We start from the raw sequence: 57,853 nt of genomic DNA on the forward strand, positions 1-57,853 counted from the left end.
CAACAATGATTTAAGAATCATTGCTGGATCAGACATGGAGTACACTTAGGCTACATTCACGCCGCAGTTTTAAAGCACTATGGTGCCACTTTAAACAGTCATGGCTTCTCCCAAACATTCCCCCAAACATTCCATAACACATTACGGCATGGGTAGGCAAACTAAGGCCCGCGGGCCCGATCAGGCCCAATAGCCTTCTCGATCCAACCCGCGGACGATCCGGAATCACCGCGTGGATCACCAGCATGCGCGTTCTTTCCCTCTCCCTCACATGGCGGTGGCGCCTCCTCCCTCCCTCCTCCTGGCTTCTCCCCGCCCTGCCTAGAGGAGGAAGGGGACTGGGCTTTGTTGGTGCCAGCAGCAGCACTCGAGTGGCCGCCATTTTAAGCAGCCCCCCTCCGGAGCCCTTTTGCGTACCGCTCATCATTCCTCCGCCAGCCCTTGCCGCTCGCAAGACACAGGTAAGCAGCCACTGGGGCTCGTGCTGCTCCCCCCCTCAAAATATAGTCCAGCCCCCACAAGGTCTGAGGGACAGTGGACCGGCCCCCTGCTGAAAAAGTTTGCTGACCCCTGCATTAGGGTATGAAGGTGCCACAAGTCTCTTTGCTGCAACAGATCAACACAACTTACCCATTTTAAAATCCCCAATGGGAAGCTCTTTCCAAGCCTAACTGCTGCATGTATGCAGAAGCAATGCGGGCAGATCATGGGCCAGATGTAAGCCACATCTGGCCTCTTGACTGACATTCCCCTCCCCCCCTTTAAAGCAGCAGCTTTCAATCATTCTCTCCCCAGGGAGTCGGCACCTTTACTGAGGGACTCCAGCATGCTGGAGGTGCATTTTAGAGAAATCTGGGGGTATGTTCTTAGGCTGTCTCTTTGTCTATGCAGGTGACAGTGGCTTCAACCAAATTAAAGTGAGTTGTGACTAAGGCCCCATCTGCACTGCACATTTAAAGCAGTATTGCACTGCTTTCAACACTCTCATGGCTTCCCCCAAAGAATCCTGGGAACTGTGGTTTATTAAAGGTGCAGAGAGATGCTAGGACACCCTTTTCCTTACACGGCTACAACTCCCAGAGTTCCCTGGGAAGGGGGATTGATTGTTAAACCACTCTGGGAACTGTAGCTCTCTGCAATGCAACAACCATCATGGCTGAATATCTACTGTAGGCTTAGAACACTGAAAATATGCAACCTACCTACTGTATACTTCTTGCCAAAAATGGGATGGTTATACCAGAACACAGACCAGCCACCCTGGATTTTGCATACTTTCCAAATCCCCTGTTGAATAGTGCTGGGCCTCATGTTGTCATCAAATGATACATCACTCGATGTGGACTTGGTTGCTCTTTGACCCTGTCGTTCACCTTTCGTTGGAACTCTGGTTTACCTATTGAATTGTCCGCTTATGTGCTATGTACTTTAGCAAGATTATGATGTGAGTAAATAATATATCCCTGTATGTCAAGGAAGGCCGGGGTACATGGTGGGAGAAATGGCTGCTTCTTGGAAATTGGCAGAAAAGCACAACGCAAATGATCGGCTGGAGCACCTCACCTATGAGGAAAGGAGGCAAGATTTGTTTTTTGTTTTAGTTGGGGGGGGAGCTGTGAGGGGGAGGGGGACATGACTGAGTTTTAAAAAATTAGATGTGAAGAAAATGAACGGAGAGGAAGTTTTACCTCACTCTTGCGTAACCAGAGTTCTAGGGAACCAGGGTTATCTGATGAAGCTGAATAGAAGATCCAGGACAGGCAAGACGAACGACTTCTTTACACAGCACAGCCTTATGCTGTGTGATTCACTTCCGCAAGGTGTAGTGATGGCTACCCAACTTAGTCTTTAAAAGGGGATTGGGCAAATAAATTCATGGAATATAAATCCATCAACACTGGGAGAGGGCTATGGCCCTCATCTTCTGCCTAGATGTTGGCCATGGTTAGGAACAAGATGCTACGCCAGATGGGCCTTTGGTCTGATTCAGCAGGACTTTCCTTATCCTCTTATGAACTATCATACCATGACTACTGGAAGCCAGTGTGGCAAAATGGTTAGAATGTTGGACTAAGACCTGGGAGACCAGGGTTTGAATCTCCACTCAGCCATGAAGTTCCCTGGGTGCTTTGAGGGAGTCACTATCTCCTAGCCTAACCTACTTCACTGGATGAAATGAGGAGGAGAACCAAATACAGTCATACCTCAGGTTATGGTCGCTTCAGGTTGCGCGTTTTTGGGTTGTTCACAGCGCCGAAGCCGGAAGTCCCAGAATGGGTTACTTCCAGGTATTGGCACTCTGCATGCGCAGAAGCACTAAATCGCGCTTTGCGCAGAAGCGCCGAATCGCAACCTGCGCGTACGCAGATGCGGCACTGCGGGTTGCGATCGCTGCAGGTTGCAAACGTGCCTCCCTTTCGGATCACGTTCGCAACCTGAGCGTCCACTGTACACCACCTTGAGATCCTTGGAAGATGGAATATAAATGTAATAAATAAATAAATAAATACTGTGAGGAGTGGGATCTGGTCTCAAGAATACTTAGGTACATTTAAATTGCTTCTGGTTGGCCATGAATAAGTCACTTCCTTCTTGTCTGACCTACCTAACCAGGTTGTTGTGAGGAGAACATAGTATAACACTGTGTGCTGTCCTAAGATCCTCTGGGGCGATGTTTGCTAAAAACCAATATAAACACCTCATGACTTGTCACTACTTGTCTTTACCTGGTAGCAACAGAAAACACCTGAACCCCAGAAGGTTACGAAATCCAAAATGGGCACCAGGGGAACAGATCCAGTGAAGGCAGAAGTCTTGTTTTCTTTTTTCCTCTGCGGTTATGATTCTAATGGAAAGGCTGATATTCAGGGAGATGTGAGAGTCTAGCTGTGAATTTGACAGGCCCCCATTGTATCTCCTTCCTACTCCTCTTTCCTTTTTCCTTCCTCTACCTATTTAAATCTTATAATTATATAATTAGGATGTTTGGAAAAAAGAGAAAAGCAGAGTTGTGAAATCAAAAGGCTGGAGGCGGAAGTGATGGTTACAATTTTTTATCCACCCCCCCAAAAAAAAAACATCATTCTTCTGTAAAACAATTACTTTTAATATGCACCTATTCAGTTAGCAGACTGCAGAAAACCCCAGAGCTGCCATAGTGTAACAACGAAGAAATCTTCAATACAAATACATTAAAAAAAACCAGGGTTGCAAAGTGGGCATTGCAGGTCAGCTATATTATTCATTTTCACAATCATGTACTGTACAGCCTTTCCTTCTAGGAGCTCAAGGAAATGTATTTAGTACTTTCCTGTGACATTTAAACAGCACAACCACCCTGCAAGGCAGGTTAGTCCCAATGACAACAACAATGTCAACAAGAGTACTGTACCTCACACTCATAAGATGCTGATTATTAAAATATTAAAGGGTGCAATGTTTAGAATAAATTGGGTTACAGACGCTTCAGGTTACAGACTCCACTAGCCCAGAAATAGTACCTCGGGTTAAGAACTTTGCTTCAAGATGAGAACAGAAATTGTGCTCCGGCGGCACAGCGGCAGCAGGAGCCCCCATTAGCTAAAGTGGTGTCTCGGGTTAAGAACAGTTTCAGGTTAAGAACAGACTTCCGGAACGAATTAAGTTCTTAACCAGAGGTACCACTGTATACATGTTTTAAAGCCAGCAGATAAAAAGCGAGGACATCAGCTTCCTCCATGGCTTAATAGAGCTATGACAGCACAGCACAGCACTGCAGAGTCTCCTAAGTGCTCTGTGACCTTTTTATCTGAGCTGGTTCCTGAGACGAAGTGAATTGGCTGAAGATTGAGCGCAAATGGGAGGCTCGGACTTCGTTAAGTAGACCTCAACAGAACTTAGATGGATTTTAATTTTAATTTTTTGCATATTTTCATCTTCCCTGAACCTCCAGCCTGATTTCATACAATTACATATACTGCAAATACTGGCGGTGAGCGCCAACAGGATTGTAGCTGAAACAGCACCACAGAAAAGCAAAAGTGTTGTATTAGCGCAGCGAGCTCAGAGGAACTCTGACATTTGGCAAAGCACAAAAAAGCCACTTTAAAAAATACTTAAGGGGGGGGCAACCTTCCCCAAAAGCCCAATGAAGACTAAGTATGCACAGGGCCAAAAGAGTGTTTAAAAGTCCCTGGGGGGAAGGGGACCCCTGAGATGGCAGGGGACGGGCAGTGGAATACCTTTACTTACCTCTCACACTCTGCATTAAACAATCACTGATGATGGTGACCTGAACCATTATTATGGTTTTAAAGTTCTGCATCCACCTTTATTTTATTTGGAGCTAACCATTGAGATTGGACATAATCTGTGTGTCTAGAAATGTTCTTTGCTGCACGTTTTTTCCAACCTTGCGTTCTGAAGTTGTTTCACGCAACCAACAGGATACCCAAATACAGTGGTACCTTGGGTTACAAATGCTTCGGGTTACAAACTCCGCTAACCCGGAAGTAGTTGCTCCGGGTTGTGAACTTTGCCCCAGGATGAGAATGGAAATCGTGCAGCAGCAGTGGGAGGCCCCATTAGTGAAAGCGTGTCTCAGGTTAAGAACATTTTCAGGTTAAGAACGGACCTCCGGAACGAATTAAGTTTGTAACCTGAGGTAGCACTCTACTTCAATATATCATCAGAAACAACGCCTTCCCACACTTATTGCTCTTCTGTAGTTATAATATTGTTGTTGTTTTGTTGTTTAGTCATTTAGTCGTGTCCGACTCTTCGTGACCCCATGGACCTAACCCAAAGCTACTCAAGTCAAGCAAGGATGCTACTCTTCCTTTAAAACGCCAGGTGGCAGTAAAACACTGACAATAGAGGGAGATGTAGTTTTTCACACACAGTTGTCTAGCTATGCAAAAGTATTCTGAATCTTGTCCCTTTGAAATTACACAAGTCACCTTTATTGCCAGGCCTTGGTATGGAAAGGGCTTTTGGTTTAATTTTTCATGCAGGTAGGCAAAACTTAGGATTTGTGACTCTAGCGCTTTGCATTTAATCACACAACTGTTCCTTCTGCAGCCGGCTTCTCCAGGATGAAAATAAGGCCTCTATGTTACAAAAACAGCAGCCCCATTATAGCTGGCATGCAATAAAAGCTCGTCATTTCCCTATTCCCTCTCCTCTGCTTCAGGTGAAACAATTTTTCCCACAGCACGAAGTGAAGGAGCACCAAGCACCCAGCCAACTCTCACCTGAACAGCATTCCCAGACCTGTTTTGTTACCATGTTAAGCAGTGACAGTGTGTTGGGAATATATAGAAAGATGATGGCCCACTAAGAATGTGCAAGTTCGCAGGAGTCTCAGAATGGCACTTTTTGAAGGCGTGATTCATTTTTTGAACACGTACGAAGACAAGAAAACGTTTACACAAAAGAACCAAGCCACTCAAATCATCTGCAGATATTTATATTTAAAGCAACAATTCCATTTTCTAATACTAATTGTCTTCCAGCTTACTTCCTGAGAAAATGACAAGAATCACAAGAAACGCTGAAAATCTCTTGCTGTGGCTTAGAATTATTTCAAAGCTTTGTGCAAAATATAAGCCCTGTTAAGGGCATGGGTATCCGTGCGGCAACAGGAGCGTTTATCGGACTTTCTCCTCAATGTGACTCGAGGAAGCAAAGTTAAACAAGAGTTCAGCATCCTACAAGGATCCTTGAAGCAACCTTCATATAGTAGCAGATGTTTAAGTCTTGTAGCTCCCGACACAACCATTTTAACATTCTGATCAAGCATGGCTACTTGAAAGCACGTCCCATTGATTTTAGTGGTCTTTACTACTAAGTAAGTTTAGAAAGGCAGCCTTGAGCCTTTAAGCCTCAAGCAGGCATTCTGTGGTCAAAAATAAAAAGCGGAACCTGCGACATTCCTGTAATTTTTTTGGACAGCATCTAAAACAGCACCAAGAAGAGGAATATAACCTTCCACTAACTTACTCCCTGGGATCCTAACTTACGTCTGGAAGTGCGTTGCTAACACACACAGTAATACAGAATAATAATAATATTGGCTATCACTTGCCGTATGTTATTCAGTCCTATATTCCAGATAACCTCATTTCGCACTCTGAAATCGCTAACCGTCTTGGACCAGTGGGAACATTTTGAATTTTGCGACTGAGATCACCAGTCACAAAATGGCTGCCATTTTGTGAGGGGTAACACAACATTAGAAAGAATGTGCACATCGTTGCATCCCCTTCCCATCCCCTAGGGCCTAGGCCTTCTATTTACCATGGGGAGTCAACTATGTCCTGCTGGTTCTGCTTGTGGAGATAAAAGGCCCAAGAACCCCATTTTTCCCCAATGGCAAGGCTTGGGTTGCCACCATTACCAACTTACCTGGCAGTAAGCCTCATTAACAACAAACCTGTTGTTGAAGAAGAACTGTAAAGTGAACCATACAGTTAACTGAACTCCAGCTCCTGCACAGCAAGAGACGCTCCTAAAACATGGGTTTTGGGTGGGTTTCGAACAAGGTTACGCTTACATCATTCATATGAACAAAAGGTGTTTAAATCCATTCCAGGATGCACAGAATTAACACAGAAGTAGACTACAGCTCCCATCATCCCTAGCTAGCAAGACCAGGGATGATGGGAAATGTAGTCCAAAAACAGCTGGAGACCCAAGTTTGGGAAACACTTGCTCTAAAACAATTTTTTTTAAAAATCTATTCACCCTTGCATTTCCACCCTGACCTCGCCAGCGGAGCAGTCTGTATTAAGTGATATGTGTCATGCGAAGGGTGCTTGAGCCTGGGGTTCTGGACTAGGCCGCAGAATACTCAGGTCACATTTCGAAGCTTCAGACACTTTTGATGGCATCTCTCCACTGCTTGGCCTGCCATAGTTTTGTATCTGTGATACTCCTCTGCTTACCCAGAAGAGCCAACCATTGTCCACAGCAGGCCTTCATCATTTAGGGAACAAATTCCAAAGTGGGGAGTTAACGATTGGAAGGAGTGCCTTTAAAATAATAATAATAATAATCACACAAGTATCCAAATGGGTAACTTTTATTTGTGGATAAAAATTAAGGCTCACAGTACTTATCATTTACAAGCAGAAAATGTTTCCTTTCTTTTAAAAAAACGAGAATGCTAGGAATTATTTCCCTATACAAATTCCTTTGAATACGTTGACATGTCTCACTGAAGGACAAGAGAGGGGTAAACAAATTGAACAAGAGCAACTGCATTCATAAGCTACATTCCCTTCTGGACCACAAGAAGACGACAATCTGTGTTTCTCCATCCGGCTGAGATTACATGAATGAACACGATGAAATACATTCAAGGACTGGAAGGATGGCAATGAAGCTACATTCCACTTCCCTCACAAACTGTGTGTAGTTTTTAAAAAATAAAAAATACCCTGCTCCATACAATACTGGAATCTGGATTTAACAAATTTAACAAATCACTCATAATGCTATTCCTTTGACATGTGTTTGCTTCTGGCTGCTAATGTTAATCTTCTTAAAGTTTGCCAAACTCCCATTTCCTTCATGAATCTTTTTTTTTAAAACAAAACAAGCTTATAAAGTTGTAGCCCAGAGCTGACTTAAACGTATACATTTGTTAAGATGGAAATCCTATAATTTGACTATCTGTGCATCTAACATAGTGAACATGGACACAAAATACTCTTAGCTCCAGCCGCAAGGGTTACCGTCAGTAGACACACCACTCAGTTAAAACCTCTGGCTCTTATGAATGGAACCATGCATTATATAGACCTCATTTCTCTAGCTTGGACCATAACCATAATAGAGTTACATATTATATGTTAAACATCAGCTTTTAGAAAAAAAAAAGACATTTGAAATGGCCAAGTAAACATCAATGTCAAAGCACAGCAATAGCTCAAGAAACATCCCCTTGTTATGGGCCTGACTGTCTAGGAGGCATCTGAATAAAGAGTTCCCACCATGCAAGAGCAATCAGGCTTGCAAGTGATCATTACATTATAGTCTCAGGTGCCATAATCTCACCAGCAGGCATATAAAGAGGACTTCCTAGTAGAGTTTGCTAAGTAGACACTTGGGTCTGGATTGCACTTCTGCTGACTTGACCACACCCATTCCCAAACACGGACTATACAGGAAAGCACTTCGGTTGCACACCCTGGGTATGGATGAAACGGGCAAACAGATTTGCAAATCGTCTGCCATGGATGCTTCACAGTTGAGATTCCTGCATTGCAGGGGGTCAGACTAGATGGCCATTGGGGGTCCCTTCCAACTCTACAATTCTATGATTCGCCTACTGCATTCCTACACACTGGACCATGCCACCCAAGCACAATTCAAAGTGTTGGTGCTGACCTTTAAAGCCCTAAACGGCCTCGGCCCAGTATACCTGAAGGAACGTCTCCACCCCCATCGTTCTGCCCGGACACGGAGGTCCAGCGCCGAGGGCCTACTGGCGGTTCCCTCACTGCAAGAAGCAAAGCTACAGGGAACCAGGCAGAGGGCCTTCTCAGGAGTGGCACCCACTGTGGAACGCCAGCCCATCAGATGTCAAAGAAATAAATACAGTAACTACCTTACATTTAGAAGACATCTGAAGGCCCTGTTCAGGGAAGTTCTTAATGTGTGACATTTTAATATATTTTAAATCTTTACTGGAAGCTGCCCAGAGTGGCTGGCGAAACCCAGCCAGATGGGCGGAGTACAAATAATAAATTATTATTATTATTATTACTCGCTCAGGTACATGTTCCAAGACCTCCGCAGGAAAAGTCTTCAGGAGACAACAAACCTTCCTCATGTGGCATGGTAAGGCAAGTTAGCATAGCAAGAGAACCACCAGATCATCCCAGCTCCCCAGACGCCAGGGACACATGGTTTTATAGTGAGTACCTTTTGCCCTTATTTCCCCTTTATACGTCCCGCTGCTTTATTCCAGCCAGATGCTCTACCACACATCTGGCAAGACCATCCAGCCATCCCGACCTCTGCATCTTAACCAGCCATGTTTTTTGGTTAATTCACATAAGGACAGCGGAAATCATATTGAGCAGAAGGACCCTTTTTTTGTCAACAGATATAGCATTAAACAGGAGTGACTAGTTCGCTGCCCCTCCACAAGTTTTCACTTGTCCTGCGATGACCTTCCGATCAATCAATGCATGGCGGAATGGTCGCCTGTATCCTGCTAATCAAGGCAGTAATACTTGGGCACTTGAGAACTATCGGGTACAAATCAAAGTTTGTGTAAGGTCGCAGTGATTTGTGGTGCACTAAGGCCGTATTCAGAATGGGTGAGTGAAGCCGTTGCAGCCCTATTCTCTTTATGAGAAGAAAGTATTCTAGCATTTTAAGTCCTCTTCTACCATTTTAACAGCTATGGCCTCCCCCCCTAAGAAACTCAGGAACTATAGTTTGTTAAGGATGCTGGGAATTGTAGATCTGTGAGGCGTCAAACGACAATTCCCAGCACCCTAAACAAAGTAAGAGTTTTCAGGATTCTTTGAGGGAATTTGACTGTGGATTAAAGAGTGCTTTAAATATAAGGTATGGATGTGACCTTAACGCTGTTCTCCTGTCCATCTACCCTGACAAGATGGGAGGGGTGGCTAATACCCCAGAGGACAGGATCACACTTCAAAATGACCTTAACAGATTAGACAACTGGGCCAAAGCAAACAAGATGAATTTTAACAAGGAGAAATGTAAAGTACTACACTTGGGCAAAAAAGAAAGAAAGGCACAAATACAGGATGGGAGACACCTGGCTTGAGAGCAGTACATGTGAAAAGGATCTAGGAGTCTTGGTAGACCACAAACTTGACATGAGTCAACAGTGTGATGCAGCAGCTAAAAAAGCCAATGCAATTCTGGGCTGCATCAATAGGAGTATAGCATCTAGATCAAGGGAAGTAATAGTACCACTGTATTCTGCTCTGGTCAGACCTCACCTGGAGTACTGTGTCCAGTTCTGGGCACCATAGTTCAAGAAGGATACTGACAAGCTGGAACGTGTCCAGAAGAGGGCAACCAAAATGGTCAAAGGCCTGGAAACAATGCATTATGAGGAACGGCTTAGGGAGCTGGGTATGTTTAGCCTGGAGAAGAGAAGGTTAAGGGGTGATATGATAGCCATTTTCAAATATATTAAAGGATGCCATATAGAGGAGGGAGAAAGGTTGTTTTCTGCTGCTCCAGAGAAGTGGACACGGAGCAATGGATTCAAACAACAAGAAAGAAGATTCCACCTAAACATTAGGAAGAACTTCCTGACAGTAAGAGCTGTTCGGCAGTGGAATTTGCTACCAAGGAGTGTGGTGGAGTCTCCTTCTTTGGAGGTCTTTAAGCAGAGGCTTGACAGGCATATGTCAAGAATGTTTTGATGATGTTTCCTGCTTGGCAGGGGGTTGGACTGGATGACCCTTGTGGTCTCTTCCAACTCTATGATTCTATGATTCTAGAAGCAGCTCCACTACAGTCAAAGCTATGTGGCTCAATATTGAAAACCACCCAGCTTCTGATCTTTACCCAAACCAGAGCCGAGATGTTAACTCTATTTATCTATCCTTCTGACTTTACTGGCAGTTTATTTTTCAAGAAATGCACAAACTAATTTATATCTAGATTGGCCCTGCTGCCTCCAAAGCCCAATCACATACGAATCGGCACATTTTAGAAGACCTTGGAAAGGTGTACACAGAGAGCAATTATTCCCCCTCGCTTTTCCAAAGCAGCCTCATATAAAATATAAGCCCAACACGAACGGTATGAATGATAGTTCGGCATAAAGACAAAGACAAAAACTGAGAAAGGGCAGATAAGATTTTGATGGCTGCAATGTGGATTGTTACTCCCTTTGATTTTGCCTGAACCACAAGATGCATTTTCAACTGTATACATAATTCATGTTTGGCTCCCTTGTAACTGATTTAATGTACATTAAATATAGATATCACTGCACAGTGGGGGAAATGTATGCTTTTACATTTTTAAGCAAAACTTGCTTTTAAAAAACATTACGGAGGAGGGACAGGAGAGCAAGGCGGGGAGACACAGTCATTATTTGAGCGCCAGATGTTGTTGTTGTCTTAAAAGTCAACACTTATTGCCATGGACTTAATACTCCAAACGATATGGAACAGGAATTCATACAGTACGCAGCAGAACAAATTATACATTGATTCCACAACTCAACAATACCTACTACTCCATTTGGCAAAATATTTATTTATAATAAATCTGTTTCAAAAGCAGTTGTTGGTCGCTTCCCCCCCCCCCAACCCCATTATTTTAATAGGCTCCGACATTGGTTTTGGTAAATGTAAATAAACGGTCTCTTTTTACACAGTATACAAAAGAAAATGAAAATAAAAAAATAAAAAGAGACATTGAAATGACGTAACAGTAGAAACAGTCAGTAAGACCAAAAAAAAAAAAGGCAAAGCAATATGAATCTATCTGCACGTAGGCAATACTGCCCTAATTATTTACCCGTACGTATCCTCAGCCCACTTACCTTGCTCCCCGCCCCCCGCCCCCAACATCATTCTTAATTTGCAGATTATGCTCCAGGAAGAGGGTGGGGGAATCACATGTGATATAGCAGCAGCTCCAGCGACTCTGTTTCACAGTACTGCATGTCAACACTGGGAATGGTTTCTGATATAATTTAAAACTGCATACAGTACTTTCATACAAGGAGGGGGAGGGAATAATTATTCCCACTCAGTTGTTCCTGGTGGTTTTGAAGTCAAGTCATACATCACCCGGGAGATGCCAGGAATCTTCTTAATCTCTGCCACCATCTTCAACACAACCTGCATTTATTTAGGAACAAAACACAGTTAGAAGAGCAGTTAAGTAGACAGGCTGCCAGGTTTGAATGAGGGATAAATCGGGGCTGTAATGCAAGGCACAGGATATTCATTAGACTATTTTACCTAGCTGTCTAGAAGGGGGTAGGAATGGTGCATCAAACTTTTAAAATATAGCTTGGTATTATTTTGTTTGCAAACAAACAAACAAACAAAAACAGGCAAACATTTGGAGAGGCAGCTCATACACTTACAGGTGAAACTTGGAAAATTAGAACACAGTGGTGCCTCAACTTACGAATTTAATCTGTTCCGAAGGCACCTTTGTAGGTCGAAAAATTCGTAAGTCGAAATGTGCCATTGGAAACGCAATTTCCCATAGGAACGCATTGGAAACGGAAAAATTCGTAAGTCGAAGCAACCCTATCTAAAAAATTGTAAGTTGAATAATCCCTATCTAAAACTGCCGCGGTTTCCTTTCGGATGTTGAGACATTCGTAAGCACGCGGCCATTTGCCCCATTCATAAGTCGAAAAATTTTGGTTGTCGAGTCGTTCGTAAGTCGAGGTACCACTGTATCGTCAAAAAGTGCATTTATTTCAGTAATGCAACTTAAAAGGTGAAACCAATATGAGATAGATGCATGACATGCAAAGCAAGATATGTCAAGCCTTTTATTTGTTGTAACTGTAATTATTTGTCATTAGGCAGGTCAATTATAAATGGAATGCAATTAATGAAATGTAATAGCGATGTTTATTTTTGTATTATTGTAACTATTTGTTTTATTACTGTGGAATTTCCAAAAGAAAGCATTTGTAAAAATAGAAATAAGTTGCATTACTGAAATAAATGCACCTTTTGACGATATTCTAATTTTCCGAGTTTCACCTGTACTATAGTCATACCTTGGAAGTTGAATGGAATCCATTCCGGAAGTCCGTTCGACTTCCAAAATGTTCGGGAACCAAAGTGCAGCTTCTGATTGGCTGCAGGAAGTTCCTGCAGCCAAGCGGAAGCCGCGGAAGCCCTATCAGACGTTTGGGTTCAAAAGAACGTTTGCAAACCAGAACACTCACTTCTGGGTTTGCAGTGTTTGGGAGCCAAAACGTTAGACTTGCAAGGCATTTGGGATCCAAGGTAAGACTGTACAGCATAGGCCTGGGCAATGTACCGATGCATCGCCCAGGAGCGGTTTGAGGGCCAGAGCACACATTTATTTCTGTGCTACAAAAATGAACTTTTAAACCATTTTGAATAAAGGAACAAGCACAGTTTCCATATTAGCAAAGAAAGAAAAGGCAGTTCAAATGATTATTCTGAAAGTTTTACCTCTTCCGGTATCTCATTGCCGGGAGTCGCTGCAATACCCGTCATGAAATCACTAGTGATGAAGGTCCGAACGACCACAGATCTTTGACAGGAAGGTTGCTTCTGAAGGGGATCTCGGTCAAAATGCAACGGTGTCAAGATGACTGGCATCTGGCTGATTTTTCCAGCATAACCTTGGCATAAGAAAGCAAGAATATTGCAATTAACAAACCGTTTATATGGACCGAGAGAGCTGGCGTAGTGTAATAATTAGAGCACATCGTCAGGAATGATGAAAGTTGTGGTTGAACAACACCCAGAGGTTGACACCTCCCCCCTCCCTTGATTACAGTGCTGGACTAGGACTTGGGAGACCAGAATTCCAACTCCCGATTCAGTCGTGAAGCTCACTGGGTGGCATAGCTGCCAAGTTATCCCTTTTTTTAAGGGATTTTCCATTATGCTGAATAGGCTTCCTCGCGAGAAAAGGGAAAACTTGGCAGCTATGCTGGGTGGTCTTGGGCCAATCACTATCTTGGCCTAATCTATGCCACAGGGTTGTTGTCAGGATAAAATAGGGGGAGGGAGATCATTTTGCCATCCTAAGCTCTAAGGAAAGGCAGGATACAAATGAAAACAAAGAGCAGCATAAAGACAAATGGTACAACTCAGAAACTGCTCTTGGTTAAGAGTTGCATGCATCAAATTAGTTTCTTTTAAAACTTTCATGTGATTCACATTTGATGTAGTTTTTCTGCTACAAAATCAAAAAATTGCAGTGTCCCAGAAAATTCAACTTTCTGAAACCAGGGTTCTACAAAAGAAACATCTGTTATGCAAACTTTTACTTTATTATCTTGCACCAAAATCTGGGTTGCTTGACGAATTCTGAACTGCTATTAAGTGTCTTTGCCAATGGCGACTCAAGGACAGCAGACCTTTTAGCAATGAACTAAGCCAGGCATCGGCAACCTCCGGCCCATGGGCTGGATCCAGCCCCTGGAGGCCATTTATTCGGCCCACGAGCTGCCTGGTCACCGAGCCACCCGCTCGGCAAGTCCCCCCCCCCCCCCGCGCTGCACTAAACCAGCGCAGTGCAGCGCGGGGACTTGCAAAGCCGTGCTGGAAATGCCGTCTGCGCCGCTGCCAGAAATTGCTTCTGCGCAGGCACGGTTTCCGGCGTCTGATCAACTGCAGAAGCAATTTCCGGTGCTGCGGACATGTACAGAAGAGATTTCTGGTGCCCCGGACATGGGCAGTGCAGTGCCAGAAATTGCTTCTGCGCATGTCCGGCCCACGGACAATAGTCTGTGGGAATGCTCCGGCCCATGGCCGGAAAACATTGCCAACGCCTGAACTAAGCAATGACCTTTCACTGAACAAATGCACATACTAACCAGACTCCCTGAGAATATTATGAGCCTCAAAATCAGCTTGCCGCAATGTGCTGAGGACTCCTGTTGTCAGGAAAGTGGGAGTAACGTCTGTGGGAGGTTCTTTGACAGGTGGGCCAAACACATAGACAACTCTAAGGAGGGAAGAAAATGAAGCGTTGGAGTGTGTGGTTTATTGCAAACTGAATAATGCAAGCACTACGCTGGCTAGGGCTAAAAGGAGTTTCAGTCCCCAACTTCTGAAGGGTGCCAGGTTAGGGAAAGATGAGCAATGCATCTATAAAATACCAGAATAGCAGACAGTAATTTAAATTCTGGCTTTGTCCAAGCATGTAAAACTTGGGTGCACAGTGCCTTTAATTCAAACAGACAGTCGTTCAATCATTTATTTAAAAAGCCAGGTATCCCGTTTGGAAAACATTAACATTCAGAATATGTGCAGTCTTTCTATTCCAATACTAAAGCAAAAGTTTGCTTCCTTCCCTTGCTTTAAAAACCCCCACTGTTAAGAGCATTCATGCCTGCAGTACTTGACGCTTAGCTTTCCAGTATACAGTGGTACCTTGGTTTTCGAATAGCTTAATTCTTGAACAACTTGGAACCCGAACACTGCAAACCCAGAAGTGTTAAAATTTGCAAACGTTTTTCAGAAGCCAAACGTGCTCTGTTTTGAGTGTTACGCTTCCAATTAGAGTGTTACGCTTCCCTTCTGAGTGCTACGCTGAGGTCTGATGGCTGGCAAATCTCGAGCACCCACGCAACACGGAGGTGATATCTGGCGCTTTTGTTTTTGCTATTTATTTTGCTTTTTTGTTTTGGGAGCTTTTTCAGTCAATTTGTTTTTGTGGCTGTGTGGAACCCAGTTCAGTGCATTGTTTATTGCTTTCATTTTATGGCTCAATGGTCTCGTTAGATAGTAAAATCCATGTTAAATTGCTGTTTTAGGGGTTGTTGTTTTTTTAAAATATATTTTTTATCAAAGATTTCTTGGTTTACAAAAGTATGTGCAATGTCTCTTTTTTCAAGTCACATTTTCCACAGATCAGTTTCATTTGTTGAGACATTAGTGTTACATTAGGAAGAAAGGGGGGGGAAGAGGTGAAGGGGGCATGGTGAGTGAGGTTGGGGTTGGGTGGCAATGCGTCTATGCTACTTAAGTGTGGGGGGGGGGTATAGGTGCCAACTCCCAGATTGAAAAATCCGGGATCAGCACCGGAAGTCACGCTGCGGCCATTTTGGAACTGGGCAGAGCAGCACCGGAAGTCGCTTCTATGCATGCTCTACCCATTTCCATTTCCAAAATGGCCACAGCGCCAGAAATCGCTTCTGCGCATGTCCAGAGACTCCAGACATGCGCAGAAGGAGCCTCCCCGGGCCGGTAAGAATCCGTAGGATTTACGGGGTTTTTAAAAATTCAGGCTGCCAGCGGGAAACAGCTGGGAAAACGGGGGTTTCCCGGGGAATATGGGAGACTTGGCAGCTATTGGGGGGGGGTTGTGTCAGTGTCGCTTGTGCACGTTCTCTTTGCTATTTGCTTGTACTCCTTTAGTGGTGAGAGAGGTTGGCGTTGGCCGAGGGTGTTTGTTTGTGATTGGCTGTGGTGACCTTTGTTTTCATGTGTGAGTGGGGTGGGTGGGTGTTTTTGAATCAGGTTAGCCCAGGGGTAGGCAACCTAAGGCCAGGGGGCTGGATGTGGCCCAATCGCCTTCTCAATCTGGCCCTCGGACAGTCCGGGAATCAGTGTATTTTTATATGAATAGAATGTGTCCTTTTATTTAAAATGCATCTCTGGGTTATTTATGGGGCATAGGAATTTGTTCATTTCCCCCTCCCCCCAAATATAGTCCAGCCCACCACATGGCCTGAGGGACGGTGGACTGGCCCACGGCTGAAAAAGGTTGCTGTCCCCTGGGTTAGCCAGATTGATTCGTATGCTGTTGGTGAACTCTTGTCGTTGTCTTGTTGGGCTGTGTATGTGATAAAGAGGTGAAGGCATCTTCTTCTATTTGTCCCCGTGTCAGTTTCAGTTTATTGGTTAGTTTTTCTAATAAGGCTGTTTCCCATGCTACTTGATACAATTGGTCCATGCTTATTAGGGGTTGTTTTTAAAAGTCTGGAACGGATTAATCCATTTTGCATTCCTTTCTATGGGAAAGCGCGCCTTGGTTTTGGAACGCTTTGGAAATCGAACTGACTTCCAGAACGCATTAAGTTTGAGAACCAAGGTACCACTGTAGTCAGTATAGGGTTGCCCTGAACATCATACTATGATCGCACAAAATTACAGTAACAGGCCATGAAATAAAACATCAAACACACACATTAAAGATCCCCGGGCAAATAGTCACAAAATGGGCTTGCAGATAAAAAGCTGGGACAAATCTGTTAGTGGGGCATCTGACTCTTCCCTCCCAACATGGCTTATGGGACAATATTATAAACAGAGATGTGAAGGCCTGGGACTAAGGCGGAGAACCCAGTTTTCCCTTTTTCTAAAAAAAACAACAAACCTCATACGAATTATTTTCTCTTTTTGAATCGAGTGGAATGCTTTTTTAAGAAAAACAACAAGGCTTTACTCAGAGTTTATAGTATGAAGAGCATTTTAGCTCCTGTGCCCTGTAACTGACATATACAATACTCAGATCCAAAATGCATTTCTGCACCTAGAGGGGTGCTTGCCATCTTCATGAGATAAGCTTAAAGATAAAGGGACCGCTGACCATTAGGGTCCAGTCGTGACAAACTCTGGGGTTGCGGCGCTCATCTCGCGTTATTGGCCGAGGGAGCTGGCGTACAGCTTCCAGGTCATGTGGCCAGCATAACAAAGCTGCTTCTGGCGAACCAGATCAGTGCACGGAAATGCCATGTACCTTCCCGCTTGGAGCAGTACCTATTTATCTACTTACACTTATCTATGAGATAAGCTTACAGAGCCTTTATTGCTTGTGAATTGCTACTGGCCTCCATTTGATGGTCTCTGGCCTACAAGTTTCGTGGCCTCTCTCCCTTTTCATCTCTCCCATCAATTCACTGTGACACTAACAGTGCAATCCTACGCATGTATTCAAAGGGACACACCCACAGGGTAGCAGCTGACGACATTCATGCAAGCCTACGTGTGGTTACACAGAAGTAAGCACCGCTAAACAGAGTGGGGCTTACTTCTGAGTCAAGGCAATTCTGTCATAAATGTTATGACTGTGCCAAAGTACCATTTTATTTGATAAATATGTTGTAACTGGTGCGTTTAATGTGGTTAAAGCAATAAAATAGGTTTAGGTTTGATAACGACGGTATTGCATATGTACTTCGATTCCCAGCAACCCTACAACAAGATCCCCGCCCTGCTGGCTTCAAAATTTCCAGAACTTTTACATCTCCAATTTATAATAAGCTCTCAAGAAAGGCAGCAGCATATTCTTCTATATGGTAGTTTCGTTTTTACTTCTCGTGTGCAAGTTAAAAATGTACCAAAGCAAAAATGTTAAGCAAACAACAAAATAAGCAGCAGCTGTATTTTTAAAAAAATACTGCAGATATATACCGGTTTATGTTGTGACACATGCGGGGGATGAGTCTGGCTAGGAACATAAGGGACTCCCAGTGTGGAGCATCTTTGCTGGAGATCCCACATACATAGCTGTAGGAGCGGCCATCGCCCTGCAAAGCAGCAAAACAAAATTGACAGCTGAAACATTTGCATTATCTGAAACCTCATCTAGTTCTTTCCTTGCAACAAGTTATATACCGTTCGACACTCCAGTTTGCACACTGCCGTGTACGGTGATGTTGGGAAAGAGGTACAAAAGATTAAGTTAGCAAAAATTTAACCAGAAAAAGCTCACTTGAAATGCCTGCTGAAATTATGCCTTCCCAAAATGCCTGAAATTCAGTAGGGGGCAGGTCCTACATGATGTCAGCCAAGAGGCAGCTCCACAGAACCAGGCACAGAATGCTGAATGTGCACAGATTCTGGCAGATATGAGCCTTGCATCTCGGTCGTGGGGAACCACTGAACATTACTTCCCTGAACACTTCCGGGATCAGACAGGAATATAAAGCATCAAGAGGTCTGTACCCTGGACCCAAGTTAAGGGCCTTGCAAAGGACTGTCCCGTTTTAAACATCTATACAGTGGGACCTCGGTTTAAGAACAGTCCTCTTAATGAACGATTCGGTTTACGACCTCCGCAAAACCGGAAGCAGTGTCCTGGTTTGCAAACTTTACCTCGGTCTAAGAAGGGAATCTGAATGGTGGATGGGCACCAGCGGCGGGAGGCGTCACTAGGGAAAGCGCGCCTTGGTTTAAGAACGATTTCGGTTTAAGAATGGAGTTCCAGAATGGATTAAGTTCGTAAACCAAGGTACCACTGTTTCACAACGTCTGAAATAAGGATGCAACTATGTAGAGGCAAATGGAGAACTAGCAACTACGACTATTTAGGGGTCTAAAACTGATGCATTTTTACTTACCTTTAACAGCTGTTATTTTATAGTAATAAGCAACAGGAAGCAAGAGCCATGAGAGAACTGATTCACGGTTCACGGCTCCACGGTTTCCCCCATATTGGAATTTTTTACATAGTGTGCACGCACACTTACGCACACACTGTTATATATATTGCCAAGTCATACATTATATATTATATAATGTTATATTATATTATATGTTATATATATTGCCAAGTCATACATTATGAAACTGTTATCATGAATCGAACTTCAAACCAATTTGCGATGATGTATAAATATATCACCCTGCCTACTGGTAGCATATGGGCACAGTCGTACCTCAGAAGTCGAACAGAATCCGTTCCAGAAGTCCGTTCAACTTCCAAAACAATTGGGAACCAAGGCGCAGCTTGCGACTGGCTGCAGGAAACTCCTGCAGCCAATCAGAAGCTGTGGAAGCCGCGACGGACATTCGGGTTCCAAAGAATGTTCGCAAACCGGAACACTCACAAGGCGTTCGACTTCCGAGGTACGACTGTACAAGCTTTTAAGCACCAGAGTTATGGGCTTGTGAAAGCCCACCCTTACTGACTCTAGCTTGCAGCATCTTAAATCAGCCAGAGCGTCCAGGCCAGGCCCAAGTGTTCCACACATGGTGCATTGCAATAATCAAATTGCCAATCTCGGAATCACCAGGGCGAGGCAATACTGTTTCAAGGATGCCGCTGGCAAAAGGCACTCCTAGCCACCTGAGCCTCTAAGCAACTAAGATTAATCCAAGCGCAGCCCCGAACCGCGTGCCTCTTCTTTCAGGGGGATTGCGACTCTGTCCAGAACAGACAACTGGCCTATCTCCCCGAGCCAATAAAGCTACAATGCATGCAGTTCCGAGCCTTTAATTGGCTTTGTGTCTGACAGGTGCCTGAACTGCCCCAGGAAAGCAGAACTGGTTTGTTTGTTTGTTTGTTTACTTATTTATGGAAAAGCATTTCCCAACCCCAACGTATTTCAAGTATCTCTAGGTGGCATAGAAAAATAGCACAAAAAAATAATAGGACGGTATAAGGACAGTAAAACAAGTCTTATAAAAGCAGAACAGGTAAAAGCAGAATTTTGTCTGCAGTGAGCAAATTAGTAGGAATATATGTATGAGCCTCCAGCTGCTGCTTCTCCAATGGAAGCCTGAACCTGATGGAACACAGTGTGAGTGATGCTATTTAATCTCAAGAATACTTCAGGATTCCCTAGCCTTACCAAAGTGACCATTCAGACATTTAGAGGCTGTCACATATATTTTTTAAAAATAGCTCTTCCGTTGCTTAATCCCAATCCGTTTTGGACGTATTCTATTTTGGCTCCAAAAACACTAAATTTATTACCTGCAATCTAGCCACGCAAGTTTTGGGTATGATTACCGCAGCAGCATTCAACGCACTCACCTGCACTCCTACGGTTTTGATTGGCATCAGAAAGGCATTCAATGAATGTAGACTTGTGATTTGCATCAGTTTCTCCTGGTCTTCCTCAGTTGTACATGCTTTGACCCTCTGCAACAGTGTGTGAGGCTGGGCAAAAAAGGGGGGAAAAGTCCAATCAAAACATCTGAGATTATTACTCAGCTACATCTCACTGGGAGCCAATGTTTGGCATAGAGGCAGAGATTGGAAAATAAGGGGTTCTTCAACAAAGAGGCCAGAAGTGTGGTTAGACCAGTGCTGCCAATCAGGTCCAATCAGATTTGTTATTTCTAAACCACCCAGCATCTACTACACACAGTACAAATATAGAATCCATGGGTTATTTGTGAGGCCTGCCTGGTGTTTTTACATGAGTAGAATGTGTGCTTTTATTTAAAATGCATCTCCGGGTTATTTATGGGGCAAAGGAATTCGTTCATCCCCCCCCCCAAAAAAATATATAGTCCGGCCCACCACAAGGTCTGAGGGACAGTGGACTGGCCCCTTGCTGAAAAAGTTTGCTGACCCCCAAATCAGAGGCATTCCCAGTTGGTAGGCACTTGGCTTGTTGTTGTTGTTTAGTCGTTTAGTCATGTCCGACTCTTCATGACCCCATGGACCAGAGCACGCCAGGCACTCCTGTCTTCCACTGCCTCCCGCAGTTTGGTCAAACTCATGTTCGTAGCTTCGAGAACACTGTCCAACCACCTCGCCTTCTGTTGTCCCCTTCTCCTAGTGCCCTCAATCTTTCCCAACATCAGGGTCTTTTCCAGGGAGTCTTCTCTTCTCATTGGAGCCTCAGCTTCAGGATCTGTCCTTCCAGTGAGCACTCGGGGCTGATTTCCTTCAGAATGGATAGGTTTGATCGTCTTGCAGTCCATGGGACTTCTCAAGAGTCTCCTCCAGCACCATAATTCAAAAGCATCAATTCTTTGGCAATCAGCCTTCTTTATGGTCCAGCTCTCACTTCCATACATCACTACTGGGAAAACCATAGCTTTAACTATACGGCACTTGGTTACTCCTGTGCTAAATGCAAGTTAACATGGTGCTCTTCAAATGTTGTTGGAGTCCGACTACAACCAATCCAGCAAGTATAGCCAATGGCAAGGAATGCTGGGAGGTGTAGTCCAGCAACACTGGGAGGGCACCTAGGGTTGCCAGACTCAATAGAGGACAGGACTTCTGTGCCTTTAATTGCCCTGCTCTTTTGAGTCTGGAAACCTTAAAGAGAAACCAGCAGACCCTTTGTTTAATTTCCAAGCAAAGGGTCTGCTGGTTTCTCTCTAAGGTTTCCAGACTCAGAAGAGAGCAGGGCAATTAAAGGCACAGAAGTCCTGTCCTCTATTGAGTCTGGCAACCCTAAGGGCACCATGCTAGCTACATCTTATATAACTAATACAAAAGAAGTTGGGGAAGGGAATCCGTTGTAAATTGATAGGCTATGAAGGATCAGAACATAAGGGTAGAAGAAACCAAGACAGAACACATAAGATGGGGAGGGGAGGGGATTCATCTTGAGAACTTTCTTGAAGGAAGAAAAGACACTGCAGGGCCTACTCTGCAAACAATGGCTTAAGGAGAACTGACAGGGAAAGCCAGCATAATCTGATGGGAAATACAGGAAGGGAAGGTGAGGATACGGAGCAGGAGGGATGGGAAGAATGTCATGAGGGTTCGTCAGCAACTGGCTAAAGAGACAATTAAGCCAAGCTTATCTATGGCAGTGGCTTATCATAATCCACATAGGAATTTAAACCCTTCAATTCAAGGCACAATAATTACCTTTTTAACACTCGCAGAAAAGTCTGCTATGATTTTCAAAATGTTGTTCGTTTCAGGGAAGTCTTTGCAAACGTACGGTTCTTCGGCACATATTACCCTAATTGCAAGGCCAGGACCTGGAGGAAACAGTATTGGAAAAGCACCGTGGAATCGGTTAGCAACATATAAGTGGCAATTTGTCTTTCAGCAGTGCTACGTACATGACTGCACTTGTAAGTGTTTTGGCCATGCTGCCATTTATCTGCAACATGCTTGGCTTGCATATGCAAAAGCAGCAGTGAGGTCTGAAGCACCATTTACTCTTATTGTGAGGCTTCACTTGAAAAAAAGAGAAGAAAATATGCTCCCTCCTGCTCCCAGCTCCATGTGCTACTTCCTTGATCTCCCTTGCCCTATGTTTGGTTTTGTTTCTCCTCCCCACCATAATAGCCCAAACCCCTTCGCATTCTTCAGCTTGGAATAGTTTACTTTGCATTGTTTGGAAAGACGATCACGCAGTGAATCCTGCAAGACCTGCTCCCTGCATACCAGGCTTGGGAGGCCAGGGCCTTGACTGACTCTAGCTACAGTGGTGCCTCAACTTACGAATTTAATCCGTTCCGAAGGCACCTTCGTAGGTCGAAAAATTCGTAAGTCAAAAAGCGCCGCTGGAAACCTGATTTCCCATAGGAATGCATTGGAAACGGAAAAATTCGCAAGTCGAAGCAACCCCATCTAAAAAACCCTATCTAAAACCACCACGGTTTCCGTTCGGATGTCGAGTAATTCATAAGCGCGCAGCCATTTGCCCCATTCGAAAGTCAAAACATTCGCTTGTCGAGTCGTTTGTAAGTCGAGATACCACTGTACAATGGCTGTTTCTGCAGCTCAGGATGGCTACAGATTGGGGGGGGCATAGGCAAACTCAGTCCTCCAGAAGTTTTGGGGCTACAACTCCCATGATCCCTCACCACTGGTCCTGTTAGCTAGGGGTGATGGGAGTTGTAGTCCCAAAACTTCTGGAGTTCCAAGTTTGCCTATGCCTGGTCTAAGGGTCGTTGCTGGGGTCAAGATTTAGCTTTGGAGATGTATTATTTTTGCTTACAGGTAGGTAGCTGTGTTGGTCTGGGTCAAAGTAAAATAAAAAAATTCCTTCAGTAGCACACGAAAGCTCATACCAAAATAAAAACTTAGTTGGTCTTTAAGGTGCTACTGAAGGATTTTTTTTATTATTTTTGCTGTTAACCAGGTGTTCTTTTTATGGTTTAATTATAAATCATCAGTGGCTTGTTAAATTTCATTGCTCGTTTAATAATAGGAGGTCTCCATAAGCTTATTGCTCAATGACCATTTAAATTTTGTGACGGCGTGCAACTGTTAGCGAGCCGGGTTAACCTTTTGATGTTGTGAGACCCGTTGAGCACCGTTAAAATTATGGAAAGGCAGCATACAAATAAACGCCGTGTTGGAATTGCATAAAAATTCAGTAAAAAATTATAGTTTTAAAGAAGATTCCACTTAAAACTGTGCAGGTTTTTGACTACAATAAAGTTTCTATTGCAAAGTTTTGATACAAGCACCAACACTGTCAATAATAATAATAATAATAATAATAATAATAAATAAAAATTTTGTACCCCGCCCAATTAGGCTCCAACCACAATCATATGTATACACACTTCCATGAACAGAAAATCTTTCCTTGTGCAGAAGAGCACCAGTGGATCCACTTCTTGGTGAATTCTGCTAATGCGATGATCCCCTGGGCTGCATCAAGGATCACCATGGCTGAGCATCTGCCAGGAGCCCACATTACAGCAGGGGGTCCACCATTAAGAGCCCCCTGGGAGATAGACTCACTGAGGGAGGAGGCCCCTGTGAAGGATGTGTTGCTCAAAGTCCCCTCAAAACCTGGAACAGAAGCCACCTCTACCTGGGAATGGGTGTCTTGAGACCAGCTCTTCAGGCAGACCCAGTTCTCTCCCAAGCACTCTCACTTCATCCTTATGGAAATCTTTCAGTGGTTCTATTACCTTCCCCTGCAATGGAAAACAGCGCATTTCGCATTCAGGCCCTCTCTTTGGAGTAATACAGAACTAATGAGAAAACAAATCTAATACAACGATGCCGCTATACAACTGGGACAGTACGGTAATTGAAACCTCGCCTCTCCCACCCCAATGAAAACTTCGCAGGAGCCAAGTTGGCAACAGGGAAGTGATTCAAAGCACTTAGAAACTTAAAATTAATGCAGTCTAGCTGTTTTTGGTCTCCTGGTGATTAAAACAGAACAAATTTACATCATAGACTGGATCTGAAATGGTTGTTCTGTTTATCCAGTATAAAAATCTCTTTGTAAGTTGCCCTGTATACAAATAGCCATGAGATGTTGGATGAGTATTGGGGTGGGGAGAAGGCCTTTATATGTGAAAGGACATGTGAAAGGACCACTACCAATTTCTAAAAGTGTTACTTGGAAATACTGCCTAAAATGCTCAACGCTACATACAAAGCCATGAAGGAAACGCAGCAGGTGTTGCTGACCACAGTCAACTGGCCCACCTGAACAATTAGACGCAACTTTCTATTTACCTCTTCCCTCAGCTTTCTGATGAGCTCTGTGTCGTTGTGATGAGTCTTGATGACTTCTGCTTTGCCACTGGCAACCACAGAAGCACTTTCAATGAGGTCGGGCCTCAACGTTCCCTGAGCGAGGAAGACTTCTTCCGGTTTCAGGTTCATTTCTCCAATAACTTCATTAGCAATCTGTGGGGTTTGGGGGTGGGAGAAGAGGAGAGAGAAGCGGAGAAGATGCTTCCCTGTAATCAAGTCCTCAAATTTTATTACAAACTGTAGGCTTCATTTTTCCTCAAGAACTGCAGCCCTCTCTGCATGCTCAGGAGATATTCATGCTCCTTGCCTTCCACTTAGTACACGGGTCCCCAAACTACGGCCCGGGGGCCGGATGCAGCCCAATTGGCTCCCAATCCGGCCCGCGGCGACCCCCGCCACTCGCCCGCTCTTATGGCGCGCAGCGCGGCTGCGCTCTTCCAGGTCGGAAAAAAGAGCTGAAAATCCTTTGTGCACATGCGTATGGGCCTCTCCCGACCCAGAAGAGGTCATTTCCGGTGCACTTCCGGGTCGGGGGAGGCCCATACGCATGCGCACAAACGATTTCCGGCGCTTTTTCCGACCTGGAAGCGCGCCGCCGCGCCAGTAAGCGCCCGTGCGCATGCGCACGGCCGCGCACTCCCCCGCCCGCCGGCCCGCACTCCCCCGCCCATCGGCCCGCCGCGCGATCGGCGTGGTGGGAACCGGCCCAAAGCCCGGTAAGTCTGGGGACCCCTGACTTAGTAGGAAGCATAAATTTAATTTACCAACATTTATCCATCCCCTTATATTGTTAATGTAACAACTGATTTTACCAAAGCTATGAACTCTGTAACATTGGGAAGGAACCATGAACTGTATGACAATGTAGCCCTCTTTATATTTTTTTCAACCATAGATATTACACTATTACAACATTACAATGTCTAAATGTATTGTTTCTGTTGGCACAACAATAAGCGTGTGTGTGTGTGTGTGTGTGAGAGAGAGAGAGAGAGAGAGAGAGAGAGAGAGAGAGAGAGAGAGAGAGAGAGATGTTTGGCATTCTACACACTGTGTTTCTACCAGTTTTGTAATCATGCAAGCTGTTAGCAAAAATGCATTCGCTATTTTTTAGCCAAGCTAGCAATAAATAAACTCTTAAGAGTCTGTTCCAGCTGCTGCAGCAACCTCTTTCTAATGATGCAAGCATTCCCTTTATAGCTATTTGTGAATTAAGTGTCAGGGTTAGAGAACAAGTGCTTTAAGGGCCAGCTCGCCCTGCCAGTGCAGAATTACAACATGGACATTCTGAGCGTACACAAAATGCAAAGGATACTGGGTGACCTCTACTGGACAAAAGGATGGGTTCTACTTTAAAGCCTATTACATTTCATCTATATTAAAAGCTGGACTCCAGTTATAGGTACTCTGTTGAGGAGGGAGCTGCAGCCCTCGAATAATCAACTACTGCCACCATTTCACTGATCTTCCTGGCTATTCCAGAGCTGTGGAACTTCCTTTAAAAAAAGGAAAATAACACTTCTCAAGCCAGTAAGGCTCAACCTTGTTATTCCTATTCAGATCTCCTTACAAATCTATACCACAGAAACAAACTGACAAGAAACATCTGGGTGAAACATCTGGAGCTACCACCAAGTCATTTAACCAGAGACCTCTAAGTCCAAGGAAAAAGTGAAATAAGGACGTATTAAAATAAGAACAGTATATTCTAACTAGCCATTACACTTGAAATATGTCCTAAAGGAGGTAACCTTAGGTCTTCATAATGAGATGGAGGTTGACCCTTTGGGGTGTAATATCACTGTGACGATGTCTCAGTCATGCTACGAGCACATCTCTGAACAAGAATGCATCCCTAAAATGTTGGGAACTGCTGAATTAACAGAAAAGAGGCTTTCTCAGCTCTATATCTAGGGTAGAGGTTTTAATTTGGAAGCAAAATGCCCAAACCAGCTAATGGGTGCAGAGAGAGAGAGAGAGAGAGAGAGAGAGAGAGAGAGAGAGAGAGAGAGAGAGAGAGAGAGAGAGAGAGAGAGAGAGCGCGCTAGCAAAAGTAAAACTTTAAAACTGAAAATTCAACATGCTCCTCTTGAAAACTAGGGTGGGTGAGGGTACACTCGAAGTTTCTCCCTAAATTCTAGAACAGATACCTTCACAAAGGTGTCACCAATAATTTTGCGTTTTTCCTCGGGACTTGTTGTCATATTCAGTGTTTTGCTAATCCTTTTGCGTGGAGTTCTGTCTTCCTCAGAGATGGGCAGAGTTGTTGTGCCATTGTAGAACGAATGAGCTGCATTTACCACTGAAGAAACAGACAAGGTTTGCTATTAAGAAAAACTCTGAAATGTCCAACTAAAACATCCTTTCCCCCCCAGCAAAACATTTCCTCTGCTCCCCCCCCCCCGCCAAGTTATACTATAGCAGGTATAGGCAAACTCGGCCCTCCAGATGTTTTGAGACTACAATTCCCATCATCCCTGGCCACTGGTCCTGTTAGCTAGGGATCATGGGAGTTGTAGTCCCAAAACATCTGGAGGGCCGAGTTTGCCTATGCCTGTACTATAGCTTTATCAATTGGTGGTGGTGGTGGTAAACAGACCAGTTTAAACACAGGGTACTAAAGAAAAAAACAACAATTTGGCAACTAAACTGTAGAATCTAAAACCATACTCAACGCTGGCTTTTACAGACTCTTGTTTATTGTCATAATAAAAGGCAAAATTGTAAACTGCAGCCAGTCATTACCCATAAGACAGAGAAATTACAGTAACCTTTCTTCCATGACAGTGTGTAAGCAATCCCAAAAGACGACGAGAGGAGGCTTGTTATATTATCGCTACTACTGTATTGTCACGGCACTTTAAAAAGCAACAGAACCAAGAGACAGATCCCTGCTCTGCAAACCTTACAACAGAGACATGGGGAAATCAGAGATTACAGGCAAGGAGTATTGACAACCTCTGGTCTGGGAGCAGAGGGACTACCTCACAAAGTCTGTGTCTTTCTTGCTTCAGGAATCGGCCATTAACCAAAAGGAAGCATTTTCCTAGAGCAAATGACTATCCTAACTTAGAGCCACTGGAGAATGCATTGAACCAAACATTTCATGGGAAAATATGGCTAATAATAATTTATTATTTATAGCCCATCTATCTGGTTGGGTTTCCCCAGCCGCTCTAGGCAGCTGCCAACAGAATATTAAAAAGATGAGAAACCATCAAACATTAAAAACCTCCCTAAACAGGGCTGCCTTCCGATGTCTAAATGTCAGATAGTTATTTCCTCGACATCTGATGGGAGAGCGTTCCACAGGGTGGGTGCCACTACCGAGAAGGCCCTCTGCCTGGTTCCCTGTAACCTCACTTTTCGCAGTGAAGGAACCGCCAGAAGGCCCTCGGCGATGGACCTCAGTGATGGGGGTGGAGACGCTCCTTCAGGTATACTGGGCCAAGGCCATTTAGGGCTTTCAAGGTCAGCACCAACACTTTGAATTGTGCTTGGAAACGTACTGGGAGCCAATGTAGGTCTTTCAGGACCAGTGTTACATGGAGCGTGGGAGAGCCCAAAAACAGGAGACGTATACGCGGCAGAGGGGGTAGCTTCTAACATTGTGCCAAGAGAACTTTTATTTGTAATCAACAGACTGCCCTGTTGGTTTGAAGTTGCAGCGATTGTTTTCCAAGGGAAAAAAATATCTAAACTGGGTTGCACTCCCAGAGTTGTTGGGCGAGAGGTCCCATCAATCCTGGCCATTGGCCATGCTGAATGGGACTAATGGGAGTTGGAGTCCAACAACATTTGGAAGGCACTATGTTGGCTAGCTAAAGCTGTAGAAGAATCTGCAATTTTCTGGGCTGCAGACACTGAAAAGCAGTTAATGGTCTGAAACGAATCTAATGTTAAAACAAACAAACAAACTTATAAATGCAGAAACTGGCATTATGGAAAGAAACCGGAACTTCAGTCCCCCCCCTTTCTTTTTATTTGTGAAGAAAGGAGTGCTGTTGTACCTTTGACTTGAATTCCCAACTTTTTGAGTGCTTCTTCTACAGACTGGCTTTCCCTCTTGCGCATGAATCCATTATCTATATGCACTGCTATCACCTGGTCTTGGTTTAAAGCACGGTTCAGTAAAGCTGTACACACTGTCGAGTCCACGCCTCCACTGAGTAAAACCTGCAAGGGTTGACGGGGGCAGCGTGAGAATCATTAAAATGAATTTCAATCAACAGAAAAATGCCTTCACCCACACACAGAATTTCATTTGCTTTACTACCTTCCCATAATTTACTGAGCTGTACACACTGTTGAGTCCACGCCTCCACTGAGTAAAACCTGCAAGGGTGAGAATCATTAAAATGAATTTCAATCAACAGAAAACTGCCTTCACCCACACACAGAATTTCATTTGCTTTACTACCTTCCCATAGTTTACTGAAGTATCAAAGCCACCATACACCAAACATGGTAGGATAGCATCCCACACTTTTTGTAAAAAATGACATAGGCTAAAGCAGCCTTTGCTGACCTAATGCCCTCCAGATGTTTTTGACTACAACTCCCATCTGCTCCAGCCAGCACAGGGGGCTGATGGGAGTTGTAGTCCAAAACATCCAAAGAGCACCTGGTTGGCGAAGGCTGGGGTGAACCATGTAAACAGGAAGCAGTAAGTTGCATTATAAGCAACTGCTATTCTTGTGAAGAGGAATGAGCATTGAAATCAAACTTTAAAAGTCTTACCAGGACTTTTGACGAGCCTACTTTTTCTTTTATGTCTCGAATACACTCCAGTTCTCTGTTTTGGACGGTGAAGGTGCCGCTGCAGCCGGCAATATCATAAAGGAAGTTTTTCAGCATTGCTTTTCCATTCACTGTTAGGCTAACTTCAGGGTGGAACTGGGCTCCGTACAGTTTTTTAGACTCATTTGCTATAGCTTGGGGTGTAAAAAGAAAAGAAAAGTCGGAACACTTAAGAATCACATCAATATGGACAAGAGACCATTTATATTTGGGTGGTGAATTGCAAATAAACAATAAAACTAACCAGACGGAAGTATTTGTTAAAGTATGGTTAAATTTTGTATCTACCATCATCCTTCCTGGGGATATTTAAGCATATGCTATTGTTGATCTGTGTGTAGATGCACATTATTATTATTATTATTATTATTATTATTATTATTATTATTAACCTATTAGTCACTTTTTTGTCAAAGTTAACACAAAGCAACTTACAACAATAAAGAACACATAGATTAAAACCTGTATAAAAACAAAAGAGAAAAATCTAAAACACATAGCATAGAATTTAGCTATGTGAGGCTAAAATGTGGTTAATCTGAGGCAAGGAAACAAACAGTATATGCTGAAAAAAATACATTGGTACCTCGGGTTACAGATGCTTCAGGTTACAAACTCCACTAACCCAGAAATAGTACCTCGGGTTAAGAACTTTGCTTCAGGATGAGAACAGAAATTGCGCAGCGGCAGCGGGAGGCCCCATTAGCTAAAGTGGTACCTCAGGATAAGAACAGTTTCAGGTTAAGAACAGACCTCCAGAACGAATTAAGTTATTAACCCAGGTACCACTGTACTAGAATAAGACTTTCTTTTTGTAGTAAGGATTGCTCTTGGCTTACTGGTCATGATTCAAGTGAAATAAACCCTGGTCTGGACGTAACACTGAGCCAGGAATCATGGCTTGCTCCCCACACATGATAGCAGGGAGGCTCAGAACCACCCAAATTATCCCGAATGTGCCAAACCATCAACTGTGATTGCCCATGATGTGATCTGGGTCAAAGCTGTTTCCGACATGAATTCCTTTGGAAGATGATCATAACACTGTGGTATCCAAACTTCTCTAATTTAAAAAAACTATTTAAAAAATTAACTCCTTGCAATTCATCACTGAAAACTAAGATGACGGCCACACTTCTCTGTTTCAATTGGACCTTGCCGATACACATTTTTAAATCCTTAAGCTTTGCTAGGAATCTAAGATGCAAAATGTTTGCCATTCAAATGTACAGATATGGGAGATTCCCAAGTTGCACTAGACACACTGAACTGAATGGACTTAAGTCTGTTGATTTCAATGGGTTCATTCTCAGTACTGTATGGCTAATGTTGGAAATCGCCCATTAGCTTTGCATTGGTTTTTGTTCCACATTTTGCTTGACAGGTTCTTTATGAGCCAATCAATGGTTAACAGTGAGGAAAACACAAACCTGCTACAACATTTCCAGACTGTGCAACAACCTTGAATCCATCCGCTACTTTATCTACACTATCTCCATGAGTGAGGAGCACAATCTCGTCCTTCTGAAGTCCCCTAAATAAAAACAGGAAAAAACATGATCACCAAAACAATGCATATTATTATTATTATTATTATTATTATTATTATTATTATTAAAAGCCCTTAATGAAAAATTAAGTTCTATTTATTTATTGCACAATTAACATTTTTCCATATTTCTTCAAAATGGTTCAAAAGGAACAGATTATGTCCAGAGCAGAGAACCGTATTTTTCCATGTATAAGACACCGGCATGTAAAAGCACCCCCTATTTTTGAGGACACAAATTTAAGAACGGGGGGGGGGTGGCTCAGAGTTGTTTAGCTTTTTTTGGGAGGGGTTGCCAAAAATTGCTCTCCCACACGCGGCGAAAATTCTGCCCCTTGTCTGTCCCCTCACCGGCAGAAGCTGCCAAATGCTCGCCCAATTGCCGCAGCATCAGCCAATCAACACCAGCCCTTGACGCAGCAACCAATAGCACACCCAATAGCTGCTGACAGCTGCAGCAGCAGCAGCAACCAATCAAACGTCCACCCATGTATAAGATGACCTCCACTTTTTAGCATAATTTTTAAAGAAAAAACCTAGTGTTATACACGGGAAAGTACGATTATTGGGGAGGAGCACAGGGGGCTGCAGGAGGAGGAGGGGAGGGGTAAGTCTTCGTCCTGCTGGTGAAACGCTGAATCCAACCTACAAGTTTCCATTAAAAACTGCCCTTTATAAACCTCAAGGCTGTCCCACAAATTAGCTTCCCCTTCCACTGTTTGGTGACAGAAGTATCTGCATACCTGAACAATGAACATGTGTTATCCAGCGTGATGCTGAAGACTCCATCTTCTCTGACATCTTTCTTGTGTACTGTGCCGCCAAACACCTTATTCATCATCTGACAAAAATCAGAAAAAGTCATTGAGCTCCCACAATTCAGTCCTACCATCAGCAACACTGGGCTCCCCTCCCCCTTTGCACTACCACCACCACACACAAAATTAGCCAGGGGTCAGGCAACACATTCAGCATGGTGGAAACCCGTAGCCAGCTACAAAGCTGCAGCTAATTTGGATATTCAAATTCAACACTGCAAGTAATTTCCACAGGATTCGTAATCCAGCCTCTCTTCTGTTTGCCTGCGCTGCTCCCTTCTACAGGTGAAACTCGAAAAATTAGATTATCATCGAAAAGTTCATTTATTTCAGTAATGCAACTTAAAAGGTGAAACCAATATATGAGATAGACGCATGGCATGCAAAGCGAGATATGTCAAGTCTTTATTTGTTGTAATTGTGATGATTACGGCGTACAGCGTATTCTAGTTTTTCGAGTTTCATGTGTAAACTGCTTTTGAAGAAATAACACCAAAGTGTAGGTTTGCTTCAGGTAAAAATCAGCAAGGTAAATTTTGGGAAGTGTGACTACCCCTCTCCTTCCTTCCTTCCTTCCTTCCTTCCTTCCTTCCTTCCTTCCTTCCTTCCTTCCTTCCTTCCTTCCTTCCTTCCTTCCTTATGTTAACCTCCACAAAGGAGAGGTGCATTTGCCTGTTTCTCAGCATACATTTTTTATGGGTGGGATCCAATAATACAATGTAATAACAGAGCTACTGGTGCCAAAACATTCTGAAAAGGGTTTGTGGTAATTTATTGTAGCGAGCACATATTCAATATTTGTTGGTTGTTTTATTGTTTTGCAGAACCATTTCTAATTTTTTTAAAAAGAAGATTATTCACACACCTAAAAGATTCCTCTGCAGAGTCTAATAAGCAGTTTGGAGGTATGAAAATTGCTTCAAGCTACGATCACAAGAAAACATCTACTGGATAACCGCATCTCGTGTCATTGGATAGCCACTGAACCCAGTTTCAATTGCTTGTAAATGCTTAGGCCTTAATCTCACTGACAGTTGAATTGGCAAACCTGTCTCTGGATTATACTGCTCAAGGCTGCAGCTCAAAACGCATTGCTCCTCTATTCTTCCGATTCCCTATACAGTACATGGAAGAACATCTACTGTTCTGTGCTCAGGGCATAGCTGCCAAGTTTTCCCTTTTCTCGCGAGGAAGCCTATTCAGCATAAGGGACAATCCCTGTAAAAAAGGGATAACTTGGCAGCTATGGCTCAGGGTACGGATCAGGCTTCCTCAACCTCAGCCCTCCAGATGTTTTTGGCCTACAACTCCCATGATCCCTAGCTAGCAGGACCAGTGGTCAGGGGTGATGGGAATTGTAGTCTCAAAACTTCTGGAGGGCCAAGGTTGAGGAAGCCTGGTCTGGGTTTTCCTGGATGGAACGGCAATCATATAAGTCCCTATCTGGAGTCAAAGCGCTACAACTGTAAAACAAATTTGTTACCTAATTTACTGTTTGCGAGAACTAGGCGCCATTAATGAGTGCGTTCAGGCAGGTGTGTGTGTCCAAACCATCATAAAAGTGATCTAGGTGCATGGTCCTTCAGGATAGCTCAGTTGGTTAGATCATGGTGCTGATGATGCCAAGTTTGCAAGTTTGATCCCCTGTATGGGACAGCTGTATAGTCCTGCATTGCAGGGGTTTGAACTAGATGATCCTCAGGGTCCATCTTTACAATTCTATGATTCTATTGTCTGCATTGAACATATGGAAACATGCAAGGCACTGCTTTTCCTGGTTTCCAGATCCTTTAGTGATATGTATTTATAAAGCACTAGACTATCTGCTTCTTTATTACAGTGTTCATACAGATGGGGAAAGCCATTCATTATTCCTTCAGCATCGCATCATAGCAGAAGATTATCCGTTCCACTCAACCAGTGGGGCCAATGTTTCTATCTTGGATTACAGCCTTCGCCGACGACAGACTTGTGCGTTTAAGCATGACTATTGCAGTGAGCAATCTGAAAACTTGCTTTATTATTATTTCTCACTATACTGTATTTGATCTCTCACAAAGCCTTGCTATTCGAGGGAGTTCTGTTTTGACACGGCATCACGCTTGACTCGTTTCCACATTGTTGCAGCAAACTTTTAAGCAGCGGTATTTGATTTCACAGAGACGAGCAGACCCCGTACACAGTCTTTTGCAAGCTCACTCAGGGTCAGTCCTGGGGCTGGTGTTGTTGTTCCTGGATTTGCGCACTAATGCGCTGCAGCACAACACTGAGATAGTCCCACTTCCCGGCACAACACACACTTTGGAATTTGTATAGACAGAAACCGAGGTACCACTGTATAGCCCTAACCCAAAAGAAGAAGTTGCTGAATTACAACTTATCACCAAGCTCAAAACCATGGAGGGACCTCGTTTGAACAGAGATATCGGATTCTTATCTCATTATACATGATAAGCGATCTTCAGCCATCTCAACCCTTGCTTTTTCATGCAAAACCATTTGCAGTCGTTTTCGGTCATCAACAGCTATCAGTCAGTCAATCACCCACTTCCACCACCCTTCTGAGTGATCCCCCCTCCCCTCCCCATCCCCACCCCTTCTCTACATAAGTGCCTGGGGACTTCTATTTCACTGTATCTGAAGAAGTGTGCATGCACACGAAAGCTCATACCAAAATAAAGACTTAGTTGGTCTTTAAGGTGCTACTGAAGGAATTTTTTTATTTAGGTTCCATATCACTTACTTCCAATGTATAAAAATGAACTGTATAAAATACTTTCTTTTCAAAAAGAGAAACACAGCCACATTGGACCTCTCAGCCTCATTCATGCTGCTCTCACAGAAATCTGGACTTCTCTTGCTGATATCCCTAGGTTCATGCCCTGCTCTCTATTTCACGATTCATTAAACTTTTCCCACTAGACCCATCCTGCAGGGCACATGGCCAGGTAAACCACAATGATTCTCATGGTCTTGCCAGTTCCAAATGCTCCTTCCCCTCTTCCCATTTGCTTTAGAAGTTCATGCTCATTTTAATGTATGCAATTCTCCTGGCTCTCGGTCATCAACCCCCTGGCCTTTCTAAGTTCGTATTTACCTCTTTTCTCAGCTGCTCTTCTTCTGTGCTCTTGTTCCTGGCCATGTCAGGATCTATATTCCAGAAGATCTCTCTCTTCTTCTTCTTCTTCTTATTATTATTATTATTATTATTTATTTATACCCTGCCCATCTGGCTGGGTTTCCCCCGCCACTCTGGGCGGCTTCCAACAAATACCAAAATACAGTGGTACCTCGGTTTATGAACACAATTGGTTCCGGAAGTCTGTTCATAAACTGAAGCGTTCATAAACTGAAGCAAACTTTCCCATTGAAAGTAATGGAAAGCGGATTAATCTGTTCCAGACGGTCCGCAGAGTACTTAAACTGAAGTGTTCATAAACTGAAGCGAACTTTCTCATTGAAAGTAATGGAAAGTGGATTAATCCGTTCCAGATGGGTCCGCGGCGTTCGTAAACCGAAAATTCATAAACCGAGGTGTTCATAAACCGAGGTTCCACTGTACATTAAAATCACAGATTAAAAACTTCCCTAAACAGGGCTGCCTTTAGGTGTTTTCTAAATGTCAGGTAGTTGTTTATCTCCTTGACCTCCAATGGGAGGGCGTTCCACAGGGCGGGTGCCACTACCGAAAAGGACCTTTGCCTGGTTCCCTGTAGCTTTGCTTCTTGCAGTGAGGGAACCACCAGAAGGCCCTCGGCGCTGGATCTCAGTGTCCGGGATGAGCAATGGGGGTGGAGATAGGACTGAGGCCGTTTAGGGCTTTAAAGGTCAGCACCAACACTTTGAATTGTGCTCGGAAATGTACTGGGAGCCAATGTAGATCTCTTAGGACCAGTGTTATGTGGTCTCGGCGGCCGCTCCCAGTCACCAGTCTTGATTCTTGTATTCAAGCCTTCTTCCTCCATGCCAACTCATTCTGCTGGTCACAACTTAGGCCTTGTCACATCTTCACGCCACTCCAACTTTCGCTCCAGCTAAGGTATGTCAGGTCTAGCCTTTCCAAATGTCATCCTTTTCTAGCTACCTAAACTCCCTATTCTATTTTACGTTGATTATTGCAATCATTTGCTTACTGGTTTTTTTCCTACCCCTCCACTTAAACCTATTATCTCTATTCTCAACACTTCCCAAGTGCTTCATTTTCTTCTCTTCATGCTTTAATCGTGTTGCACCTCTCTTGAGGTTTCTATCCACTGGTTTCCTCTATTGAAACGAGACCACTGCTGACTTCCAAGCCTCTTCACGGTCTTGGCCTGTTACCATCTTAGTTGTTTTCTCTCCATTCTCCTCCTTGATCTCACCATTCATCAGATACTAATCTTCTTACTAAGCTTCCACTCTCCGTTGTGCTATTCCTTGTCCACAAGTATTCTCTCTCATGACCCCTTCGGGCACGGAAATCTCCCTCTTGATATATTTGGCAGCCTTCCTCTTTGTTCTCATTTAATAAATTATTAAAACACACATTTTCTCTCTCTTTCGCATTTCATTCTTGATAACGTCCTGCTTTGATTCACTTGTCTTCTCATCATCGGGGCTTTTTTCCTGCCCTCTTAACTTTTTGCTGTTGTTCCATTTTTTCCCAAACCACCACCTCTCAAATTGTTATCTGGATTGGGAGCCTACAGAACAGGGACCTCTGCATTATAGTCATATTCAGGACTTCGTGTATCTTAAGCGCTTGTTTTTTTTTGTAAGTAAACCTAAGGCCTGTGCGTGTAAAGTTCTCACAGTGCCTCAATGAGAGCCCCGTATTAATTTGCGTAAATGCTAAGTATCAAAGCAAACTTAAATACCAATACAAGCCCATTTAATATAACTGACAGGCCACAGCCATCCTGTTTTTTAAAATTATGCATGTTTTCCCCTCAATAGCGATGGCCTCAAAAGGCTCATGAATCACCACACAGCAGGCTTCTGTACACTTTGAACAACAGATGTGCTTGCAAAATCCTTGTATCCATGCATAGATTGCACCTGGGACTGCACTGTGTGTGATACGCAAGGAATTAATACACAACCATTTCTCAATTTCTTCAAAGGGGCGCTCATCTGCATCTGCTTAAATCAACTTCAAACATAATTTTCATGCACTGTGCAGCTATACAACACACACAAAAGCCAGCAATTTGCTTCTTAACTGAGCTACAAAAAACATACAGCCATAAAATGATATTTGCACCTGCATGCCATAGCAGATTCCGAGAACTGGTTTGCCTATCGTAAATATTGCTGGGTCGAACCAGGGAGCATCTTCTGCATAAACTGAATTTGGTCCTCCAGATATGATAATAGCCCTGCAAAAGAAACAGGTATTTTTTTAAAAAAGAAAATAAAAAAGTAAAGATTGGTTTTTGGAACTAAACCACTTTAATAAAATTTCCATTTTAATACCTACTTGCAAAAAACAATAACAAAAAAACACCTTTATAAAGAAAGTTGTGGCATCCTGATCTATAAAATGAGCTAGCTGTGCTTTACTGTAACAGTGAATTCTCAAGACTGACATTAAAAACTTTTTTTTAAAAAAAAAGTTCATTAGTGCAGCTTTTAAAAAATTAGAAGCAAATAAGAACCACCCTATAGATTTCCACCTTTCTAAATTTCAGCATCCAGCAAAAACAAAAAAATTATGCTATATGCCTATGACTCACATCTCCCTAGTTTAAAGGTTGTGGGGTATTATTGATTTAAGAATCTGAAGCTTCTTTGTTAATTCTTACCAAGAATAATTCTTATAGGTGTTGTGAAAACTTTTTTTAAAAAACCACCCCATAGTTTATTAGCATTTTTACAGTATTACACAACAGTATAGTCCTTTATTCCCCTTCCTCCCTCATGCCCAAGTGTAGAGAGAATCTTGCAAATGAAATATATGTTGAAACAGTGAACATCTCAAGGCAAGTTAAACATTACATTCTTCAAGTGTCTGCATCTGTACCAGGGTGGATTTGATTTAAATCAAATCAATTTAAATCACTAGTCAGTAAGACTTGATTTAAATCACTAGTCAGTATGACTGGATTTAAATCATTTTTTTTTACAGAACGACTCATTCTTGCTGGTATAATCTTAATATTTACAACCAGATGAAGGTTTCATTTTTGGAATGATAAATTTTCAGAGTAGTTTTTACAGTTATATCAAAAATTACTGATGTGGTTATACCGTGTTTCTCCGAAAATAAGACACCGTCTTATACTATTAGAAATACACAGACAGATAATTATGAAACTATTGTTTATTGGAAGGAGGAAAATAACCATTTCCTTAATAACAATTTAAACAATTGATTTAACTAAAACACTAACATTACAGCATATGTATCCAGTTAACTGTTGTGGTTAAATTGATTCCCCACCCCCCACCCCCTAAAATAAAAAACTTAAGACAAAACTTAAAACAAATCCTTATTTCCTGATGAATAGCCTTTGGACTATAATGTAACTTAAATATAAAACTATCTTTAGAAAGATTTTTCCTCCGAAAGCATTTTATTTTAAAAATCTGCTCTTAATTTTAAAAATCTGATTTAAATTTAAAAAATCATTGATTTTTATCCACCCAGATCTGTACATGTTAAGCCACAATATGGTTTCCTGGAACCATGCAAGCATGCTGGCTTCTGGAAAGATCACACCTGCCTCTTCCACATACAGGGCAGCAGGTAAGCCAAGATTTGGATTAGCATATTGTGTGGACCACGGTTGAGGCATTTCCTCCCTCTCCATAAGCTGTAATCGCAGCACAAACATTGGCTACAGAGTTCATGCTTAGGGAAGAGAAGCTTCAAGCCATCCTCTCAGGTTTGGACAACAAGCTAAAGCAAACACCAGCTTGGCAGCCTTGCAACTAAGCTAAAAAGCCCATGGAGAAGGAAAACAGGTCCAATATGCTCCTCAGAAGCCAGAACATTCGCACCAAGCCATGGTCTAGCATAGCATTGTGTGCAAATCTGGCCTCTGTCTCATTATGGAAGTTCCAAGTTCATCTGATATTCAGAGGTCCTCAAGATTCAGGCGAACATCCCCCTCTCACACTGTTCTTTTCACTGCTACTGTTTCCACAGATATGGGAACAGGAAGGACAAAGAGGCCTAGGTCCAAGACCTAATCCTTTCCCTTCCTGTGTGTATCGCAGTGGTATTGGGTCCATATCAGTTACCAGTAGGAGAAAGGTGAAATGGAAACGTTATGATTTCCGCCTTTAGAATCACTCTTGGTCCGAATAGTTAAAGCTATGGTTTTCCCAGTAGTGATGTATGGAAGTGAGAGCTGGACCATAAAGAAGGCTGATCACTGAAGAATTGATGCTTTTGAATTATGGTGCTGGAGGAGGCTCTTGAGAGTCCCATGGACTGCAAGAAGTTCAAACCTATCCATTCTGAAGGAAATCAGCCCCGAGTGCTCACTGGAAGGACAGGTCCTGAAGCTGAGGCTCCAATACTTTGCCCACCTCATGAGAAGAGAACGACTCCCTGGAAAAGACCCTGATGCTGGGAAAGATGGAGGGCACTAGGAGAAGGGGACGGCAGAGGACGAGATGGTTGGACAGTGTTCTCAAAGCTACCAACATAAGTCTGACCAAACTGTGGGAGGCAGTGGAAGACAGGAGTGCCTGGCGTGCTCTGGTCCATGGGGTCACGAAGAGTCGGACATGACTAAACGACTAAACAACAACAACAAGGTCTAGAAACAGCTCTGAGGTTGTCTGGTTAAGACTTGGGGACCACTATTCATGCATGTTTTGGCCTCACATTCCACACAAAATTTCACTTAATGATGGATTTGCCTTTGACAACACAGCAGCCCTGCTCCTAATCAGAGTGGGCTGCACGAAGCACATTACATCACTTCCCACTTAACTATATACTGTATTTTTCCGCGTGTAAGACAATGTTTTTATATTTAAAAATTATGCAAAGAATTGGGGCTCGTCTTATACATGGAGAGTGGAGAGCTGGGGTGGGCAATTGATGGCTGCCGCACGTAGGAGATTGTCAGCAGCATTTTTGCGGGTTATTGGTGGGTGTGTCAAGGTCCTTTGGCTATTGGCTGCTGCTGCAATTGGGTGGGCGCTGGGCGCTTGCTTTTGCTGAGTGTGCAGATGTGTGCAGATGAGCTCAACAACTCTGGGCAAACTCCCCCCAATTTCTCAATTTTTACTCCCAAAAAAGAGGGGGCATCTTATACCCGGGGCGTGTTATACACGGAAAAATACGGTATATCCCACTTAAATATATATCTCAAAGTAATTTAAAATCAAAGTTTTAAAAATATACAATAAAAGTCAAAGTAATTTAAAACCAAAGTTTAAAAATGCAGATTTTTTTATTTTTTAAAAAAAAATCTGTCAGGGGAAAGAGTTAACTTAGCATCCTCACATACCAACTTCAAAGCATGGCACCTGATGTACTTTAAGCCACTTGATCCTTTGATTGCACAAATTGGCCCTTAGAGCCTTAAGGAGGTGCCCTAATTACTCAGGGCACTTCCTGAAGGCTCCAAGTCTATTCCTACCTCCTGAGAGTCTCTATCCAAGATACATATAGGTTTTAAGGGGCGGGGAAATTGTGGTACATTTCTTCTGGGACAGAAGCCGTTCACATGGGGAGGGGGGGGTAATTCACGTGAGACTCATCACTACAATTCCTGCTCAGCTCAAAGTTTTACACTTAAACAGGTTTCTTGGGATAAGAGTGGGCTACAAATAAGCTGAGCAGACAGGCAACTAATCGGTTTGTTTTTAACGTGGGAATTGTAATAAATCTGCAAGCTCCATTTGGCTCAGGCATTTGCTGGATTTCTGAACCAAAGTCCCTGTGCCGTTCATACAAACTATGAATGTTCAGACAGACCATTCTTATGTCTACTGTCATACCTACAAAAATAAGCAGAAGTGAAGCTCGGGGTGGGAATAATCTCCAAGCTTTTTCGCTGGAATGTGGAAACGGAGTGTGTGTTTTATACAGCTTCAGCTCAAGGAAACCACAAGCTGTTTATTTGACTTTGTAACAAAAATGGAAAAGTTATATTCCCTTAGGAGAATAAGCATACAGAGGGAGCATTTTCTTCCGTGTGTTGAGCTTAAGTTGTGAATGTTTCTGTTGTCACAATCTTTCCAAAGGAAAACAGGCACACTTTAGAGCGAGGCACAGGCAAACCTATGCATCAGGCAAAGAATAATCTGAACAGGAAATTTAGGGAAGACAGTGTTGTCATGGGAAGCCCATTATCTTATGCAGGAACAGATTCCTTGTGAACCTTTACTCCTGTTGTGAAGACAGACCATCTAGAGAAGGGATGGATGTTTCAAACAAGCATGGAAAGGAAGTGGGAGGAAGGCATATGTGGCTGTTCCTCCTGCCACATCCCACTACCCCTGGTTTATAACACCCTAACCCACTTCATGATCACTTCAGGAACTCGTGGAACTGGCTGGATTTCCAGACCTCTCTGGGAAACGTTTATGAGGATTACTTTCCTGTTGACAGCCTTGTTGAACTATGAAATGACCACAAAACCATCTACCTGTTCAACTCCTGCTGCTCATTCTGTTGACAGAGGCTCCCTCCTTCCATTTAACAGAAGACAAAGCCCTGGATTTGTTTTTTGTTTAAATGCAATAATAGCATTTAAAGACTGTGCCACAGAACTGGTAGGTTTAGGAAAACAAGTGCATACCTGTTGTCTCTGCTGCTACTGCGTTTTTAACATTCTGATTAAGAAAAGCTTTTTACGGGGAGGTAAATGGACATGAAATCTAGGTTTAAGCTGTTACCTTCTGGATTCAATCCCACAAGCATGCTTGAATTCATTCTCGTTGGCAAATCCTAGAGGTGGCTAACCTGCAGGCCTTTATTTGATGTTGGACTCCCAAACCTCATCAGCTCCAGCCAGCATATTCAATAGTCAGAGATTACGGGAGTTGTAGGCCAGCAACACCCGGAGGACCAAAAGTTAGCCACCGCTATTTTTATCTTAGGCACTAAAATAATATTTTCCTACGGCTGCTGTACCACTCATCTGTTTTTTACCAGTAATGCTTGCTTTGACATTGACTGGGATGCCATTTCTCCTATGAATCTTGTTAGGCCCCAATTGTGGCACTGGGAGTTCTAAGTCAAGGTTGCTCCCACCATCCTTGGCCACTGGCTGGGGCTGATGGGAGTTGGAGTCCAACAGCGTCTGTAGGGCTACAGGTGAGCTGCCCCTGGTCTAAGTGTGTGACTGTTCAAATAGCTGCTTGAAAAGCAATTACTTGCTCCTAAACTGAAAGGTCCAGAGGGTGCAATAAGCAGATTGCTTGTTGTCTTTCCCCCTCACCTACTAAGGAATCCTGATGGATTCCACCTTAATGCTACTAGGGAGAAACAGCAGAAAGGTTTCGAGTGAGCTTGTCCTCAGCATGCTGATAATACCCAACTTGATCTTTCTGTTCCATTCAACCCTTACTTCCCACAATCACAGTGTCTCAGTAAAGGGAAAGCTCACAGGTCTTCTGATCTGAAATGGGTCAAACCAGGAATCCCACCACTGAACTTGAATCTGACCCAGTGTTTGCCATATCTGAGCATGTTAAAGAACATGCCAGGATGGTCCTTGATGGGTGAGCTATTCAAACCCCCCTCCCTCTCAAGACTAGAACTCTTTCAGAAGGATTTTGCATGTGTTTTAAACATCTGATATATTGAGTGTCAGATCCAATCTGCATTTGCTTTTTTTAAAAAAGCGGGGCAGTATGTTGTATGGTCTGTATAATCTCACAATATTCATGGCAATTGAATGACTAAATGCCCCCTCTATGGAACACTCCCTAAACATAGGAGAAACGTAGGTTATAGTGAAGGTTCTAGAGTAGACTTCTATCCCGTACAGTGGTACCTCCGGATGTGAACGGGATCCGTTCCGGAGCTCCGGTCAGATGCCGAGGAATTCGCAACCGGAGGTGCTGCTTACGCGCATGATGCGGTAGAGCGCTTCTGCGCAGGCATGTGCAGCGAAACCCAGAAAAATACTTCCGGCTTTGCCGCGTATGTATCCCAAAGGATATGTAACCGGAGGTGAACATAAGTAGAGGTACCACTGTACTAGTCTTCTGCCTGGCAAGGGGAGCATTCAAACACTCAATCCTCCATCTCCACCTTCTAATGGTACAAGGAGTCTTGGTAGACCACAAACTTGACATGAGTCAGCAGTGTGATGCAGCAGCTAAAAAAGCCAATGCAATTCTGGGCTGCATCAATAGGAGTATAGCATCTAGATCTAGGGAAGCAATAGTACCACTGTATTCTGCTCTGCTCAGACCTCACCTGGAGTACTGTGTCCAGTTCTGGGCACCACAGTTCAAGAAGGATACTGACAAGCTGGAACGTGTCCAGAAGAGGGCAACCAAAATGGTCAAAGGCCTGGAAACAATGCCTTATGAGGAACGGCTTAGGGAGCTGGGTATGTTTAGCCTGGAGAAGAGAAGGTTAAGGGGTGATATGATAGCCATGTTCAAATATATGAAAGGATGTCATATGGAGGAGGGAGAAAGATTGTTTTCTGCTGCTCCAGAGAAGCGGACACAGAGCAATGGATTCAAACTTCAAAAAAGAAGATTCCACCTGAACATTAGGAAGAACTTCCTGACAGTAAGAGCTGTTCGGCAGTGGAATTTGCTACCAAGGAGTGTGGTGGAGTCTCCTTCTTTGGAGGTCTTTAAGCAGAGGCTTGACAGGCATATGTCAAGAATACTTTGATGGTGTTTCCTGCTTGGCAGGGGGTTGGACTGGATGGCCCTTGTGGTCTCTTCCAACTCTATGATTCTATGATTCTAATAATCCCAGGATAAGAAACCGTGTACATTTTCCTCAGTACATCCCTCACTAGATGTTCCAAAGTTGATTATCAGAAAATTGATTTGACAGTCAAGTTACTCATGCTAAATAAAAGCACCGTTCAAGTCCTCCTTCTGGCTTCCCAGACAAAGTTCAGAACTTAAAAGGTAAAACACAAAACAGAATGAATCTTACCGGAATCCCTGTTCTTTGATGGCAAAGGCAGGTGTTTCCAAAGGGAATATCTCGGACTGGACAAACAGTTCTCTGACTCGGCGATCTATGACTTTCCCATACTGCGCTCCAGCATCAAGTATCACTACAGCTCCGTCGTAGCGGCAGAGACCATCCTTGAGATCTTCTCCAGCATTCTCCAACTGTGAACATTATTTACACAAACACTTTTATCACTTGGATTATCAGCGCAGAGCTAGAACAGAAAATTAAACTACTTTTTAAATGAGAAGTAGCTAAGTTAATTATTTAAGATACTTGCAAGCTCTTGCTTTGGGAAGTCTCTTGGAATAATTAAGAATACATGGTTTTTTTTATAAAAAAAACCAACAACAACCACCCTAGACTGTAGCATTATATGTAATAAATAGAAAATTTAGGAGAAACACATTGCATTAGTCACATTTAACAGATACTATTTATTAATGAATATAGATGCAATGTTGGTCATTTTGCACCCCTTCCTGGGGCTCTAACACATCCTTCCTTTTTTCCCATTGCTTCTGCTAGAAGCAGCATCTAGTAATTGAAGAGGCAACACTTTAATGGGAGAGGGTTACCCAAGAGGAAGCTTGGAACAGCCCCTCCGCTTGGGCAAAAACGTACTACAGTACTTTCAGGTGAACAGGATGGGAAGATTTTAAAAATGAGATGAGACTGCATCCCTAATCAGGCTAAGGATGTGTCACAATAAATTACTAGCACTAGCTGCAGAGACAGGTGGCCTAATAAAATGTGTATTCTAGCAACCTTTGTGGATGTATCTGCAAGCCTAGCTTAGAGATTCAGGCGGTATAGGATGTGAAATTGTTTATAATTTGTGTGTGTGAGTGAAATTGTGCAATTGCTTTTATTGTGAAACTGCTTTGAGGTATTTCAAGGGAAGCGACTGATAGATGGGCATAAATAAATGAATTGCATCCATGAAGGAAATAAATGGGGCTACTTCCATACAAATAGGTCTGCCGATACCATATCACTCTCCTTCACAGTATGAACCAGAATGCAGTAGGGCTTCAAAACTGGTTTGAAGTCCATATTGTGATATCGGTTTCATAATTTTTGACCTGGCAATATATCGTAATCATGACGTGTGTGCATGCGCGCTATGCAAAAATCACAATGAGGGGAAAACCGTGAAGCCAGCCAACGCTTCTCTCAATTCCTGAAGCCCCTGTTAACTCTTCTGGCTCAGCTGTCCCCTGCTCCATGCAGTGGGCAGCAAATCACAAAAGCAGTCACTGGCAAAAATAAGGATGCGGGAGGGAACTGTGAAGCCAGCCAATAGCTCCATCCTTATTTCAGACATCGTGATATATTGGTATAACACAATGTTTAGCTGGTGATATATCACAATGTTGAAAACCAGAGTTCGCGCAGCCCTGACACACACTTTAGTAATTTTTTTAAGTTAAGGGTCTGACACCAATCAGAAGAAAACTCACAAACACAACACTTCCTGTATACTGTGCAACATTAAGCATTTTCTCCTTGGCGCATAGGCTGCCACAATGGAATGCCCAGGCACCATTCGCATCCCCAATGGGATGAGGATGACGATGACGATTCATTCCATTTCTATACCACTTTACAGGTAAAACTCGGAAAATTAGAATATCATCGAAAAGTGCATTTATTTCAGTAATGCAACTTATTATTTTTTATTTTTCTTTTAATTTTTACAAATGCTTTCTTTTGGAAATTCCACAGTAATAAAACAAATAGTTACAATAATACAAAAATAAATATTGCATTTCATTAATTAAATTCCACTTATAATTGGCCCGCCTAACGACAAATAATTACAATTACAACAAATAATTTTTGCATGTCATGCATCTATCTCATATATTGGTTTCACCTTTTAATTTTCCGAATTTCACCTGTATGTTTTAAAGAACAAACCTCAAAGCATTTTACAGCACATTGAAACATCAGATAAAGCAATCCAGAATAAAACTATTCCAAGGGAAAATATTTCAGATCCTTCTCTAAATCGCCAACCTAGCATCCGGAAAGCTCCATGTGGTCGCAACTGGACCTGTACCAGTCGCAAAACGTGTCTGGCGCCTGGCTAATTTTGAACACTGTTTATGGCTCAGGTGTGCATGAACTTTGGCAAGAAAAGCTCCCCAAAATCAGGAGCTGGAGGTGGAGGTGGTACTGTTCTGTTCTGTTGGCCAGGCACAGACACAAGTATTTTTATACTAGGCCTCTACAGCCCAGAGGTGTCGTGTTACCTAAAGACTGTCGAGGGCCCAGGCATTGGCAGAGGAAGAGGAGTGCGGGAAGAGCGCACCGCCCCCGGCAGCGCGATCCCAGTGGGGCGCCATCACAGCTCTCCCCCGCCTGCACTGGGTGCCACGGCCCTGCAAGCGGCGTGCCCCGCCCCGCCTGCTCTCTGCCCCCCCCCCCGGTGCCGCAGCATGAAGCTCCGCCACTGGGCCCAGGCAGCACATCCTTATCTGTTTACCTAAACTCACCAGACTTAGGTCCCAGCCTGGTTCCAGCAACCATGGTTCAAGTCCTAATGCCCATGGCATCAGGAAGCCTTGTATGTCATTTGTGAATAAGCAACCCTTCTTGAATTTAGAAATCGAGGCCGCTAGGCATCATTCCACGCATGGTCTTAAGGAAGAGGTACGGAATGGGCAGCACATTAAAATACTGCAGTCAGTCATGCATCGCATGCATCTCACTCTAATCAATTTGATTTTGTAAGAGTGCAACTGGATACAAGATTACAGATTTCGACCGGGTGTTAAGGCAATCTTGTAGCGTTTGTGTGTGTTTGTGTGACTATAACTGCCAAATGCAGAAGTAACAGAGGATTAAATATAGCAATATCCTCGGGGTTTAGAGGTTTGCAGTGTTTATGTACTACATCTGTAGTACAAAATACAAAAGGCTCTTCTACAAGCAAAAATGGAACATTGAAGGGGAATTCTTTGGGAGAAGAAGCTTGTTTTTCTACTTCCGTTTACATACCACCTTTCCCATAGTAAAGTAGCACTAATGGTGGCGAACAATATTCCAGAAACTTTTATTTCCTCTCCGTTCTCCCTTCTATTCTCCTCCTTCCCCAGTTGTGGTCTTCCTCTTGAATGGGACATGGGTGGCACGATGGTCTATACCACTGAGCCTCTTGGGCTTGCCGATCAGAAGGTCGGCGGTTCGAATCCACGCGACGGCAGTGAGCTTTTGTTGCTCTGTCCCAGCTCCTGCCTACCTAGCAGTTCGAAAACATGCCAGTGCAAGTAGATAAATAGCTACCGCTGTGGCGGGAAGGTAAACGACGTTTCTGTGAGCTCTGGCTTCTGTCACGGTGTTCCAATGGGCCGGAAGCATTTAGTCATGCTGGTCACATGACCCAGAAAGCTGTCTGTGGAGAAACACCGGCTCTCTCGGCCTGAAAAGCAAGATGAGCACTGCACCCCATAGTCGCCTTTGACTGGACTTAACCATCCAGGGACCCAGGTGGCACTGTGGGTTAAACCACAGAGTCTAGGGCTTGCTGATCAGAAGGTCAGCGGTTCGAATCCCTGCAACGGGGTGAGCTCCCGTTGCTCGGTCCCAGCTCCTGCCCACCTAGCAGTTCGAAAGCACGTCAAAGTGCAAGTAGATAAATAGGTACCACTCCGGCGGGAAGGTAAACGGCATTTTCGTGAGCTGCTCTGGTTTGCCAGAAGCAGCTTTGTCATGCTGGCCACATGACCCAGAAGCTGTCTATGGACAAACGCCGGCTCCCTCAGCCTATAGAGCGAGATGAGCGCCACAACCCCAGAGTCAGACACAACTGGACCTGATGGTCAGGGGCCCCTTTACCTTTAACCATCCAGGGATCCTTTACCTTTTACCTTCCTCTTGCATGCTAACTATGGTTAACATCACAACTTAACCAAACTGAACTCTAACATAGGTAGTTCTAAACTTTGAAGTTTGAAGCCACTGAATTCAGATTCTGGATAAAACAAACTATAGCTAGGGTTCATTTTTAGCAAGGGCTCTATTTTTATACTTTGTCGTTTCAACTTTTACTTGTGAACTGCCCAGAGAACTTTTTAATGGGTTGTACAGAATTGCTGTAAACACACACACACAGGAGGAGGAGGAGGAGGAGGAGGAGGAGGAGGAGGAGGAGGAGGAGGAGGAGGAGGAGGAGGTATACCTGATCTCTTTGCCATGATTATGGGACTGACAAAATGTAAAGTGAGCCATGACAGAACACCAGAGTTATATCAACTGGGGTCACATGACCAAACTTTAACTAGATTTTTTTGCCACTGAATTATTAGAGAAAGGAAATCCCTTCTGTCCTGGCATTAAGTGCCACTTTTCACCTAGCCATTAAGGAGATGAGAATTGAGGAATTATTTTAATAAAAAAAAATGTGGAAGCACACTTGAGAGTGCTCTCCCAATTCTCCACCTTCCTCTGTACCGCTGGCTTGAAGGTTAAAGCCACAGCTTGAACATTCCTGCGCTTGATGTCATATACTGTATGTCAGACCCAGGATGGTGGCTACAGTTTACCAAAAACTGCCTGGTGGGCCAATCTCCGAGGCCTGGCAGGCCTAATTAGGTCTGTGAGCCAGAGGTTCTCCCCTGCATTTAAGGTTTGTTATTTATTTAGTGTTTATTTGTTAAATTTCATCCAAGGATCGCAAGGTGGTATAAAAACACAAAAAATAATGTAACAACAATCGAAATAACACACACACCCTGGCCACACACAGTTGAAAAGGCTATAGAAGGTCTGGATGAAGAGGAATGTATTTGCCCAAGGATATGGAATGAAGGCACCAGGCAAGCCTCCCTGGGGGAGAGCATTCCACCAACAAGGAGCCACCGCAGAAAAGGCCCATTGCCCATGGAGGGAGAACAAAGGAACAAAACTTTTAAGTCTCATAAAGGCAAACTGGATGTCAAAACCATGGGTTGTATTTGCCATGCACTGGAGTAAGGAAAGTTGCCTTTTGCTCAGGCTGATTGAACGGCGAATAGTTAAGTCATGTCATAATACAGGGGGCGGCAAATTACAGCGCCTGGGCAGAATCAGGGGCAGAGCCACCACCACTCGGCGTCTTCCTCCCATCGCCGTCGCCACCCTGGCACTCCTGTGGGCCAGAGAGCGAAGCGGACAAGCTCGCTCTGCCTACCTGCTTCACGAGAAGAAGAAGCATTGGTGGTGGTAGTGGCAGCCCCTGGGAAGGTAAGTGCAGCGCCTTCTTTCTCTAGGCGAGGAGGAAGCCTGTTTCGCGCCACCACCAGCAGCCCTTCGGCGTATGAGGGAGGCGGCAAACAGAGAAGGCGGCTGGGGCATGTGGGGAGGAGGACTACTTGTCCCCCTTGCAGGGGACTGGCCCCCTGCAGGAAAAGTTTTCTGACCCCTGTCATAATACCATCATGTGGATTCACTCTAAGTGAATGCAGAGTACTGTTGTCAGTAGTTGCAATAGTAGGATTCTACATAGCACATAGTTTCGAATACAACTGAAATTAGATAAAGGGGAAATCATTAACGAGCTAAGAACATTTGAATTGAAAAACTTCATTCAGGAAAGAAGGCTCTGACGGGAGACAAGGGAGGTCAGAATAAAATTACAATAGGCCCTTTTCTTCCCTTTTCAAGATTTCAGATTGTGTAGATTAATTCAAATCACAAGCGTCCGCGCTGAAATAAATCATCTCATTCATGAGAAGTCTGCAGTTATCTGTGACTGATCAACCAAACAAACCAATTACATGATGAAATATTATTTTAAAAGTCATCTCATGATCTGCTTTACTGGCAGTTTCCTGTGCAAGTTCTAGAGATCATGAATACCCCAAATTGAAACAAAGATGAGAGCCCAATCCTATAGTAGCCTATCCTGCAAAATGTCTCTAATGTCAAAACACTCAAAACACCAAGGACTGGTTTAACAAAAGTCATTGACATTACTGATGGGTGGGTGGGTGGGTGGCATGCACATGTTAACTAGCTATGTAAGTAGCTGGGAAAGGGAGAGGGGAAATAAAGGAATCAAATAAATATAAATCAAATCTATAATATGCCTTACCTTGCCCCTATACTATGGAATTCCCTCCCCAGAAATGCACATCTGGTGCCTTCATTGAACAGTTTTCATCATAGGCTGAAGACACACTTCCTTTACACTGTCTTTCTGACACCTATATATATATATATATATATATATATATATATATATATATATATATATATATATAGGACCCAGCTTAGTCTTCTGATTCTATATTGTTTTAACTGGTTTTAAAGTTGCATTTTTACCTCTCTGTAATCCACCCTAGGTACTTACAGAGAAAGAGGAATGGGAATTATTATATTCACCATCATCCAAGATTATTTTGCACTGAAAAATGCGTATCACAAGTGAATTTTAATGCCATTTGACCAGGTGATGTTAAAAAAAGCTTTTGCTGTGGCAGAGGCAGACACGAATGCCCAAGTAAAAAGTGCAATTTCTATACAATATCAACCACAGGGCTCTGAAGATCAGCTAAAGATTGATTTGGACCTTCCCACCACAATATTCTCAGAATCAGCATAATCAGGGATAAATAACAATTTAAGGCAAACAGATTCCCAGCATTAAATGAAGTCCGTTCGACATGCTTGACACATACGCTCTCTCATCTCAATTCAGAGAGCTGTTCTGGGTTGCCAATGTTCATACAGATTTCTCCCCCTGCCCTTTTGTTTTTAAGTTGAGAAACTTAGCGGTGGACCTGGAAGGTCATCCCTACAGGAGCAGTTCTCTGTATCTAATGTGCCTTCCCACAGCCCATCTGCCACATTCACTTTTTGCAAGGCAAATCCACTGGTTACATCATGTGGAGAATATTTCTCATACTTTCCCTAGTGACAGCTATGTGTTTAACTTATCACAATGACTGTTAGTTGTCAAACCTCTCACCTGACAAGGCTTGGTCATAACAAATGTCCCCAACGTGGAACTGGCAAGAGGAAGTAATTGGGAAATTGTTTCAAAGATGAACGTGGGAAGGGGGGGGGGCGGCTCAGTCAGACAAAATCATAATGTTCCAAGTTCCCAAAAAAGAGCAGCAGTACCCACTCACCCACCTATGAGCACAGACTCCCAGGCAACAACAGCTGATCGAGGATAATTCAGTTTCCCTAACACAAGGGAGGGAGAGAGAACAGGCCGTCTTCATCTGCACACATTATACCAGGCTTCCCCAACCTGGTACCCTCCAGGTCTCTTGGACTACAGCTCCTGTCAGCCTTAGGCAGCATGGTCAGTGCTCAAGGATGATAGGGCTTGTAGCCTTGTCAAACTGGCACCAGAATTTCCACTGAGTTTGTGGTTCGGATGCTATGACAGGGATGAGGAAATGTGACCCTCACAGGTGCTGTTGTGATTCCAGCTCCACAGTCGCAACCAGCATCACTCATGGTCCCAGATGTTGGAAGTTGTAGTCGGACAACATCTGTTAGGTACCAGGCTAAAGGTAAAGGTACAGGTACCCCTGACCATCAGGTCCAGTCGCGGACGACTCTGGGGTTGCGGTGCTCATCTCGATTTACTGGCCGAGGGAACCGGCGTACAGCTTCCAGGTCAGGGGTCCCCAAACTAAGGCCCGGGGGCCAGATGCGGCCCAATCACCTTCTAAATCCGGCCTGCGGACAATTCGGGAATCAGCGTGTTTTTAAATGAGTAGAATGTGTCCTTTTATTTAAAATGCATCTCTGCATTATTTGTGAGGCCTGCCTGGTGTTTTTACATGAGAAGAATGTGTCCTTTTATTTAAAATGCATCTCTGGGTTATTTGTGGGGCATAGGAATTCGTTCATATTTTTTTTCAAAATATAGTCCGGCCCCCAAGGTCTGAGGGACAGTGGACCGGCCCCCTGCTGAAAAGGTTTGCTGACCCCTGTTCCAGCTCATGTGGCCAGCATGACTAAGCCGCTTCTGGCGAAAGCAGAGCAGCACATGGAAACGCCGTTTACCTTCCCGTTTGAGCTGTACCTATTTATCTACTTGCACTTTGACGTGCTTTTGAACTGCTAGGTTGGCAGGAGCTGGGACCGAGCAACGGGAGCTCACCCCGTCGCGGGGATTCGAACCGCTAACCTTCCGATTGGCAAGCCCAAGAGGCTCAGTGGTTTAGACCACAGCGCCACCCGCGTCCTAGGTACCAGGCTAGGGAAGGCTATACCCACTAGGTACCAGGCTAGGGAAGGTACCGACGTTCCATGGCCACAAAGAAGAAACTGTGGAGGCATCGTGGAGAAAGCTCAAATGCTACCAGCAACCATCTAGAAAGAAATACCCCCTAGAAAAGTTTTGAAGGAAGGGGGACAGCCCCCTAGCATTCTAACTGGATAGCCCTAGTCAGTGAACACAGCAGCAGGTTTATAAAAGATACCATAGAGCAGTGTTTCTCAACCTTTTTTGGGCCAAGGCACACTTGTTCCATGAAAAAAATCACGAGGCACACCACCATTTAAAAAGTTAAAAAAATTAACTCTGTGCCGCCCTATATTGACTATATAATTATGACTGTAAGAAACACTTGCCAATTGCTGTGTTGGTTGCAATCTCCTGTAATAAGGCTTCACAAGCCGCTGATTTCTCTGCCAGCACAATCCTTTGCTCAGCAAGTTTCAGGTTGAGCTCATCCAGCCAGCTTCTTTAAGTTTGTCTAAAACCACCCTCCCGTGGTGGTGGCTGTTGAGAGCTGCGCTCGCCCCGCGTCGTGACCCGGCCGGCTCCTTTTACTTATTGGCGGCCGCCAGGCACGTGACAATGCAAATCGCCCTTCTCGTCGTCGCACGTCGCGGCACACCAGCCAGCGTCTCGCGGCACACCAGCCAGCGTCTCGCGGCACACTAGTGTGCCACGGAACAGCGGTTGAGAAACGCTGCCATAGAGAGCACCTTCCTCATCGTTCCTCCTGCCAGAAAGCATTTAGAAAACTCCAGTATTACCAGCCATATGCCGCTAACAGCAAACAAGCTTTTGTAACATGCTATACACATGCATGTTTTTAAAAGGGAGGGGGCAGGCTGCATTCCTGTACAAAGTGAGTTACACAACCCCCGTTGACTTCAGTGGGCTCACAAAACCCTGCACAGAATCAGGCTGCAACAAAAGCAAAAATCGTCAGAAGATTTGTGCAACAAGTAAGGAGTTCAAAGCTTCCTTATGTAGATGAAGAGGCTGGAGATAAATAGATTCATAGTCTGGGGAAACTTTTCTGAAAACTGAATACTTTGTCAGAATGGGGCTCAGGCTGCAAAACTGTTTTTGTGTTGCATATTGCGACCTGCATACACTTAAGAACTGGAAGTGCAAAGAAAAAGTAGCTGAGCTTGTGCAGAGAGATGAGAGAACAGAGCAAAATTACTAAGAACATGTCCAATAAAAATTCTACAGTTGACACAGTTGGTTCTGCGTATTCTCATCACTCTCACTCTTATTCACACATGCTTATTTCACTCATTCACCCCCCATCTTGCAAAATTAGGTGGGTTACATCACCTAGGCCAGTGATGGCGAACCTATGACACGCGTGACAGCACTGACACGCGTAGCCATTTTCGGTGACACGCGGCTGCACGCCGAGAAGGACGCATCTCTGGGGGCCTTGTGGACTTCTGGCGAGGCAAAATGGGGATTGGCACGTTGTTGCGGAGCTCTTGAAAACGGCCAGCGTACCTGCGCTCCCTGACCGGCTTCGGAGCCTCCAGGATTGCCACCGCCCTCGCGCGAACATCAGGGGAGCTGCCGAAGCTAAGGGGTCCCAAGGCCTGAGACAACCTACCTCGAGGCGCACTGGCACCACGGAGAGGGAGGAGAAGGAAGGTCCCAACCTCACCGCTGCAACCACTGCCAATACCGCCACCATCAATGCCACTGCATTTAAAATAACTTTAATAATTTCCCCCCTTTTTTAAACTTTTTTTTTTTAAAGTGACACACCACCCGAGTTATGCTCGGTTTTTTGGTGAATTTTGACACACCAAGCTTAAAAGGTTGCCCATCACTGACCTAGGCAGCTGTTCTCTACCATACAAAATGACCCACCAGATCAGAATACTGCAAGTCTAAAAAGGTAAGCAAGGCATTTACAAGAAGGCAATGCCAGCCTCTGGAACAGATGCTCACTGGGGCAATCTATCAACAACATGCAACACCTTTGTTAAGAGAGTTATCAAGTCGAGGTTTTCCTACTGTCATAGCTGCCAAGTTATCCCCTTTTTTTACGGGAAATTCCCTTATGCTGAATAGGCTTCGTCGTGAGAAAAGGGAAAACTTGGCAGCTATGTACTGTGATCTGGGCAGGATCTGAGAAGCTGCCCCCTCCCCCTACATCCTACCTTGGTCACTCAGGTGTGTGTGTACAACATTAATACCCCATCTGGTAGAATTCTATCCATTATATTTTATCTGCACAGCCGGAAAATGAATTTCTGGAACCAAAATGCTTTTTCTGTGCAGCCTGAGCAGCAGAAAAAGAAAAAGAGGTCAGAATAGGCCAATATATATGTGGATTGTCCCTGGATCAAGTTGCTTTTCTTCTCAAAGCTCTTAACCTAGCTCAAGGTTACCATCTGAACTAGCCAGATGCTTAACTGAGAATCCATCACAGTCTGTCCATCAATAAGACTTTAGAACTGTCTTGCCCCAAAATAGCAACTAGACGTTTTGCCAACTGTAACCCCAGTTTAAGGAGCCATTTGGCACCTAGTTTATCTTATAGAACAGGATATCTCATAGAACCATGGAGTTAGAAGGGAACCTAAAGATCATCTAGTACAACCCCCTGCAATGCAGGAATATGCTTTTGTCCCTTATGGGATCGAACGGCAACCTGGGAGGTGTCAGCACCACGCACGAACCAACTGAGCTACGTCTTATTCATCTTGAGATTCCAACACTGCCTCAAAAGTGAATCAACTTCCAACACTGTGCTGTGTTTTCTTTTCTCCCGTGCTTTCTCAAATCAGTCTATTTCATTTCTGTTCCTTTTAATGTTGCTTGGTTTTCATAAAATCATAGGACCGTAGAGCTGGAACCAGGTCATTTAGCAATGGGTTTTATATTTATATTTCTGCACACTGCTTGGGCATTCTCTGGGCACTTTATAAATTATGAAATAAACGATGTCTCTTCCATACCATTAATGCCTTTAATCTGAAACACTTGCTCAGTGGTAGAACATCTGCTTTGCATGCAGAAGGTCCCAGGTAGGCCTGGGAGCATCTCCAGGTAGGCCTGGGAGAGACCCATGTCTGAAATCCTGCAGACCTGGTGTAGGCAAATAGTGAACTAGCTGGACCAATGGTCTAATTCAGTGTAAGGAAGCTTACTACATTCCCCTTCCCCAACTTATTTGAAGAGCCAGAAAAGGGAATTCCAAGGAAAAGAGATTGCGCCCATTTGATTCAGCCTTGACAGCCTAGACAAATAGGATTTTGGCTATTTCCCACCACCACCTAGTAGCATATTACCAATCTAGTAGCGTCTCTGCTACTAAATAAAATGTACAAAGTTTTCTCTGCTAACAGGAAAAAGGGCCATGGGGTCTGACTCAACATAAGCCATTCCAATCCACTTATGTTTATAAACTACAATTCCTGCTTGATATTTATTAAATGTACACATTAGCATCCTCTGAAATAGCCTAATACTGGAGTGCATCATTCCTCGGTCTGCTTGGTAGAATATAAACTTTATTGCCTTTGAATTGAATCTAGCTTTGCCCATCTATACAGAACTTTGAAGTTCTGGAAACTCTTACAGTATTTGAGAATTAGGGTTGTGTGTGAGACACACACACTTATAACATATTTGCTGTATCAAAAGGGGGGGGGAGTGTTGCTTTAAAGTTAATTCTGGGGGGCCGTGAGGAACAACCATCAGACACCATAGAAGCAATTTTGGTCATACGAGTGAATCTTTCCAAAGGTGAACCCGGGGGGGGGGGGTTGTCTCCACCTCACCCCTGACCCATGCTCAACGGGGAAGGGAAGAGCAATTCCTCCAAGACTTCTTCCCGCACCAGTATTAAAACTTCAGAATGAGTGTGCTTTCAAAACGTTCCTGTTCTCAAAGATCCTCAAACGGGTTAGACACACTTTACAGACAAGCATGCACTCAAAAGTAAGAGTGTGCGTGCGAGTGTGTGTGTGTTGTGCAAAGCCTTTCACCATCCCCATAAGCAGAGTTTAAGGGGTGTTACGAGAACTTACAGGCAACTGTAAAAGTATGAGGATGCAGTAAAAAAAAAGTCTTTTTTTTTTACCGTAGCCAAGCCCACCACAGTTCTTAAACACTGTTTCGGTCAGGTACAAATGCCCACACACAAATCCCCATCTAGTAAAAGGGGGGGTGGGGGGGAAACTGCCCCATAGCAAGCAGCTGACATTGCTTAGGCTTATGGGTGGAAGAGGTCTTTTGAAAAGAATCAGACTTGTGAAAAAGTTCTCTATCTCTCTGCCCCCCCAATAATAATAATAATAATAATCCAGCCTGCTCTGCCAGTGGCATAGGAGCCGATTGCCTTTCTTTGACCAGTAATAGGGGTGGGTGGGGGGCAAGAAAAGAGAAAGAGAGAGAGAGAGAGAGAGAGAGAGAGAGAGAGAGAGAGAGAGAGAGAGAGAGAGAGAGAGAGAGAAAGAGAGAGGGGGGGCTCGTTCTGCCAGGCAAGGAGGCAGCAGCCGCAGCAGAAACAGCCCATGTGGGGCAAGTGGCAGCGGGAATGCGCCTGGAGGGGAAGGGGAGGGACTACCGCGGACTTTGGGGGCCGGGCGCTCGCCGAGCTCCTTCCTTCCCGGGTGCCCGCGTTGGGGGAGGCGGGTGCCAGCCACCCTCCCTTCCTCTTCCTCCCCTCCCCCCGCGCCTTTTCTCCCCATGTGCCCGGCGTGAAGCTGCCGCTTCTTCCTCCCTCCCGCAAAAGGGGGACGCCGCGCAAATGGAGAGGGAGAGGGGTGTCGTTTCCTGCCCCTGCTCTTAAGAGGCGAAGCTTCGTGGGGGTGTTTTGCTTTTGTTTTTTAATGGGTGGGGGGCCACCCTAGAAGAAGCCGGGCTCGCCCTTCGCCCCAGATAGCTCCCGCCTCCGGCACGACGCGCCGCCGCCACCACACACAAAGCCCCCCGGAGGAAGCTCGCCCGGCAGGGCCGAGGGAAGGCGGAGGGGCCGCGCTGCCGCTCTCCCTTCCCCGCCTGCCTCGCTCGCTCTTCCCCCTTTCGCCTCCCCGTCCCTCCCGCCGCCGGCGCCGCGGCACTGACCTTGGCGTCTCCATTGCACACAGCCATAGAGCCGGCCGGGGTTGGAAACACCGGAGGGTTGGAGGGGCGGCCGAGGGACGAGCTGCTGCGCGCCCGGGTCCGTGTGCGCACAGCCGCCGGAGGGAGAGGGCGCCGGGAAGCAGCGCGCAACGAGGCGGGCGGGAAGGAGGACGAGACTACCGAGGGGCCGCCGCTCTTGCTGTTGCCGCCGCTGTGCTGCCTCTCCGCGGCCGAGATGAGCTAATCCTGCCCGCCCGCCCCGCCAGGACGCGCCGCCCGCGAGGAGGAGCCCGGCGCCCCGCGGACCGCCTTCTTCGGCGCCGGGCGGGAGAAGAAGGGCAGGAGCGAGAGCGGCGCGCCGAGCCCGCCCACTGGCGGACGGAGAAGGCGCGGGGAGGCCGCCGGGGGAAGGAAACGCAATGCTGTCCGTTTATATAAAGAGGGAGACTCGCCCGTGGGGTGTCCACAGC

The 57,853-nt window shown here is 44.3% G+C and overlaps 1 protein-coding gene across 1 annotated transcript; it reads right to left on the minus strand.

Annotated features, from left to right (window-relative positions):
- Positions 1 to 2,832: 2,832 nt before the first annotated feature.
- Positions 2,833 to 57,622, minus strand: GMPS (guanine monophosphate synthase). Its single transcript, XM_035133403.2, has 16 exons — positions 57,384 to 57,622; positions 44,066 to 44,247; positions 37,232 to 37,346; positions 31,915 to 32,012; positions 31,053 to 31,156; positions 29,563 to 29,756; positions 28,833 to 28,998; positions 26,973 to 27,124; positions 24,802 to 24,975; positions 24,143 to 24,248; positions 22,231 to 22,346; positions 20,428 to 20,553; positions 18,081 to 18,196; positions 14,537 to 14,667; positions 13,161 to 13,333; positions 2,833 to 11,831 (listed from the first exon to the last, which is right to left on the minus strand). The coding sequence occupies exons 1-16, from the start codon at positions 57,408 to 57,410 to the stop codon at positions 11,730 to 11,732; spliced, it is 2,082 nt and encodes a 693-aa protein (XP_034989294.2). The 5' UTR covers positions 57,411 to 57,622; the 3' UTR covers positions 2,833 to 11,729.
- Between the last annotated feature and the right edge of the window lie 231 nt (positions 57,623 to 57,853).

This window comes from Zootoca vivipara, chromosome 5 (genome assembly GCF_963506605.1).
Source record: "Zootoca vivipara chromosome 5, rZooViv1.1, whole genome shotgun sequence".
In the NCBI taxonomy this organism is placed as follows: Eukaryota; Metazoa; Chordata; class Lepidosauria; order Squamata; family Lacertidae; genus Zootoca; species Zootoca vivipara.

What these genes read in the sequence shown, in the direction of transcription:
- GMPS (XM_035133403.2), bottom strand. Translation starts at nt 57,410, where the DNA reads ATGGCTGTGTGCAATGGAGACGCCAAG. An exon ending in TTTCTGCGAGTGTTAAAAAG is followed by an intron (nt 20,554 to 22,230) that starts GTAATTATTGTG and finishes TTTTTTGCCCAG; the next exon opens with CCTCACACACTGTTGCAGAG. An exon ending in GCAATGAGATACCGGAAGAG is followed by an intron (nt 11,832 to 13,160) that starts GTAAAACTTTCA and finishes AAATAAATGCAG; the next exon opens with GTTGTGTTGAAGATGGTGGC.